We start from the raw sequence: 72,089 nt of genomic DNA, 5'->3' as shown, positions 1-72,089 counted from the left end.
CGAAATTCTTTAAGGGGGGAAGAACTGTAACATCCCTAAAACCCTAACATATACATCTTCCCAAATTCATATATGTTTTCATGATTGAATACATACATTTTAGATTCATCTCATTGGCATTGGAAGTTTCGTATGCATAATGCGATTATCATGCGATTAGTAGATGATTAGTGTGTCGTTAAGATGTAATGATTGGTTAATTGAGTTAGGACTTAAATGAATGAATGAATATGTCCTTAATTGATCAAATTAGACTTGTGGAGGGCTGGAAATGAGCTTTGTGAGCAAGCACCTCACTTAAGCACGAGGTGTCACCCAAGATTGAGACAAAATGCACCTCTTCATTTCAAATGGATGTACACAACTCATTCTTTATGCTTTCCAGCCACAATTTCGACCAAAGCTTCAGCAAACCTTAACTTTTCATACCCTAACATCCTCCAAAGAAAAATCTTCCAATTTCTTCCATTTTCAAGTCAAACAAGTCAAGTTAGGAAGCATACTAGGTGATAGACACAAGTTGAAGGTTAGTATGTTGTTTTAGCTTATTTTCTATAAGTTTGAGATTCTAAAATACCTAGGTATGATCATAGGGTTTGTTGTGGATGAGTTGTGATTGAGTTTGTTGTGTTTTGGCATTATTTGAATTGGTTTTAGGCTGTCCAAATGAAAGATATGTATCAAGTGCCCTAAACAGAAATCTAGGGTACTGCTTTCAGTCATTTTGGAGCATGTTTTCATATTGATATTTTTTGAATTTGAAGATACATAAAGAATAAACTATGTTCCAATATGTGTTATGAAACCCTCTGTAAAATATGGGACTTTAATACCATATATAGAGGAATAAAACCTAGATGGAACATGACTGCCTCGAAATTGAATGTCATGTGAGGCAGCCATGTTGATGTAGCAATTTGAGGACCTTAGAATCATAATTTGGGAACGTTTATTTATACAAAAGTGTTCCTAACTACTTTAAGTATATGCCTGTAAAAGGATTTGGAAATCCATTGTGTTTAGTGTGAGCTAGGTTGAGTGAATTATGGTACATGCAAATCTGGGTAGTCTGTTTCTTGGCTGGAAATAGGACAGAATCATTTTGCATGCTATATATTGTGTAGAAGTGCTATTAATGTGAATTTTAGATATGTTATACCCATATATGTCTAGTTTCAGCAGGTTCAAGAAACAGGGCATTTGGATTCATATAGAGAAAGTTATGGCAGAATGTGTGCAAGTAGGTCACGTGATGATCTAAGACAAAAGGATTAGATTGCATGAACTTTGTGGAGTTAGTGTCTTGTAAATCATATAGCATTCATTAGTTTATATTTTCATTAAGTTTATGTTAAGGCTAATTGTATAAATGTTATGTGACATTATGAGGGAAATGTGCAATTGAACGCACACCCGATCGTGTTGAATAGATCGAACCAAGTGCGACGGTAAGCATATTGCTTATATATGTGTATGAATGTATTGTGCCTTGTGACTTGTTGAGTGTGAGATGTGGTTGAATCTGATGTGAATGATGTGAATAATGTTTGAGTGTTTGTGATACGTTATGATTGATAAGAAAGTGATATGATTGAGTATGTTGCAGTGTTATGAGTAAATACGGCATGTTGAGCCTTGTGCACATACTGGAACTGAATAATGGTTGGATAAGAAATGAATATGAGCTTGCTTAGATGGATATGTGAAATGGTCCAAGTTGAGAGTGCTATCCGAATATTGTGAGCCGGAAGCACATGGTTGAGATATATGAGTACGTGAGTTGAGTTTAACTCCTCCGTAGCGCAGATGATTGTATTCCGAATTTAGTGAGCCGGAATACAGATTGGGCCCAATGAGAATTTTATATATATTGTCTAAGTACAGCAAGACCTTTCTAAAATAAGTATTACTATAGTAAGTGAAACAAGTGAATAAAGTCTAACTTGGTACTGATGATATAATTTCATATGTGTTCTTTACATTACTTTTGTGTATACATATATGCGTACTATGTTTATTGAGTAGGCAGCTCACTCCTTGCCAACAGATTTTATAGGTTAGGTGGAGTTCTTCTTGCTTAAGGTCGCACCGGCAGTGTCAGTCCATTCTCATCTAGGCATTTTGGAGTCTTGTGATGTACTTTTGTTTTGTAAATCCTTTATGTAGGATAATGACTTAAACGTGTATTGTAAATTGTAAATGCTTTCTCTTATGTATAATATGTAAAGTTTATATGAGATTGAAATTTATATGATTGAGAATTGAAAGCATGTCTATAACTGATATTGTGTGAGATATCATGTGATCCAAGTGAGTGGGTTACATCGCATGTAACTTAATTTATTGGAATCTAGTGATTTTGAATATATTTTAAACAGGTTGGGAGACTATCAATATATAGAATTAGAATATTCAGATGGTCAAAATTGGATTTCATATATACCTTCCACGTCTTGATGCTGGAAGATCAATGAAGTGTTTCAATGTGTCTTCCACCCTGTAATCACCCAAACATGAAACAACTTAATTAATAGCTTTTGCAAGAACAAAAACACAGACAACCATGAAATCAAACCGTTTTAATACCTTTTGTTTCCATCAAAGAGGAAAAGCTTCCCAGCAGGAGAAAAAATGATCAGTGCAATTTCAATATCACAGAGAGTTGAAATTTCATAAGCTTTTTTTACAAGACCACTTTTTCTTTTGGAGAAAATGATGTGTCTGTATTTTGTATTGTCAATCCTCTTCAACTCAATCTTTGTTCTTCCCATTTTTTTCAAAATTTAATAACAAGATGATAGATGAAAGGTTGAAGATAAAAGATTGAAGAAGAAAGATGAAAGATTAAAGGTTGAAGATAAAAGATTGAAGAAGAAAGATGAAAGATTAAAGGTTGAAGGTTGAAGATAAAAGATTGAAGAAGAAAGATGAAAGATTAAAGGTTGAAGATTGAAGATAAAAGATTGAAGAAGAAAGGCGAAAGATGAAGGATTGAAGATTGAAGATAAAAGATGAAAGATGAGAGATTGAAGATAGAAGATTGAAGATGAAAGATGAAAGATCGAACAAAAATAATTGGATTCTGATATTACTGTGTGGGGCAAATTTGGAAGATAAATAGGGAGGTAGGGATAGTTGAGATTTAATTACAAGGGAGGGGCTGTTTCTTAACTGCAGTTAAGAAAATGCAACCATTCTGGCGCACTAGGCGCTGGAATGGGAACCACTTTGCAAGTCAAACTTGCACATTGGGTTGCATGATTTAGCACTAACCATTCCGGCGCGTGTGGCACCGGAATGGTAATATTCTACTGCGCAAAGCAGCTGCGCAGTAGCAGCTTTGCGCAGAGTAGCCATTACGGCAGGCTCCACGCCGTAGTGGCTACTTAACACTGCGCAAAGCTGATTTTCAGCTTTGCGCAGTGTTGAAGGAATCTTTGTGTTCACGGGTCATTTGACCCGTGAACACAATTTATTCTTCCTCCTTCTCCTTAGGAGAAGGAGGAAGAAGAAGAAGGCAGATTATATCTGCCTTCACTCAAATAATTTTTTTTCTCTCTTTTTTCTTCTTCAAAATTCCATTTCCAGTCCTTCTACCTTTTGAGTTCTTCATTTTCAGGTATGTATTTTAATTTTGTTAATTATATTTAGTTAAGAAATATTTATAATTATAGTTAGATATCTTAATTTGTGTATTATTATGCTTAGAAATTCTCTTAATATATGTATTCTTATGCTAAGAAATATTAATTTATGCTTAGAAAATTTCTTAATGTATAACTTATACATAGAAATATTATATGCATGTTTAGAAAAATTAATTGATGCTTAGAAAATCTCTAATTTATAACTATGGTTAGAAATATTAATTTATGGTTAAAAAATCTCTTAAATTATAATTTATATTTAGAAAATCTCTTAATTTATGTATTGTTATGCTTAGAAATTCTCTTAATATATGTGTTCTTATGCTAAGAAATATTAATTTATGATTAAAAATCTCTTAATTTATAACTTATATGCATGTTTAGAAAAATTAATTGATGCTTAGAAAATCTCTAATTTATAACTATGGTTAGAAATATTAATTTATGGTTAAAAAATCTCTTAAATTATAATTTATATTTAGAAAATCTCTTAATTTATGTATTGTTATGCTTAGAAATTCTCTTAAGACATGTGTTCTTATGCTAAGAAATATTAATTTATGCTTAGAAAATCTCTTAATTTATAACTTATACATAGAAATATTATATGCTTGTTTAGAAAAATTAATTGATGCTTAGAAAATCTCTAATTTATAACTATGGTTAGAAATATTAATTTATGGTTAAAAATCTCTTAAATTATAAGTACTTTTAGAAATATTAATTTATGATTGGAAAATCTCTTGATTTATAATTATGCTTCGAAAATCTCTTTATCTATAATTATGCTTAGCAAATAAAAAATATGCTCAGAATATCTCAAAATGTATAATGATGGTAATATTTCCGAGTTTATAAAATTATGATTAGAAATATCTCAAAATAAAATTATGCTTAAAATATCTTTTAGTTTATACTTAAGGTTAGAAATTTTAATTTATACTTAAAAAAATCTCTTAGTTTATAACTATACTTAGAAATATTAATTTATGAAGATTTCATTTATGCTTAGAATATCTCTTAGTTTATTAATTATGGTTAGAAATGTAATTTATGCTTAAAAAATATCTTAATTTATAACTATGCTTAGAAATTTTAATTCATGCTTAAAAAATCTCTTAGTTTATAAGTATGCTTAGAAATATTAGTTTTTTTGAAACACTTAGAAATATTAGTTCATGCTTAGAAAATCTCATAAGTTTATAATATTTATAATTACAATTGACTTATTAAGTAATTAACTCTATGTTTTATTAAAAAATATTAATTCTTTAAAATATTAATTTGTAATTAACTCTATGTTTTATTTAAAAATATTAAGTCAAAAGGTATGATGAACTTACATTGTATGATTTATTTGTTTTATAGATGGCTAAACCATATCTGGTTCCACGTGCATGTATATCTCGTTTTGCAAAGGAAAAGACTAGATAAAAAATAAAAAATTTGAAGGAGATGAAAATGCAACATGGTAGAAGTCTAGTGGAATTTATTATGAGTATAAATAATGAAATCAAAGATACTATAAATAACGGTTATCCTGTTGGCCGTGAGAAATGGAAGTTGAAGATTTTGTACGAAGGTTTATCATGGAGACACAAAAAAACATATAATGAAATAATTGAAGCAATAAATGTAAGAAACTATAAAATGGTGGCGTTAAATTTAGTCCATTTGGAATATGTTTGCAAGGATGATAACCCAAGACAAAATTTATTATATAGGGAAAGGATGCGTAGAGTTAGACAATCAATCCCATTATCGCAACGTGATTATTGTAATAGGGAGAACTTTAAGTCTACTTATTAATAGTGTAATGTGATCTTATTATATTATGTTTAATAAATTAGTTTGTACTTTCTCATTAATTTGATTATATTTAGTTCAATAAATGATTTTATACTTTATCATTATTTATCATATAGGCGTATCATATATTAAAATGGCAAATGCAAGGAGAGCAGCACAAATAATACAACCGGGACCAATTTTGGATGATGTTTTAGACATGCAAAGTATTCATAGATCCCAACTTGTATGGCAAAATGAGGTAATGAATGAAATGAAAATTAACCAATAATAAATATTTCAAAAGTAAGTATGATATATTTAACTTAATATGATGCCATGCTCTACTATGCGGTCAGGATGGAGTGAAAGTATTGCGATGTCAAGTTGGAACAAATAGTGAAATGTATACAAATGTAGACCCGAGATTGGATAATTATATACGTCGGGCCGGCTTTGAGGGCATTGTAAAGGTCGTGGTATAATTGTGGATTATAGCTTAATAATTGCCTTGGTTGAAAGGCGGAGACCAGAAACACACACTTTTCATCTAACAGTGGGTGAGGCCACCATTACCTTACAAGATGTTGAGGTACTGACTGGTTTACGTGTAGATGGGAATGCAGTAACTGGTAGTGCAAACCACGACTTTCCACTAACTTGTCAATTGTACTTAGGAGTTGTACCTCCCTCACGTTCTATGAAGGGGAACTCCATAAAATTATCATGGTTAGCTGAACATTTTCATATCTTGCAACCTAATGCTGATGATGAAATAGTTGAATATCATGCAAGAGCATTCTTGTTACGTGTGATCAGTGGTTTAATATTTGGAGGGAAGAATAGTGGGTATGTGCATTTTATGTGGTTGCCATTACTACACGATTTTGATGAGGCAAGTGAATATGCATGGGGTGCAGCTGCTCTAGCTCACTTGTATAGAGAAATATGTAAAGCAACACAACCTGATACTGCACAAATCAGTGGATGCTTACAGTTATTACAAGTGTGGGCATGTGAAAGAATTCCTAGGATTGCACCTCCTGTAGAAAATCAGTTTGTAATGGATAAGCCATACTCTTTTAGGTAAATATTAATTAAAAGTTGTTATATGTGTAGTTGGTTAAATCATTATATGTGTATTTGTTTAAATTGTAGGTGGAAAGGACCAGAGAGGAAATATCCGACGCTGGCCCATGATTTGAAAGCATTTCGAAGGGCCTTAGATGAACAACAACAAGATGAGGTTTGTATTTTGTAAATCAATCTGAATTATATGTATCATATTCATAAATATGTTGACGACAATTTTATTTTATGTTGTAGATGTGCTGGGAGCCATACAAGAATGTGCTCGATCATTTTCCACAATATTGCGTTGCTGGTCAATCAGTGTGGCGTTCAGTTGTACCATTAATATGTTTTAATATTGTCGAATATCATCAACCTGATCGATGTCTTCGACAATTTGGTATGGATCAGTCGATTCTAGGGAAACCGCTATAGGTGCAGTCTCTCCATACTGTTGACTTACGCAATAGTCAAAATGTAGAATGGGAGGTTTGACATCGCGTATTCATTGAGAAATGGAATGATCGGCACAATCTAATAGAAACCACACGGAGATTAAGAGGTCCACTCGGGCCTCAATCTGAATATATGCAATGGTATGTTTTGCGGACTAGAAGATGGATAAGTCCTACTGGAGGAATTATGGGTGCATTGGTACGTATATGTATAAAATATTGAATGATTTAATTTATGTACACATATACATATATATATATGTATAAATTTGTAATGTGTGTTCTTATGTTTCAATTTACAGGGAGATGGTCTTCAGGCAATGTATCATTTACCTGATCAACAAGTAAATAGAGAGGTTATTAGGGGACGAGCAGCTAGTTTGATTGGAGCTCTAAATCAAGAGCATAACTTAGTTGATACACATATTCCTCAACGTGCTCCCCCAACTCTTAATTTTGCAAGCATTCCTGAGCCTACACGTGAAGCTAGATGTAGGCGGTGTACTTTTCGGGATCATGTCGAACCAATTCCTAATCTTCCATTGGCCATCGGTATCCAACAAATTGATCCCCCAATGTTGTATCCTATGTATGGGCAAGTTAGTTCTAAACAAGTATACCAAAGTGCACCAACCCCAACATCACCTATGGCTTATCCAAGTCCACAAAATCAAATGATGACGTACCCAAATCCACAATTTAATCCAATAGAGACATATACAAATCCACAATTTAATCCAATTGATTATTCCCAGCATAATAATGAGGGGTATACCAGCACACCTCATGATCAAATGGTACCCGCATTTAGGACACATGCATCTGGTTTAAGTGCCTTTGCAGCATATGCATCTTGGTCAAATGCATTTGCAGCATATGCAAGTGGTGCATCATCAAGCCAATTTGATTATAACATACATTATCATGGAGGTCCTTCCAACATTGGGTCTAGCGATCAATAATTTTTTGGTGGACCTGGACTGTTTGGATTTGACCAAAGGCAAAGCGAGTTAAATTCATGTAATAAACTTGTGATTTAGTCATATTTGAAATAATTCACGTACAATGATTTATACTAATGCAATTACTTTTTTTATTATGAAATTAATGGGTGGTTAATATAGCAAACGAAGAAGAAGTTGCCCTAGAAGAAATACAAAGGCCAGCAGCTGTACAAAGCCGTAGAGTAAGTAATAGAATTCGGTTTAACACTCATTGTGAAACTGGGGGACATTATTGAGTAGTGTTGAGCGATTTCCGCAAGTGCACGGTATACGCTTGTAGTAATAAAAGATATCGAACCCACAGGGAATGCTTTTTAACGAAAACTTATTTTAAATCGGTTTGATTTACTTTCAAGGTTTATAATATGTAAAATCGTTTAATTGGATTTGGTTTTGAAATTGATAGAATAAGAATTAGATTAGAGTATGAAGAATGTTAGAAATCACTTCTGACTTAAGGATGAATTTACAAGACAGAAACGTTTAGTGCTTTAGAAAAGTGAATAAATGTATTCGTTTGCATTAAGCAAAGAAAACAACTTTAAACTTTGTATAAATTATAAAAAATGTAATAACGTAAATTCCTTCAATTAAAAGGCTTTGAACCGCAAACAATCCTCCTACGGTCGGGTTAGATTGCTACCTTAACCAAATTAATACTTTTATCCAAGAATTAATTTTTCTAAGTGTTCAACAAAGTTTCCTTGTAAAGATTTTGAATTCAACTACGTTTTAATGAAAACACCAGAACTCACTTCGGATCATTTACCATAAGTGCTACATAAAAATCTATCGAATAGAATTGATAACAAGTAGAGAAATTCTGATCAACTTCCGTCCCTGTGGGGGCGTCATTGGGTTCGACGAGGGGAAGCTCCGATGCCAAAGTCAGTAAGATGATTCAAGGAAACAAACTGAATTGACAAAGGTTGTGAGAATGTGTACCTTGATAGCCTAGGGAATCAGGCTATATATAGCTGTGGAGTCGTAACCTTCAGGTAACTAGAAAGTCTCCATTAATGCTCCATTAATGGAGGTTACGAGTTATCTTTAACCTGACAGTTAGCTAATTGATAACTTCATTAATGAGCTTTATGGCCGAATCGGCGACCAGCCGTTATAGTGGCGAATCAGGTGAATGAAGAGATTCGCCTCATAGGTCCACCGGCGGATCTCTCAGAGCAGATCCGTGGAGATCCGCCTGCCAGCACGGCATTCTTGAGGTGAATATCCCTTTTAGTCCTCGGGTTAATATCTCGATGTTATCAGAAGCCCCCCCAAAATGCCCTTAAAGTCCTTTAGGGCTTTTGAGCTTCCGCGCGCCGTCATAAACACCTGCATTTATGAGCACACTGTTCAATGCCAATGGATGAATGACACGTGTAGGGGACGCACTGTCCTAGGAAGGAGAAAACTTTCTTCTTCCTCTTTCGCTATCCCTTTCTTCTTCACTTCTTCGTTTTTTTCTCTATTGCTCGAAGCTTTTTCCGGGAATTTTTCAGAGTTTCGCACCAAGCTTACGATTTCTCATGTAAGTTCATTTTCTTTTGCTTAACTTTTCTCTGGATGTTTAGAAGTTCTTCTTCATCTTCTAGATCAACTTCAGAACTTTTTAATTCAACCCCTTCTCCCGAAATAGAAGTCGATTTTAGTTGGACCACTTCGTCATCGGAGAACTCTTCTTCTTCCGAGGGCACGATTAACTCTAATTTAGCTGGGTTTAGTGACTCGGCGCGTAATCACTATCAAACTCATTCCACTAGGAACCCGATTCTTTTTACTTCTGTCTCCGGCGCCGCTCCGGCCGGTGCCTCTAGGTGGTTTCCGGGGACAATGGCCTCTTCTTCAATTCCTCCTAAGAAAAAGAATCCCCAAGCGGAGTCTACTCCGTTTCGTATGAGCGCCGCGGATCTAGTGGATCTGGCGAATCGCTTTCCCTGGATCAAGAACTATGAGACTCAGCTTGCCGGATCTCATCAACGTCCTTCCTGTCCGCCTAGCGGTTTCCTTACAGTATACTGTAGTCACGTGGAGAGAGGGTTCCGACTTCCTCTTCCGAAGATGATGGCGGACATCCTCTCCTATTTTGACATCACGGTTAGCCAGCTACATCCCAACTGCTGGTTGGATATCGCTTTAGACTGCTACCTCGCCTCAAATTTAGGAGTAGTATATACGGGTCGTATCTTTAGAGCTTTTCACAAACCATCAAAACGGAAGTCCGAATCCTATCTTTCGTTCGCCAAATTCGGAGTGTATTCACCCTTTAGTGACAAAATGTCTAATGTTCATTGCTGGGATGAGAGATTCTTCTACGTGAAGATAAAAGATGGCGAACCACTGGGTTTTCCTTCGTTTTGGAATCCCAGGCCATTACATATGGCGGGCGATATGCGAATCTTAACGGATAGTGATGAGAAGGTGGCGGAGCTCATGAAGCAGATCAAGGCGGATGCATGGACATATGCGGATGCCTTAGCTTTCATGATGAGTGATATTCCATTGATTCGCCGGGAAGGGGATCAATTCATTTACTCAAAGATTACGCAATTTGACCAAGGTACCTTTCATTTCTTCGTGAACTTTGATTACTTTAGTGTTTTCTTTGGCAGGGGTTTATCTAAGGCCAATCACGCTCTTACAGAGAAGCATAGGAAGTTCCTGGAGGCTGAAGCACGCAAGAAAGATCAAGCGGCGAATCCTCAAGCGGATACTGGAAAATGTCCTGCAGAAACAGTGGTTGAGCCGCCACTAAAGAGGAGGAAGACTACCACCACTGGAGGCCTTAAGCTTATGGCGGATGCCATGAGGCCCGCCAGGCCTGCTGGGGAGATTGCACAGGTAGGTTACCGTTTATTTTTATTTGTTCATCAAGTTTTGGGCTTGAGTTCTGACCCTTGAACGTTTATGTAGACGGCGAAGCCCGATATTGGTGGATACTGGTCCGCCAAATTTGGAGCCCAAGGATCTTTCGAGAATGAATCCATCCTAAACGATTTGGATGAGGCCTTGGGTCAGGTGGGCAAAGTGCAGAGGAACCATAACCAGATTCCTGGTTCCATTCATGCGCAAAAGGGGAAAACGGAGCTCCTCATGGTGAGTTCCTTTAGCAAGGATTTCGCTTTGCAGAAAATACTGGTCCTTCATTCCCTTTTGCTTTTTGACTGAATTGTTGAGCTTTTGACAGTTGTATTCTCGCATACGTACCATGGAAACAGAGCTCCTTCAAAATGTGGCGGATAAGGCAACCATCGAGAAGTTAGAGAAAGAGGTAGCGGAAGCCAATGCGAATATCGCTTCTGTTAATGCAAACCTCGCTTCCGCTAATGCAAACCTTGCTTCCGCCACAGCCGCCTTGGTTCTTAGGGACGCAGAAATTGAGAAGTTAAAGGCAAAGATCGTGTCTGATGCCAAAAACCACGAGGACGCCCTTGGAGAAGCGGAATATATGGCGGGTGAGCAAGCCTTTTATTACGGCGAAATGCTCATGGCGTACTTCTCACTGGCGCATCCTGAGACTAATTTCACAGATCCGCAATCCCGAACCAGAGGATGTGGCGAATTTCAACAAAATGTTAGATGCTAAGGAGTACCTCCGTGATTATGTTCGGAGATGGATGAAGGGGCCTACGGAGGATACCAAGCCGTCCACTACTGTCACGTTAGATGAGCTTGAGGAGGTGCCCCCTAAGGCGGATGAAGGTCCGATTCTTGACCAAACTCTTCCCCTTGGTCCCACATCCTCTGTGGATAAGGAGGTATCTCCGGCTGGCGTATCCGTGGATGTGGAGAAGGAAGATCCCCAAGCAAGCGCCGTGAGCAAGGAAAGCGCAAAGGAGGATGCTCCCATTGTTACTTAGTTTGTTTTTATTTGTGACATTGCAAAAACGCCTTTAAGTACAATGTGTTTTAATCCTTCATGGAAGCTATGTTATTTTACCTTTACGTTTGCGTAAGGAAATATATAGGCATCTAGGATTTGTGTTGGAGTAGGTGGCCAACCATACTCCATTGTATGAACCTTTGTGAAGGTTAGAAGCTGTTCTATTCCTTCTAGAGGAAGTAAAGCTGCCCAGGGGATCAATTTACTACCTATCTTTGAGGTGAAGTGATCCGCCCGTAGGACTTGTGAATCCTTCTCTGGGAAGGATAAGAGAGTGTAAAGACCTTGCGTCCAAGGATCGTTTTAACTCTATTGAAGATTGGGATTCGCTTAGAGGCGAAAAGAAAGTAGATATGGGATAGCGATACGTTGTAAATGTGGAGAGCGTTGGATGCCCCCCCTTCTTTTTAAGACAGGAATATTGATATTTCTGCAATAAACTTTTAAAAAGAACATAGATAATAGAACAAATGATGTTTATTAATGGGAGAAATACTTTATTACAGCAAGTAGGTCTTATAGGCGAGCCTCGTTAAAACCTTTAATAAGAAAAACCACATGGGAAAAAGCTTATTAAAGGAAAAAGAGTACTCAAGACCGTGTGTATACTTCATTTTCTGACAAAATATTTGCGGAGATTTTGGAGGTTCCATGTGCGTGGCAGTGTGTTGCCCTCCATGTCTTGGATTTTAATATGGCGAATCCAATCTTGTCCACTATCTGATATGGACCCGTCCAGTTGAGCCCTAACTTGCCCTTGCCTTCTCGAGACTGGACTTTGTCAGCCTTTCGGAGCACAAGATCACCCACATTTAGATCCACAAGCTTGGCATTTTTATCATGGTAAGCTGCGATCCGCTGTTTATATACCGCCATGCGCACATAGGATTGGTCCCTGCGATCTTCTATCTGATCTAGATGCTCCCTTAGCCGTTTACCGTTGTCCTCTTCACAATAAAAGGCCACTCTATCGCTGGGGACCTGTATTTCGACTGGGATCACGGCTTCGACACCATGAGATAGGGCGAATGGTGTTTCCCCTGTGGCCGTCCTTGGGGTGGTGCGATAAGCCCATAGAACGCTTGTCAGCTAGTCCGCCCACTTCTTATCATGCTCTCCAATTTGTAACTTCAGTCATCCCGTTGGACTGGGGATAGTAAACAGAGGCAAATCTGTTCAGGATGCCCAACCCTTCACAGAAAGCTTTGAATTCGCCACAGTTGAACTGTGTTCCATTATCGGTGATGATGGTATGTCGAACACCGTATCTTCCCACGATGTTGTCTTTGACGAATTCCACCATTCGTTCTGCAGTGATGGAGGAAACAGCTTCGGCTTCTACCCACTTGGTGAAATGGTCCACTGCCACTACCACGTAACTCCTCTATCGGCGAGTCGGAGGAAATGGGCCAACAATGTCTATTCCCCAGAGGGCGAATGGCCGTCCTTCTATAATGGGCCTCTGGATATGTTTGGCAGTATGTGATTCATTCGCATGAATCTGGCAACTGTGATAAGATTCTACTAATTTTTGGGCATCCAATTCTGCCGTGGGCCAGTAGAAACCCGCTAACCTGGATTTTTTCAAGATGGCGGCGGATGCTTCATGAGCCCCACATGATCCCTCATGTAGCTCTTTGAGGATTTGTTGTCCCTCTTCCGGCAAAATGCACTTTAACCAGGGATGGCTAAAGGATTTTCTGTAAAGGTCGTCATTGATCATGGAGAAATAAGCTGCTCTCCTAACTATCCGCCTTGCCTCTTCTTTGTCCTCAGGTAAGGTTCCATTTAGCAGATATTGGCGGATGACCGATCTCCAATCATCTTCTACCGTTGTGAGTAGGGATACTTCCTCTGGGGCGAAGGCTGGAGCTATTTTAACTTCGAAGGGACAATCTGGATCTGTCCAGTTCTCCTCATAAGAGGCCATTTTGGCCAAATGATCCGCCTCTGTGTTGGACTCCCTTGGGACGTGAATCAGTTCCCATTTAGTTTCCTTAGTCTCAAGGTGATCCAGCAATTTTTTGACTTCTGCTACGTATTTGGCCAGAACATCGTCTTTCACCTCGTAATTCTTGATTACTTGGTTGACCATTAGCTTAGAATCACTATAGATCATAATCCGCTCAGGAGTGATTTCTTTGAGTAGGCGTAATCCCAATATCAGAGCTTCATATTCAGCAGCATTATTAGTTGCATGGAAATTTAATTTTGCTGCGTACCGTAATTTTATGTATTGGGGACCCTTGATCACAACACCTACACCAGCTCCATCCGTCGAGGAAGCGCCGTCGGTGTACATTGTCCATTCCTCTACTGGAGTCTTAGGATGATCCATCCCTTCATCAGTGAATTCATTCACAAAGTCTGCCAGGACCTGACTCTTTAAAGCTGACCTGCTTTCATATCTTACATCGAATTCGCCCAGGCGAATTGCCCATTCCATCAACCTTCCCGAATTGTCTGGTTTCTGCAACACCTTTCTCATTGGTATATTTGTTCGAACCACTACAGTATGCGCCTGAAAATATGGCCTAAGGCGGATTGCCGTGGTGACAACAGCCAGCGCCATTTTATCAAGTTTAGAATATCTGGTTTCAGCGTCTTTCAGAATCTTGCTCACATAATAAATCGGAAATTGCTGGCCATCCTCCTCTCGTATCATGACCGTGCATACGGCTTTATCCGTAACCGATACATACATGTAGAGGTCCTCTCCCTTCAAAGGTCGACTCATCATGGGTGGCTCCGTGAGGAACCGCTTGATTCCTTCGAAGGCCCTTTCATAATCCTCATTCCACTCGAATGCCTTTTGCTTCTTAATGACCTCGTAAAAGGGCTGACATCTGCGAGCTGAACAAGAGATAAACCTGCCCAAGGCTATGATACACCCATTAAGGCGTTGTACTTCTCTGATATTCTGTGGTGCTTGCATTTCTAGGACAGCCTTAACCTTGTCAGGATTTGGGCTAACTCCTTTTTCGCTGATCATGAACCCTAAGAATTTCCCATACGTCGCACCAAAAGTGCACTTCTCTGGGTTCAGTTTAATGTTGTGGCGTCGGAGTACGTCCAGTACCTCCTTTATATCATCTGCATGCTTTTCTATAGTCGTACTTTTGATGATCATGTCATCTACATAGACAGAATAGTTGTTCCCTTTACTATCTGCGAATATCTTGTTCATCATCCTCTGATAAGTTGCACCTGCGTTCTTAAGCCCAAAGGGCATAACTTTGAAACAATAAGTGGCTTGGTGTGTTACGAACGAGGTCTTGATTCTATCTGAGGGCTCCATGGGGATCTAATGATAACTTGACTTCACATCAGTAAAGGAGTACATGGCGTGACTGGCGGTTCCGTCTACAAGCATGTCAATACATGGCAAAGGATAGTTGTCTTTGGGGCAAGCTTTGTTGAGATCCATAAAGTCAATGCACATGCGGTAAGATCCGCCCGCTTTTTTCACCAAAACGACGTTCGCCAACCACTGTGTGTAAAGCACCTCCTCAATGGCGTTCGCCGTTGGAGCTTGGTGATTTCTTCTTCTATCACCTTCTGCCTTTCCGGACCATAGTTCCTCCGCTTCTAAGCCACGGGAACTGCATCTTTATCAATGTTGAGCTTGTGAGTGATCACGTCTGGACTGATTCCGGGGAGAATTTCATCCTTCCATGCGAAGACATCCTCCGCCTCACAGAGTACCTTGGTGATTGCATTTTTAATTTCGCCTTTGAGCCCTTTAGCCATTCGCACCTGCTTTTCATCCGCCATGAGGTACATTTCGGTCTCGCCCAAGGCCATTGTGACGCGCTCCTCTTCATCTTCCTCCTTAGATTGTGGGCGAATCATTAGTGATGCCGAATATGTCTCCTGGGCCACCTTTTGGCTACCTCTGATCATTACACCTCCCTTGGCCGTGGGAATGTAAAGTGTTAAGTGGCGTATGGAGATAAGGGCTGCAACTTCGGAGATAAAGGGCCGTCCGAGGATGATATTGTAAGCTAACTGACCATCCAAGACAAAAAAAACTCCAGATCACCCTTCTAGACCTGATCATCGTCTGTAAGCTCACAATCCAGAGTGACTTGGCCTTTTGTTTGGATAGTATGTCCCGTCACTCCCAAGATATCGACCACAGTTGGCTCTACTTGAACAGGATCAATCATGAGTTTGGCAAAAGCTCCTCTGGTGATGACATTGCATGAACTCCCAGTATCAATCATTACTCTTTTCATCTCCCAGCCTTCCACCATCATAGTGACGACCAGTGCATCCGCATGGGGAGATATTTAACGACGTCCTGTCAAGGGCGTCAGTCCTTGCCTTTTTTAGCATTGGTTGGTATCCAGGTCCGCCTGCTATGACATTGATGGTACCCTTTCCTTTCTTCTTTGGGTCCTCCTTGGATCTATCACCATCTCCTCTCTTGCCTTCAGTTTGGATGAACCGATCCAATTTGCCTCTCTCTATGAGACGCTCGATTTCTCGAGCTAACTCCCAGCATGCGTCAGTGTCATGGCCATTTTTCCTGTGATATTTACAATAGTTTTTAGGATTTTTACCATTATTGGTGTACTCCCCTCCCTTCGGTTCGGGGTATGAAATGCTCTGTTTGTGTTGACTGTTCTCGATCCACATGAGGACTTCACTTTTAGAAGCATTGAGAGGTGTGAAAGAGGTGACAAACGTTGATTTGTTCTTAGAATCTCTTCGCCTGTTTCTAGAGGAAGAGTCCTGAAGCTTGTCCCTGTCTCTATCTCGGGGATGAGATTCGCCCTTGTCCCTTTTCGGCAATGATGGTGAACCTCGGCGAATGTCATCCACCTCTATAAAATCTTTACAACGCTCCATCAACTCTGCCATGCTGGTGGGTTTCTTTCGAATGAGATCTTCCTGCAAACTCTTACAGGTGGTGTTTCTTACGAAACATTCCACAGCTACGAAGATATCCACATCAACGATTTGTATGCACAACTGGTTGAAATTGTCCACATACTCCCGAAGGGATTCATTCGCCTTCTGTTTTAACTCAAAAAGCTTCCCAGATTTCACCACTGCGGGAATACAGCCGGCGAATTTAGCGCAAAATTCCCTACTCAATTGATCAAAGCTGTTTATCGAACCTGGAGGCAAAGATTGAAACCACAAATAGGCTGGGCCCCCTAGCGTGGTAACAAACATTTTGCAGAGCACGGGCTCGGTGGCACGGTTGAGCCTAAGCAGTATTCGATATTTTCTAACGTGAGCTTCTAGATTATCACTTCCTGTGTATATTACAAGATTGGGAATTTTAAAAGCTCTGTCCGTTTCCTCTGCCTCAATCCAAGCTGCGAAAGGCGAATCCCTATTGGCGAACGGGTTATGCCTAGCATTTTCTTCATTCATACGGAGCACCAGGGCCCTAACTCTATCATTAAAATTTTCCGGATCCGCCCTGGGATGATCTCTTCGTGGCGATCTGCTTGGAGAGGAAGAAGAAGAACTTGAACCAGACGATGGATCTGATGGCGAACGCCCTCCTCTATTACCGCGTCCGCCTCCTCCTCCGTTTCCTCCTCCACTACCACCTCCTCCTCCATTCCCTCCACCTGGGGGAGCCGGCCCGTTACCTCCCCCCTGGCTTCCCAACGGGGTGTGTCCAACAGTTCCTGGAGGTGGTGGCGGTGGTCCACTTGAATGGGGTATCTTTTCTGGCCTTTTACTCCGTCTACGACCGGTAGGCGGGGGCGATCTGCCACGACGGGAGGATCTCGCTCGTCGGGGCGAGGGTGACCTTGACCGCCTATTTTTCTCCCTTCTATGCTTCTTGTGTGTTCGCCCTTTAGATCCGCCAAGGGATGAATTCGTCCGTGGACGCCTTGGTACATTGGACCCACCAAGATTTAACCCCGGACCCTTAGATCCGCCAGGAAGGGTCGAATCGTTTCTTTGACTTCCTTTTGCACCACCAGGGAATAACTCCCGATTAATTGGTCGTTCACCAATTGGTGCCGTGGTGGTTACCATAGAATCCGTGTTGTGAGCTTGGAGGAACGAAGAACTTTGGGCGCCCGATCCGAGGCCGAAGTTTAACAGAGGCCAAGATGAAACGGCCGATGTGGACGCCATGCTCCAATGCGGAGGAAGGGTCATAAATGATCGGAGGCGATTCCCTACCTCTGATCCATACCGCTCTCCAATATCTTGAGCACACATATTGATGAAAGCATCCGGGGGCATGCTACTGTCGACGTGCGTTATAGGAGCAGTTGAATCGGTACGGCCAGCACTAGACGGTGTAACTAAAGGTGTTTCAATCCCCGAGGAGGGATTTTGATCTCCGTTGGTCATAGTTTTTTAGTGTGAACGAAAAACCCTTTGTTTGATTAAGGATTCCACCTTCACCGCACCAATTGATAACAAGTAGAGAAATTCTGATCAACTTCCGTCCCTGTGGGGGCGTCGTTGGGTTCGACGGGGGGAAGCTCCGATGCCAAAGTCAGTAAGATGATTCAAGGAAACAAACTGAATTGACAAAGGTTGTGAGAATGTGTACCTTGATAGCCTAGGGAATCAGGCTATATATAGCTGTGGAGTCGTAACCTTCAGGTAACTAGAAAGTCTCCATTAATGCTCCATTAATGGCGGTTACGAGTTATCTTTAACCTGGCAGTTAGCTAATTGATAACTTCATTAATGAGCTTTATGGCCGAATCGGCGACCAGCCGTTATAGTGGCGAATCAGGTGAATGAAGAGATTCGCCTCATAGGTCCGCCGGCGGATCTCTCAGAGCAGATCCGTGGAGATCCGCCTGCCAGCACGGCGTTCTTGAGATGAATATCCCTTTTAGTCCTCGGGTTAATATCTCGATGTTATCAAGAATAAACTTTATTAGATGAAGTATGAATTTTATACAAGTTTACAGAGAACAAGAAGCATGGAAGCTTTCGACGACTTTCAAGCGAACGGGTTGTCAATCCTTTCCTTGAACCTCGTTTAGAGTTTGTCAGGCTCCTGGGGCGAATCCTCTACTAAATCATCTTGCTGAATCTTCGGAATAGAGATTGGTCTATCTACTACCAAAATGTAAACTAATATGAACAAATCTAAACGCTACTGTGTTTGTAATTATTTGATAAACAATGTGTGTACATCATATTGCTTTTTACAAAATCGAAATCTAATCTCTGAATCGCTTGACTCAGAATTTCTGCATTAATTCTGTACTAATCTTCTCTTCAATATATCTTCAACTCTGAAATCAACTCTTTATTTATAGATGTTGAAGAGTCGGGTTTAATGAACGTGTTTGCTGCGAAGAGGCGTTCTTATCCAATCGAACGGACGCGTTTCTTTGAAAACGAATGTGTACGAATAGCCCTTCTGGAAATTCTGATCTTACCGAGAATAATAAATTCTCGGCCGAGAATGGGGGAGCAGGTTTTGGCCTTTGAAAAGAAGGGAGAAGTTGCTGATCGAAGCGTGTCGCGACCGAGAATGGAGGATTCTCGGTCGCGACACGAAGGTTTTTACTCCGTTTCTGACTTCGTCCTCGTCTTCGTTTCGGTGCGTTTGATTTTCGTCGTCTTTGACTCCTTTTGTAGGGTTTTTCTTCTATTTTTATCCTCTTTTCATTTCTATTTGGATTTTACCAAATATTCAGGTACCTTGCATGAAAGAAACATATTCGGAAGTAAAAGTATGCTAAATAGATATAAACAGCACAAATTCGTAGCAAAACTGATGTAAATATTAATGATATTTTAGGTATATTTTAGGCTTAACAAGTAGCGAGAGTAGTAATTGTACTTCATTCTTATAGCTTAAATGTAACTTATTTCATACAGCTTAACTTAATTTCACATTTATAAAATGTTGTCATAATTGAAATATATTAGTTATAGTACAAATAACTACTCACTCTTCGTCTGATATTTCCGCATCAGATTGGTAGCACCGAATTGATAAAATTCTTCGTTCATGCACAGAAGACAACTCTCTCCCATTAGCTATCACATGTTCTTTGGCCAATTTTAACATATAATATCGTGTCCGCCGTAATAACATTTTATTATTCTCATTCCGAATTCGTTTCACAGCCATTTCATAGTCACAGACATTTCGTCTTGGCATATTTAAAGAGCTACGGTGTACAAGATGAATACCCAAGGAACGTAAGTCATTAGCTAGCATTTCTGATTCTGCAAACCTGTATGGCCATTCACGTCTCAAACCACAATAATACTCGCTTGGATCACTTATACGACAATTTTGGTAGTCATCATTGAATGGCGCCAACAACCAATTAATAGTTCTAGTTGTCATCATCCTCCACCTAAACAGCCTTCAATATTTATATAATGTTAGAATATATGCAAACTAACATAGTCAAACTAAATCATACACATAATTGCATCATAGAATCACACCAAACAAAAGAGTTAATTGATGATAAAAAAAGAGTTAATTAACAAACAAGCTTGTATTTTATCATATTTCCTCATCTGACATTTCTATATCAGATGTATTATTTGGACTTGTGGCATAACTCATGAATATACGTGCTTCATTTATGTCACCATCTTCAGCATACTCGCGTGCAAGTTTTCTCATTTCAAATCGGTTTAGTCTGATCTTAATACGGTTATTTTCTTCCCGTATTCTATGAAGAGCTAAGTGGAGTTCATTACTGGTCGTGCGAGACATGTTAATGGACTTAAAACAAGGTTTGCGAACCCCCCCTAGTTGTTGCATCTCCACGTAAAACATCTGCCTCATTGACTCGGTATTCTCATTCTTCTTGCATTATACGCATGACATTTTCCGCGTTATGTTGTCTCAGATCTAGAGGATACACAAAATCATCATCAAGTGCCCACTTTCGTCCCATCCAACGATATATATCACCAGGAGTATATGTTATCGGCATATTCAACAAACCTACATAAAGAGATTACTTTCTAATTTAAATAAGAACAATTACAATATATTATCGTTCATTATTCATAAAATATAAGTCTTTCAATTATAAGATATCACTGAAGCAAATAAGATATGACATAAACATGTTCAACATATCCTAAAGACGAAATGTGTGGTAACAACAACGAGGCAAACAAGATGGTAAGTAGCCTCGAAAGTCTTCATCGCTGTCAGAAGATAAATCTGATGTTATAATTGACGGTTCAAGATTTGTGACTTCTTCACCATGTAATTTATCTAGGAGAATCTCCATAATATCAATTTCACATTGCAATTGTTCTTTCACAATTTCAATGTCTTGAAGTGTTCGCCTCGGCAATGTTGATGATATGACTTTAGGTCTAGGTAAACTGTGACATATACAATATGCTTCAAGCTCACATCTAACTTCCCATAATCTCATCCACCCAGGTGGTGTATACTCATCAACAATGCAATTTGCAGGAACATCTATACTGTGATATCCTTCAAAAATATGTCCCGCATTGGTGGGCCCCATCCAATATGAACTTCAGACCGTAGAAAATAGTCTTTTTCGATCGTACCATGTTTCACATGAGGGATCAACGTACTTATCGATTATTTCTCCGTTATTGAAATGATTGTATTGCCTATTTGCCATAACCTATTCCATAAAAATATAAAATGATGAATATACCAAAATAACATGCTTAATTAGGAGTTAATACACATACATTAAAAGTGCATCAATACACAAAATATTGTTAGGTGAACATCAAATTATGCAATTACAACTTTGACTATCAATTAGGCAAATTAGAAGTGCTAGCCCTTGCAACACTGATAGGGGCGTTTCGTCCATATCTTTTAGCGTGATTTACGGTTTAATTTTAGAAGAAATAAATAAGTTTAATTGCAAAAATAGAGTGTTTTAATAAAATAAAGAAATAAAAATAAATTTCGTACTTCCGATTAATTTTCCTTATTTTTGACTGATTTAGAAATAAAAACGCCAAGCTAACTCGGCTCTCGAGAATTGTATTTCAGGTACGAGCACGGAGCGAAAATCCACCGACATACGCGGGGCGTATCTCCCTTCACGCGGGGCGTGGAACACTTGGTCAGAAATAATTGTTCAATCCACAGGCACCACGTGGGATCTAGTCACCGATACGCGAGGCGTATCAACCACCACGCGAGCCGTGTGACACATGTCAGAAATGATAAGCCTAATCCTGAAAGTCAGACTGCATGGTCTCCCAGAGTCAACTGCTCCTACGCGGGGCGTACCACCTTACACGCGGGGCGTGTAAGGAAGTTCTTCAGTCCAAAAAGCTCAGAGACTTATTTACGCGAGGCGTGTTTCAGCTACGCGTGACGTAAAAGACCTAATTCAAGCAATAAAATCTCAGAAACTCAACCACGCGAGGCGTGCTTCAACTACGCGTGACGTAAAAGACCTAATTCAAGCAATAAAATCTCAGAAACTCAACCACGTGAGGCGCACCTCAGTCTATGCGAGGCGTGGTTGAGACAACAAGATCTGGATTTGGTCCACATGCAGGAGATTTCTGACGGAATGGGCAAATACACGGGGCGTCCCTCACCATACGCGAGGCGTGTCATGGGAAATTTGCAGAAAATCATGTTCCTCCATACTTGTATCTTATGAAATTACAGTTCTACCCTAGCTTGATGTGTATAAATAGGAGTGACTAGCACTCATTTGGAGACGAAGCTTTTGATATACAATTGTTACTATGGTTTAAGTTCTTGTTATATAGTTTGAGATTTTATTTTATTTAGCAAAAACTCTCCCACCTTGAGAGCTTGTTCGTTGATTCCAGCATTCCATCAAAGTTCCGTTCCATCTCTGTTCACCAAGCTCGAACGCTCCACCTCCAAGTCCTAAGAGATGGCCTTGAGTCCGGTTAGCTAGTTCCGAGGGTGGATTCTTCCCTTTTCACTTGCTAACTAGCTTGTACTCTTCCTATGTACTAGGCTTGGTTGTATTTCATATTTACATTCTCCATATTTATGATTTATGATTCATAATCTCTTTTTCTATATATGTGTTGATGTTTGTTACTTGTTTTGATACTCGTAATTGATTATTGTGTAGGAGAACGCGATTTCTGACGCCATTCGGGCTATCTTTAGGGATTCATATAGGTGTTGCCTCACCGGAAGTGACGTTCCGGAAACCGTAGGGATTGACAAACCACGGAACTTACGGGCCCTAATTTCTGGTCCAAAGCATTAGACACGCCTTGACTAGGAACCACGCAGTCTAAGTACTTCACGGGTCGGTCACACTACACGTAGTCGTCATTGCAAGAGTGAATCATTAACCGTATATATATTGGGAGTCATTGTTTGTCATATTTATAACTTATCGCCATCCGCATCATTTCATAAGAGTTTTTGTTATATAAATTTATCTCAACCATAGTTAGGAGTAGTTTGTAGTTGTTCCCCGAATCAACTCAAAGTATTCACCGCCTAGATAACGTATAAAACCGAGTCGTTTAATACTTGTAGTTATAAATCCCGTGGATTCGATATCCGGTCTTAATCGGATTATTACTTGATACGACGGGGTACACTTGCCCCTAAGTAGTGGCGTCTAGTAGAGATAGAGCATTTAAAGATCACATCCATAGTCATAACACACTTATCATAATATACATTTCGTCGTAGAAGCTCTACCGCACGTACGCCACCATCACGTTTTTGGTGCCGTTGCCAGGGATTTATAATTTCTTGCAATATTAAACAAAAACGTTTTATTGTTAGTCTAAGCATTTGTAGATATTACTTTCTTTTTGTGAATAATTTATTTTGTTTCTCGTTGTTACTAATGATTCTTTTCATGGTATGATGCCTCATATTCGTCATATGTGGGATGACCACATGGAGGACGAATGTTCGCACCAACACCCAACCTCGCAATTCAATACGGTAATCTCTATGTTTAAAGATATTCAAGTGAGATTATCTGACAATGAGGCATATTGCAGGGATTTGGGAAATCAAATCGCTAGATTGACGTCTCGTATCGATTCAACCGCAGACGAATCAATTAGAGACGCCAATCCGGGTGATCAGAATGTAGAGCTCGAGTTAATTGTTTAATAAAATTGTTAAATGTAATGTAGTTATTAATATAAATTTTAAATTGTTTAAGAAAATCTAATAATATTAACCATAATTATACTTATAAACTCTATTAATTTTATGAAAATGTATATAGCTTTGTTAAGAGTTTAGTAATTAATTTATATGATAATGTTAAATGTAGTGTATTTATTAATATAAACCCTAAATTGTTAAAGAAAATCTCTTAATATTTTTAGAATTATGCTTATAAACTCTAATAATATTATAAATGTATATAGCTTTGTTAAGAATTTAGTAGTTAATTTAAACAATATTGTTAAATGCAACGTAATTATTAATATAAACTTAACTTGTTAGAAAATCTCTTATATTTCTTAGAAGTATTGTTATAAACTCTAAAAATGTTATAAAAATGATTTCATAAAAAATAAAAATGTTATAAATTTATATAATATTTAGAATTATTTTTATAAACTGTAAAAATATTTATAAATTGTATGTATTAAAAATGATAATGAGATTTTGATGGTATAATTTATAAAAGTAATGTGGATTGTGATTTATTGTTAATATTATTTTTAAATGTGCCTATGAACTCTAATAATGGCATACAAATGTTAGTTAAACAAAATTATAATAACTAATATCTTAAAATGGTATAATAATGTTAGAAAATGGTAGATGTAAAGTTATTGATATTTTATGCTTTATACATATAATGAGAATTGTTATATTATAATTAATAAAATGATGCGTGTTGTGATTTTGTGCAGTTACTAATATTACATATTATAAATTTTGGCGCCTGTTGAGGTTAGTTAATTCTATGAAGTAGATATTATAATTTTAATATTATTTATTTTATTATTAATGTTATATTTATTGTTAATATTATTGTTAAATTTTGTCTATAAACTCTAATAATGATATGCAAATGTTTGTTAAACAAAAGTATAGTAACTAATATTTAAAATGGTATAAAAACGTTAGAAATGAGTATATGTAAGGTTATTAGATTTATTGTTAATTTGTGAGGTATAATACAAATGTTAGTTAAAAAAATTTATAGTAACTAATATTTTAGAATGGTTTAAAAATGTTTGAAATTAGTATATGTAAATTTAATGATATTTTAAGCCTTATATATATATTTATATATATATATATATCGAAGTTGTATTATTGATATGAAGTGTGATATTTGAACTGTGAAAATGAAATTGATGTAGATATTATAGTTTGAAAGGTTTTCCAATTTATTATTGATATGAAGTTTATATTTGAACTGTGTAATTATATATTATTGATAAATATATATAGGTACAAGATAATGTCTGATTATATCTCCTACATAAGTCATTGGGGTGGAAAGTTGGATCTTTCTACCACGAGTTTGGAATACGATGCTTCATATAGTACGGCAAGGAACAAACGTTTGAAATTTCATAATAGGCCGGCATATGATGCACTAATGTCCAGAATATCAAGAGCAATAAGATTGGACGAAGATGAAAAGTTGACTCGCATTGTATATAAGTCTCCTGGGTGTGGAGGATCATTAATGACCTTTTCATATTTTATCATATGTGTTGACGATGATATTGAAGTAATTTACGATAACTTGAGTTATATTCAAGGTTATCACAATGTCGAGCTGTATGTTGAGTTTGAGCGGTTCGCAGTTAGGAATAATACTGATGAGAATCATCTTCAGATGACTTATAATTGGGATGGTCAGGGTCCATCAAATGTTGGTGGCATATATGATAATCCATATGATATGTCAAATGATTTCCTCCATTATGCAATGAGGAGTCCATTTGAGGTTGGTCCGAGTGTTCCAAGTGGAGTCGGACAAAGTAGGTTAAACAATGTTCAGACATATGTCGTAAGCAGTAGTGGACATCAGACATATGGCACAAGCAGTAGCGAACAAATGGCGATGATTGAAGAAGTCGATTTGGAAGAAGATGTTGATTTGGGTTGTATATCGCCTGACGAAATTGGACCTGAAGATGATGATTTCGATCATGCTGAATACAATGATGATGAGGTCAATGATGAACATGATGGGGATGGTAGAAGCATCCAAATTGAGGTAGTCAATGTGACAATGGGAATGCTTGATTTGAATGTAGGAGTCCCTGAGGTGCCCTATTTTCATGGCGCACCAACAATACCCCCATTATTAGAATTTGTGTTTCCAGCTTCTCATTATATGAATCTTGCAGATTCAGACATTGGGTTGGGAGAACCCAACCAAATTGATGGTATGACTATATGGGATGGAGTATCCGAGCTGAAGGTAGGCATGGTCTTTGTTGGGAAACAAGATGTCCAAGCGGCAGTTAAGAGATATTCCATTAAAAGGAATGTCACTTTTGCTACATTAGAATCAAAACCCCAGAAGTATGCTGTTAAATGTATCGATGGAACTTGTTATTAGAGTATGAGGGCGATTCTAAAAGAAAAACTAGGGTATTGGCGTATCACTAAGTATGGGGATCTGCATACTTGTATCGCATCTCTTCCCACACAGGATCACAATAAGCTCGATTCTAGCATAATAATGAGTTGTATATTGGAGATGCTTCGTGAGTCACCATCATTGCGAGTGAGTGCTATAATTGGGAGTATAAGAACTCAATATCAATACACGATTTCTTATAAGAAAGCTTGGTTTGCCAAGAGCAAGGCATTATTGGCGATTTATGGAAATTGGGAGGAATCATACAATAAATTGCCTCGCTACGTAAACGCATTGAGTCATTACAATCCTGGTAGTGTCAGTGTGTTGATCGTGAATGAAGTGTCGGATTATCGTGTTCGCGTGTTCAAAAGACTTTTTTGGAGTTTCAGACCATGTATTGAGGGGTTTAGGCATTGTCGTCCAGTTATAATGGTTGATGGTACTTTTTTGTACGGCAAGTATCGACACATATTATTGATCGCGACCGCTTTCAATGGGAATCGACATATTCTCCCAATTGCTTTTGCACTAGTTGAGAGTGAGAATCAAGATAGTTGGGGATGGTTCATGCAATGCATACATGAACATATCATACAATGAGAAGATATATGTGTTGTTTCAGATCGACATGCTGGGATTTTGTATGCAATGAATAGGAAAACCATGGTTGGAGAGAACCATTGGCATACTATTGATACTACCTTCGTCACTTCACGAGCAATTACAACTCAAAATTTCACAATGTGGCAATTAAAAATCTGATATGGACCGCTGGTACGTTGTATTTCCATTAATATGTTGATATTTAGAAGCCATTTATTTCACTAGTTAACTTAAGACATTTTTCACATAGGGTCTGAACCACAACCACGGAAATTCAAGAAGATAATGGATCGTATTAAGGTAATGGACAAGGAGTCATATAAGTGGATCGTGGACAAACCGGTTGATCGATGGAGTATAGCATATGATAGCGGTGCAAAATATGGAGAACACACCACCAATATAGCAGAATGTGTTAATGGTGTTTTGAAAGGGGTGCGTCAAATGCCCGTTAAAAGCATCGTGGAGCACACATTTATAAAGATGGTGTATTACTTTGACCTGCGACGCAAAATGTTTCATATGTTACTTGGTCAAGGAGAGCATGTAGGATCTAAGTGCAAGAAGTTCTTGGTTAGCAATATGAAAAAGGCAAGTGGGCATAAAGTGACCAACTATGACAGCCGCACTGGGGTTTGCCATGTCCAAACAGGGTATGATCCATTAACAAAAAAGGGGAACAACACACAAAATGTTAACTTGCACAAGGAGTGTACATGCATGAAATTCCAGATATTCTGGTACCCATGTTCTCATGCCATTGCATGTTGCTTGAATCTCCATATTGATTGGTGGAAGTACGTTGATACATCGTACTTATTAGAGGAGAATTTAAAAGTGTACCAACATTCATTTCAACCTATGGCACACGAAGATTATTGGCCAAAGTTTCCATCTGTAAAGCTTATTGCGAATCCAACTACTAAACGGCAGAAAGGAAGGCCAAAGTCAAGCAGAACAAGAAATGAAATGGATGTGAGGGAGAAAGGAACAACTTCGTATTCATGTAGTATATGTGGAAAAGACGGACACAACAAAAAGACATGTGTTTGATGGAGCGTAACGTGCGGTAGAGCTTCTACGACGAAATGTATATTATGATAAGTGCGTTATGACTATGGATGTGATCTTTAAATGCTCTATCTCTACTAAACGCCACTACTTAGGGGCAAGTGTACACCGTCGTATCAAGTAATAATCCGGTTAAGACCGGGTATCGAATCCACGAGATTTATAACTACAAGTATTAAACGACTCGGTTTTATACGTTATCTAGGCGATGAATACTTTGAGTTGATTCGGGGAACAACTACAAACTACTCCTAACTATGGTTGAGATAAATTTATATAACAAAAACTCTTATGAAATGATGCGGATGACGATAAGTTATAAATATGACAAACAATGCCTCCCAATATATATACGGTTAATGATTCACTCTTGCAATGACGACTACATGTAGTGTGACCGACCCGTGAAGTACTTAGACTACGTGGTTCCTAGTCAAGGCGTGTCTAATGCTTGGGACCAGAAATTAGGGCCCGTAAGTTCCGTGGTTTGTCAATCCCTACGGTTTCCGGAACGTCACTTCCGGTGAGGCAACACCTGTATGAATCCCTAAAGATGAATGGCATCGGAAATCGCGTTCTCCTACACAATAATCAATTACGAGTATCAAAACAAGTAACAAACATCAACACATATATAGAAAAAGAGATTATGAATCATAAATCATAAATATGGAGAATGTAAATATGAAATACAACCAAGCCTAGTACATAGGAAGAGTACAAGCTAGTTAGCAAGTGAAAAGGGAAGAATCCACCCTCGGAACTAGCTAACCGGACTCAAGGCCGTCTCTTAGGACTTGGAGGTGGAGCTTTCGAGCTTGGTGAACGGAGATGGAACGGAACTTTGATGGAATGCCGGAATCAACGAACAAGCTCTCAAGGTGGGAGAGTTTTTGCTAAATAAAATAAAATCTCAAACTATATAACAAGAACTTAAACTATAGTAACAATTGTATATCAAAAGCTTCGTCTCCAAATGAGTGCTAGTCACTCCTATTTATACACATCAAGCTAGGGTAGAACTGTAATTTCATAAGATACAAGCATGGAGGAACATGATTTTCTGCAGATTTCCCATGACACGCCTCGCATATGGTGAGGGACGCCCCGCGTATTTGCCCATTCCGTTAGAAATCTCCTACATGTGGACCAAATCTAGATCTTGTTGTCTCAACCATGCCTCGCGTAGACTGAGGTGCGCCTCGCGTGGTTGAGTTTCTGAGATTTTATTGCTTGAATTAGGTCTTTTACGTCACGTGTAGCTGAAGCACGCCTCGCGTAAATAAGTCTCTGAGCTTTTTGGACTGAAGAACTTCCTTACACGCCCCGCGTGTAAAGTGGTACGCCCCACGTAGGAGCAGTTGACTCTGGGAGACCATGCAGTCTGACTTTCAGGATTAGGCTTATCATTTCTGACATGTGTCACACGCCTCGCGTGGTGGTTGATACGTCCCGCGTATCGGTGACTAGATCCCACGTGGTGCCTGTGGATTGAACAATTATTTCTGACCAAGTGTTCCATGCCCCGCGTGAAGGGAGATACCCCCGTGTATGTCGGTGGATTTTTCGCTCCTTGCTCGTACCTGAAATACAATTCTCGAGAGTCGAGTTAGCTTGACGTTTTTATTTCTAAATCAGTCAAAAATAAGGAAAATTAACCGGAAGTACGGAATTTATTTTTATTTCGTTATTTTATTAAAACACTCTATTTTTGCAATTAAACTTATTTATTTCTTCTAAAATTAAACCGTAAATCACGCTAAAAGATAAGGACGAAATGCCCCTATCAAACCTCCTCGGACTTTAAAGTTTTACTTGTCCTCAAGTAAAAGAAATCGAAAGACAAGGGATTGAGATCATTAAGAAACAAACTGTCGGTTGGTTTTACCAAGTGCGTGATTCCGAAGCTAAAGTTTTATGCAAAGTGTCGCACCCTGGCTTCCGGTTTTTCACGCAGGTCGGGGTGCGTGGCCGGCTCGATCTGCCTTTCTCGCGTTTAAGGTTTCGAGTCGCCACCAATCATCACTTGGAAATATGTGTATGCGGGCGTGATTGGTCGCCCTATCTGTTGGGATTGACTCTGTATGTTTTGGTTTGGATAAAGATGGTCTTCGCAGAGGTTTAAGGTTCGTTTTTCCGGTTACGTGTAGGGAAGAGATGTAATCTCACCCTACCCCGCCCGACGTATCGGTACTATTGTGATATCATGTGTTTGCTATTTGTGTTTGCTATTTGTTTTGTTTTGAATGGTATAAACCGAGCACTCGTGGATTTTGAGGTTATTGGGTTTAGTATTGAATTCTAATGACGTTTTCACATCGATTAGAATTAGTTTGGTTATTAAATTCGAATGACGTTTTCACATCGACCCGAATTAACTTAGTTATGAATTCGGATGACGTTTGCACATTAATCCGAATTGATATGGTTATAAATTCGAACGACGTTTTCACATCAATTCGAGTTAATTTTAATATTCAAATGACGTTTTCACATCAATTTGAATTAATCTAATTTATAAGTTCAAATGACGTTTTCACATCAGTTTGAATTAATTCAGAGATAAATTCGGATGACATTTTCATACCAATCCGAGTCAGTTTGGTTTAATATATTTTTTATTCGGGATAACATCTCGAATTGATTTATTTTCGTTTTAAATTACGCGTGCGGCGCACACGTAATCTCTTTTTATTAAATTAGAGTTCGATATGATTTTACGTATATCACATATACGATAAAATAGAATAGAAGATCTAAAGGGAACAGCTCGAACTCTAGCGACGTTTTCACATCGACTAGAATTAATCTTGGTTGCACATTCGAATAACGTTTTCACATTAGTTCGAATTACTTTAATTATTGATTCAGATGACGTTTCCATATTGATCCGAATTAACCTGATTAACCACGTCGACTCGAGGGGACATCTCGAAATTCGTCGTGCTATTTCTTCGAATACAATATATGATGCACGCATTTACTCGAAAGCCAACACAAAATCTCTAATGAAGAATATCTTCACACGTATCGTTGAATTTATACGATATTACTTTTTCTATTGACTTAAACCGATTTGAAAGGATCGCGCATCGCGTTATTTAGCCTTTTTCGAGTTAACTTTGTTTTTATTATTTTTATCAAGGTCGTGTGTATCACATACACACGAGACCTATTTATTTCGCGAATCGGGAAAATTAAACAAATGAGGATATAATTAATTTGTAATGGAACAAAATGGATAAATAAATGATTTTCACTAGGCTAAATCGTCCCCAAAAATTCGATTACTCATTAACAACAATAAGGACGAACTAAGTATATGCTTAATGAATTAATCTCATCCCGCGTAATCCCGTGTCTTATCCTAGGAGGAGATAATCCTATTTATTATTATTATTATTATTATTATTTAGCTTAATGTATTTACGACGCTTATTGAAAGGATAATATTCGAACCACGTGTTTAGCTATCACGAGTCAACGACACACGAAACCGTGTAACTAAGCTAATGGATATTAACTAAATCATATTGGGCTTGTACTCTCATTGCAATTTTGGCCCGTAAAAGCCCATGCCTTAACCTATTCTAACCCATCCCCATTTCACAAACAAGAATCCCTAACTCTCCTCCTTCCTGTTCTTCACGCCAACATCACCCTCCTCTCACTTCTTCTATGGCGATTGACTCTCTTTCTCCGGCTCCCATGGATTCCGCTCTTCTTTCGCCGATTTCACTCTCATTCACTTTGCTTTACCTGGGTCTATCGTTCTCATTTGATTAAGGGCTTATAGGAAGCTCTGTCGAGCTAATTCCGGCGTCGGCGGCGGTGATCTCCGCCTCCGATGAAGAAGTTTAGTGTCCTGAAAAGGTCCGGTCCGTTCCTAACTCGACATGCAAGGTAAGTTCGTGGTCTATGGTGTTCTCTCTACTCCTTCTCTGTTTTGGCTCTTTCTCTTTTGCCATGAGTTCAGAGAACTCTCACGACCATGTTTGGTACTTTTTTTTTGATTAAATCCTTGCTGGGTTGAGTTTCTAAAGTTCAAATGCTATATGAATGTTTGGCTATTCCTGTTTGTTCTGATTTAGGACGGCTATGGTTTCGTTTGCCGTATTGGCTTGCTGCTTGGTTGTGATTTTAGAATGGCGTGTTGGATGGCTTTGCTGTGTTTTTGGTTCTACTGTTTTCCAATCCGGTTCTAATTTCTGTTTCCTATTGATCTAAACTTGAGTCTTATAGGGGAGATAGCCTTCCGTGCCATTCAAACGGTTCCGAAGACGCAACCAGAGCCGTGGTTGGCCCTGGAGGGTGCTTCGGTTCCGTTTAACGTATTCGGGGGTGAATACGAGTCTCGGTTACTGTCTGGTTAGTTCCTTATTGGCAAAATGAGAAAAGTAAAAGAAAGAATGATAATGATATGGCAATATATATGTATATACGTGTATATCTGTATGTATGAATGAATTTCGCAAATAGATTACCCTTTCTTTGATTGATTATTTGGCTGTTACAATGTTTGAGGAAGAACTTCTTCCTGCTTTCCCTCGAGCTCACACTCTCCTTGTTACAATGATGTCCCTATTACAGTGTTGCTCTGTGTTTTTTTTTTACTAAAAGTTGCTCTTCCTCCTATTACAGTGATGAAGCTCTTTAAAGAAATCCCCCCTTTTACAGTGATAGACTCTCTCTATTTATAGTAAGAAATTTGCCTGTGAATTATTGCTCATCATTTTTCTTTATTTCCTTCTGTACCCTTGAGGGTTGTTTCGTCAACCTGCTTGCCCATTTTCTCTGTATTTTGAAATTTCTGGATGCCTGCTGGATGAGATCATCTCTGTTGAATTATTGATTTTTTTTGGTAAAAATGCCAATTGGTCCTTGTATTTGTGATTTTTGCAGACTGACACCGTTGGAATGAATTCTGGCCTGAATTTGACGCGGACCCGGAATGAATTTGAATTGTTTTTGACCCGAGCGGACTCTGTTGGACTCGTACGGACAAAATTCCGAGCTCTTGAACTGATAGTTATTCGTGCTTCAAGAATATATCGGACTTGAACTGACAATTACCCGTGCTTTGGAATCGGACTTGAATTGAAAATTATCCGTGCTTTGGATTTTGTTGGACTCGTATGAATAGTTCTCCGAACTTCTGATTTGTTGGACTTGTTGTACCACAACGAGATAATTCAGTCATTTGAACGTGATTTGATCATTTTTTAGAATATTCTTGCTTTTTGGGGATAGCGGGAATTTCTGGGTATCTCAGACATTGGCGAGCTGGTCTTTAGATTCGTCAAAATTACTGTAAAAAACAAAAATAATAAGAGAAATATTCATATTAATAATGCAATATTTATTTGTTACTAAAAATTCCATTTTTAAGCGTTCAATTGTCGTTAATTTATTAACTTCTCAATTTCTGAATCCATTTGTCATAATTCGTTATTTAGAAATCAACTATATTCTAAACGTTTAATTATAATATAAATCGTAACCAAAGTCAATGTTAACTTTAACTTTAATATACGATACTACATCATAATCCGCAATTCAGACTATAGACATTTCTAGATATAGTTTACGACAAATAAATAAGCATTGAAATGTTAATTCGATTGATTGACATCTAAACCTTAATAAATTATAACTCGGATTCAAGCAAATTCAATTTTATTCAAAATACAAGGAACATATCTCGAATAAAATTCATAAAAGGTTAAAATTATACTTTAATTCTATTAAGTCGCATTTTGAATATAATTCGATATTTTTATCGATTTATACCGAAATATGACAAATTAGCCTTAATAGCACAACTTTTCCACAATAAATTATTTTCGAGATTATACCATATATTCTGGATAATTCATGAATTGTTCAAATTTTGAGTGAAATTTATTAAAAACTTAAAAATTGGTCCGGACAAAAATGGGTATCTACACAAAGTTTTCGGCAAGTACCTACGCAAACAAATGAGTGACCAAAACTTGTTTGAAACCTCCATGATCAAATTTAATAGGCAATATTAACGGGGGTCGATTATCTTTTGAGAACCCGAAAGTACCTCACCAAAGGATTTCACTCTTACGCTCAAATTTTGGTGGGTCGGTGTTTTTGCACTCTTCTTTGCACTTACTCGAAGTCACTTTGAGTTTGCATTTTCATCCGGGTTTTTCCTCCTATGTTATGGTCTAGACAATATTAAAAATGAACCCGGAGGGGGTTGTAATGTGGGTGGCTTTTTAGTGGTTAATTTTTGGAAACTCGAGTTTAAATACCATTTTGATGATCGCACCGCGTTTTTATTTTGGCCTTAGTAAGTTCGTAAAATATAACTCGAAATTGCTCGGGTGGAGCTTGAGAATGCCTTTTGCTCTTTATCTTTATCTTTTTGTTTTGAGAGCGGCACAAAAACGATTTCGACAGCTTATGGTGCTTACTTATCAAGGCTTTGGCTTATTTTGGGTAGTTCATGTGCGATTTGATTTTGTTGGTATTTAAACAAGAGAAAAAAAGGTTAATTATTAAAAGGGTATTAACAAAAAAGTCGGTTAGTAGGCTCGAGGGAGTTTCCTAGAGGTTGATAAAAACGAGAAAAATTTAAGAAAAGAATTAGCCTAAGTGGGTTCGTGATGTTTTGGGGATTGTGATGTTTTGCGTGGTGTTTTTATGTACAACATGGGAAGTTTTATTTTTTTAGGGTTTTTTTATGTGTTTTTCTTTTTGTTCTGATAGTGATGAGATTGTTTAGATTTTGTTATATTGACACATGTCGTTTCGGTTAGTTAAATCGTGTGGCATTTAGAGGGTAAATTACATAAATGGTGTACAACCTTTATCAATAATCACATTTTGATGTATAACCAAAATTTTATCACACTAAACTGTACAACCTTTTAGTGACCTCCCACTAAAGTGTACATCAGGTAATTTTGAACGGTCAACGTTTGATCAACATGCCACCTCATCACTTTTAACCTCCTAACAAATAAAAGTGGATCCCACCTAATGTTAAATGACTAATTTATCCTTAATTATATTTACTTTTATTTTTTATATTAATTCTTTTCTCTCTCCTCTCTATCTCAATCTTCCGCCTCTTCCACTGGCCGCCTCCTTCTTCTTCTTTTCTACTTTGCTGAATCAAGAATTTACATACTCTTCTGCCTCCACCACTACCGGCCACATTATCTTTATAATTTTTGAAGGCTCTCTCCCATATCTCTGTTCCGCCTCCGCCAGTTCTGCTTCCGCCTCCACCTCCTCTTTCTGCTGAGTTATTGAGCCGTAAATCTAACTGCTATGTTGTTTCTACAGCAACCGTATCAGTGAAGAAGAAGCCGGAGGGAACTTCCCATCCTCCGCCGTACAACCACCGCAGCAGCAGAAGAAAAAGTTAGCACCAAGGTTCGACCTCCGCCGTACAGCCACCGCAACAGCAGAAAAAGAAGTTAGCACCAAGGTTTGCGCTGGAGCTTGATGGACGCAATCATTCATGTTGATTTGGGAAAACATAATTTTATCTGTAAATAAGAGTTGGAGATTTTTTTATTCATCCAATACTGTATATATTTATATTGAGTTACTTTATAATTTGATTTTTCAATTTTTTTTTTTGCTGAAGAAATTTTTTTATTCATCCAATACTGTGTATATATTTATATTGAGTTACCTTATAATTTGATCTTTCAATTTGTTTTGCTGAAGAATTGATCATTCAATTTTTAAAAACTTAGTTTGAAAAAATCTTGATTTTGGAGGATTTAAGAAATCTGGGTTCCGTTTGAAGAGAGAGAAGAATAAGGGTGTAAAAGTAATTATCAATATTTGATGGCTTTTGGATTGAATTTATAAAAAGGTAACTTACTAATTTCACATGTCATAGGTCCATTATGTTAATGAAAATTGATGACATGGCGGTTTGACCAGCGTTGACCGGTCACAATTACCGGCTGTACACTTTAGTGGGAGGTCACTAAAAGGTTGTACAGTTTAGTGTGACAAAATTTTGGTTGTACACCAAAGTGTGATTTTGGGTAAAGGTTGTACACCATGTATGTAATTTACCCGACATTTAGGTGATAGTCACATGTTATTTTGGTTATCGATGAAAATTGACTACTGTTAACGTGGTAGTAATGTCACTTTTTCGGTGTTTTTCTGCTCCTAAAGTCGATGGTCAAATCGCTGACGTGCCATGTTGACCAGTTACAATTACCGGTTGTACACTTTAGAGGAATGTCTCCAAAGGATTGTACACTTTTGTGTGCAAAATTGAAGGTTATACATCAAAGTATGAAATAGGATAAAGATTGTACATCAAAGTGTGAAATATGATAAAAGTTATATATTACGTATGTAATTTACTTTTCCAGTAAGTACACACCGTCCAATGCAATCATTGCAATTATTGGAGCATGAGTTAGATATTGTTTGATAAAGCTGAAATTTTAAGTGTTAAAAAATAAATACTGAATTTTAAGTGTTTAATATTATAAATGTTGAAAATATTAAATGATATAACTGATAGAAAAATATTAGTTGATAATGTTTAATTTAAAATATTAAATTAAATAAATACTGAATTTTAAGTGTTTAATATTATAAATCTGTAGCGTATAAGCTCACGCATTTCTTAATCACAGTTGAGGATACCTGGCGGAGATTTCCATCGGCTCGGGGCATTGATCGGAGGAGATGCCGACTAGTTGGATACGATCCCACTGCCTGTGATCCTGCTTATATGGGCTGGTATATGCGATATTCGCATCCTCATCTCCTTCATGCACCACAGGCTGGACCGGTACAGCATGCTCGCGCCAACAACGAATTTGTAAGTTTATTATTATTTAATATTATTATTTAGTATTAGTTTATATGTGTTTATTTTTTTAATATTTATTTATTTTTTTTTTTGCAGTGGGTTAGCTGGTTGTGGCGTGTCACCCAACTAGCGGCTACCCACCGATCTGACGAGGATGCTCCACACATTAAGAGGGAGATGGATGAGTTTATGGATGCGTGGCGTCGGGCGAACTAGATTATTTTTTGTAGAACTTCATACATTTTAATACTTTTGATATTATATTTATTCTTTTATGTTTATTAATTTTTATGTTTATTAATTTTTATTTTAATGTTTATGTTTTTAAATTTTATTTGTTAAAGGGTAATACGAGTTAAAATGTCGTAATTTTATTTCTAAACGGATAATTCGAGTAACCATAATTATGAACAATTTTTTTTGTGATTTATTCATGCGGGCGTGAGGTAATCACGCCTCACCGTGTGGTGAGGCGTGAGGCTATCACGCCTCACCGTAGGTGCGGACGTGATAGTCCCACGCCTCACCTTGTGGTGAGGCGTGATTACCTCACGCCCGCGTGTCGGGAGAGGTTTTTTTTCCCCCAATTTCCCACCTCAAAGCTTTCATGGGGCTAGAGGTGGAAAATTGGGGCTGGATTTAACACCACCCTTTTTTTATTTACCATTTAATATATATTATCTATTCCATCCATTATTCACAAATCACATCTAATTTTATAAATGAGAAAAATATAATCTTAAAACAAAAAATTATTCCTAATTCCATTCTTCCCCCTTCCCTGGACCAAACAAGCTATTGGAGTTTTGCATTTCAGTATGTTAATGGATGGAAGAAGATTATATAAAACTTAAGTACTATAGTAGTATTTACATAAATTCTAAATGACCAAATGAATTTAACCGGACTTATTATAAGCCTTAAAATATTTTGAATCTCCACTCTAGAATTCATTTAAGACTAAGGCCCTGTTTGACAAATAGGAATTTGGTCTGACTTATTAAATCTAAGCCTTAAAGATACTTTGAATCTCCACCCTAGAATTAATTTAAAACTAAAGCCCTGTTTGGCAAATAGCTTATAACTGTTAGTTAATAGCTGATTACATTAGCGGTTAGCTGATTACATTTTTTGTTAGTTGATAGCTGCTTATATAAAATAACAAATAAGGATATGATAAAACATTTATTTGAAGTTAAAAGGGTAATAATTAGGGATAAAAATGTCCTTTAAAAGAGATGGAGTAAGCTAATTGAAAAAACTCATAAAATAAGGTTTTTGGATCCAATAAACTCTTTCAAACATCTCTTCATCAAACATAACTATTAGAGGTTTGATTAGTCAAAACCTCTAAAATAGTCTCAAAAAGCTATTTACTAACGACTGCTTTCACTAAAATTCATCTGATCATTCAGAGTCAATGTGAATGCTAATACTGTATACAAAAGCAAGTACTGACAATGCTCACATCTTCATTATCAAATCTATATTAGCAATGTTTTCTACACTAATACATGAATCATTCTGAAAAACTTCCACATATTGGTCCTCATCTATGAAAGAAGAAAAAAGAGCTAATACATCACCGTGCTAACATCGTTTTTTCGCCTCATCATCGTGCTAACATCATTTTTCGCCTCACATATCTTTATCGATAATATCTCGCATCATTTGTATTGGAATGAGCCCTTCGGTTCGGATAGCATCCTTGTTTGGATCCGGACTGATGAAATATAGCGTGGGCAAACCTCGGACCTGAGGTACATTTTCATATAGAAAACAGTCTTAACTCCGGAAAACAGAGAATTTTTGTTTGAAGGAAGTAAGGCAATCATATAGGCGAACATTTTGTATTTTCGGAGATCGAGCATATCAGACGTATAGCTGATAAAACTTTGAAGGATTATGTATATATCGATGAGTTTGGACATACCTGCATGTCACGAGCAAATTCATATTCGTCGTCTGTATCGACCTTAATGATCAGTGCATTGCTCTCGTATTCGACAGCAAGCTGCAGGGATTGTGCTCGAGTTATGAACAGTTTATAGAACTAAACACAAGCAGAAGTCGCACCATGAAAGATGACATACAATGTTTTAGTACTATAACATCTTATAACTCCAAGCAAAGAGACGGGCGGTTTAAACTTTAACATGACAAAATGTATGTATAAGACGGACAACTCCTCGAACCTTGACCAATGAGGTTTGAAAAAAGTTTAAAGACAATTTAGCCTCATTAAAATGCAGATACTAAATGTCAAAGTAAATGAAACTTATTTGGCAAGAGGCGTCCATCTATTTCGTTCGTTCTTAAAACTATAATAACATTCAAACAGCATATTTCGAAACTCGTTTTGAATACATTTCTGAATAAGTGAAAATATTTCTTGAATGAAATTTTCTAGCTAGAAAACAAGAACTAGCTTCAAAGTTTTTCTGCAAGCATTTGGTTTTAGTCTCGAACTTTAACTTTCTATAATAAAATGAAATCAGGATTCAATCCATTGAAGGCGAGGCGAGCCATCGTTCAGTTGGGCACATAATGTATAAAAGAAAAAGACATCGCATAGCATGAGACGATCAATGTTACAATATTTCATCCTTTTACAACTGCAACTCAGTTTTTCAAATCTAAACTGAAATCTACTTCTCAGAATTCCTGCCACGAACCAGTTTCGGGTAAAATAAAATAGATTTGACCGCAAGTACTGTTGTAGGCTAAAGCACAATAGTAGATTTTTTGGGGAAAATCAATCAAGAAGTGAGTTTCATGATCATATGATAATGAATAAGCACAACAAAACTAGGCTCGAAAGCTCGCGAGCAGACTCGATTATAGGTTCATGAACACAAGCTCATGAGCAAGCTCGATTATAAATCGTGAGAGCAAGTTTGGTTCGATTATTTTTTTAATAATAATATTTCTATAACGAGGGAAATGTAAAACAACTTAGTTTGGCGTAAACTTTAGTTTTGTAGATTTCAAAACTATGTAGTTTTGTGCTTAAAAAAAATTCAAATTAATATAGTTAATGAACATATTTAATGAGTTGTTTGCGAGCGAAATTCATGAACTAAATTAACGAGCTGCTCACCCAACTTGTGAGCAACTCACGAACAAAATCTTGAGCTCAAACTCATCAATTTTCTAATGAGCCCTGATAATGGAAGCTTTAATCGTGAGATTAATGACCTTGAAGTGATAGATTGACATTCCTCGATCAAAGGACTGTCATGGACTGGTGTTCTTCAATCTTTTTCATGGACTCTGAGAGAAGCACAACATTTATTACACAAATCTAACTTTGTCATCGAAGTGTTTGTGGGAACAACTCGCTTCCCTCACTACAACAGGTACTTGATGAGGAACGTCAATGTTACTTCGAGGTCATTAATCTCACGATTAAGGCTTTCATCATCTCATTAAACTCAATTAGCGATTAATATTCCCCCGAAAATCTACTGTCCTGCTTAGGCTACAAGTACTCCTTTTTTGTTCCTAATTTACCAACAACTACTACTACAACTTTTCCCCCTTTCTTGTTCCGTTTGAGAGACTAAAAGGGGGCGGCCCGGTGCACTACGTGTCCCCGCTTAAGCGAGGGTACAGGGAGGCCCGTGACCTCTCAGTCACACGACAACAACGCTTACCGTTGCGCCAAGGCTCGCTCTCCTTCCGTTTGAGAGACTAATTACAGAAAATTAACTGATAACATGCGCATCACTAAGCAATTCATCATAAAACATCAAAAGAATCTCTGTACTAAGATAATATACATCTAATCAACCTACAATTCAAGATGAATACACATCAAATTGTTTGTTTGAAAGAAGAGCTGAGGCATACCATTTCGAGTTCTTGAGCCATCAAAATACAAGGTCCGCACCATGTCGCATAGAAATCAATGATAATAGGCACATTTCTCTCTCCTCTTATTAGCTCCTCTATCTCCTTTGCTGATTTCTTTTTCTGCACACCCAAAATTTGCAATCACCACAGAAACCAAACAGAACTAGTAGATTAAAAAAAACACACCATTAAATCAGCATTCCATAAATCAACAACATAAAGAAGAAAATTTCATAAGCCTGGATTATCAGAAATTACAAAATTCAAATTCCCAACAAAGTAATAGCAAAATTAACTTTCCATTCTTTTCCTACATTTTCTCAGAAACCAAACAGAACTTCTAGATTTAAAAAACACCATTAAACCAGCATTACATAAATCTGTTAGAAAATGGCTTTGTTGTGTTGAATGAAAATGGCTTTGAAAGTGTGGGGTATATTTGTCTTTAACCACTTTGCTCTCAAGAGCACTTTCCAGCTTTTCTAAATACAGTTCTTCTTTCAATCGTTTTTTCTGGGCAATTAAAATACTCTTTTGCTGTTCTACAATCTTCGACTTTGAGTGCACAGGTTCGAAGGTTTTCTGCCGAAATCGCTTTCAAGGCAGTGGCCTCCGCCACGGCACAGTTCGATTTTCGTTCTTAATTTCAATTCCGTTTTTTTCTGTAACCCTCCTTTGTTTCTTACAAAATCAACAACAGAAAGGCCAAAACTTTATAAGCCAGAACTATCAGAAATTGCAAAATTAAAATCCCCAACAAAATAATAGCTAAATTAAGTTCCCTTTCTATTCCTACATTTTCTCGGAAACCAAACAGAACTTCTAGATTCCAAAAAACACCATTAGACCAGCATTCCATACATCAACAACAGAAATACGAAAACTTTATTAACCAGAACATCAGAAATTACAAAATTCAAATCCCCAAAAAATAATAGCTAAATTAAGTTTCCATTATTTTCCCATATTTTCTAGGAAACCAAACAGAACTTCTAGGTTCAAAAAAGCACCATCAAACCAGCATTCCATAAATCCACAACAGAAATACGAAAACTCTATAAACCAGAACATCAGAAATTGCAAAAATTCAAATTCCCAACATAATAATAGCTAAACTTTCCATTCTTTTCCCAGATTTTCTCGGAAACCAACAGAACATCTAGATGCAAAAAAACACACCAATAAACCAGCATTCCATAAATCAACAACAGAAAGACGAAAATTGCATAAACCAGAACTAATTGCAACCAAATTTCGAAGGACATACCACAAGATAATCTTCTCGAACATACTTTCCCTGAGGCGGTCTGCAAAGAAGTCGTCTTCTTGGCTGAGTAGAGACAGAGAAGGGTCTATTCTGAATAGGGTTGGAGGTAGAGAAAGAGAAGAGAGAATTCTGCTGATGGGTTTCTAATGAAGCGATACGAAGAGGGGAAGAAGAAAGTGAAGGATAAGAAGTTAGAAAAGATGAGAAAGATCTTATATTGTGCGAAGGTATGTGAACTTGGAGCATAGCCATTAGCAGAAAGCTGAGCTCTGCTCTGCTATGGGGTTTTAGGAGAGGTTTTTTTAGCAGATAATGTTTCAATTAGGAATCGGGAGTGTTTGGGTACGTGATGATAGATGTTTTAGTGCCGGAATTGGGATGTTTTTCTAGTGGGTTGGTTGTAGATATATTCATGGGCCTGGGCTTGGCCCGGGATAACTGGATACTCTACCACTTAATTGTCTTGAGAAATTTACAGAAAATGATTAGTTTAAAAATTTATTAACTATAGAATAATAATTTGAATTATATCAAAATAAGTAAATTATTATTTTTAATATATTTTAAGAATAAGAATTTATAAATTAGAAATCTGAAATTATGAATTGAAGTGTAGAATTTATAAATTAGGATATAAACCCAAAGGATAAATAAATACTTTATTTAACTATAAAGGTTGCTCCTTTTCATGCTCTTCTTTTTTTTTACATTTCAAAAAAGAGAGTTTTAAGTGCTTGGTTAGTGAAATTATGTTTGTTTTTACACATGAAAAGTAGCATTTTACAAAAGCATGGAATCCCTACTTTTTGGAAGAGCATCTTTTTTCAACAGCAAACAACAAACTGTAATAGCGAACAACAAACAGTAGGTAAAACAAATAGGCCCTTAATTTTGAATATATCATTATTTTTTATATAGCATACATCATAGTTTAAAAATTGTAAACTCCAATTCGTAAATTCTAAACTCTAGATAATATATACTAGATCCCTAATTTATAAACTCTAATTCTTAAAACATATTAAAAATAACGATTTTATTAGTTTAACATATTTCAAAATTATAACTTAATATAATTGTAGAGAGTTTTTAAAAGTAAATTTGTATGTAAATTTCCCTTAAATGTATCTAAATCTAATCCATAAACAACGAATTGGGTCATCTAATACAAGTCTAATTATTTATAGATCTGTCCAAAAGCTTTGATGTTGACCAGCTTTTGATGGGACGCTTGAATAGATGGAATAACATTAACCTTAGTGTAATGATTTGGTTCAAAAGTGAGTAACGCGTAGATTTGAACAAGGAGCAACCTTAAAGGAATGACGATAGGCGAGGAATGAGATGAAAATGTTTTAAAATTGTAAGATTCAATAGATTGGATTTGATTCAAAGCGAACAATTTATATATGATTTGGACCGGAAAAATTTGTGTTGCCCTGAAACTCCTACCTCCTTCCTTGTCGTTCTCACACAAAATGTATTCTTTTCCTTGTATATCACATCATGACCCACGCCCAATATATTATTTGGGTTAAAGGATCACTTTTTGCGAGATAAACATCAAATGAAATGAGTTGAGATATGAAACAAGAGATTTTCTTTTGGATTGCACCATACCATTACACTAAGTCTAGCCTATTGGTAGCAATTATTATTATTGTTAATTATTGTTATTGTTGTTGTTGTTTAGTAAATTAATCGGATGAAATTATTAGTGTAATTGATTCCACATGTTTGAAAATTATATGTTTCAGATTTGGAAATTGATTATGAATTGAACTAGAATTGATGTTTGATTGATTATATATTGTAAGTTGCCATCAATTTGGAGAATCAAGAATGGAAAAGGAAAAAACCAGGCTATGTACAAGAAAATACAAAATTCAATGAAAATAGTCAACAGCTGTTGTAAGAAAATAATTTCTTAATGTATTTCTTTCTAAATAATAAAATTTAATGAAGAAAAGTCAATAACTTTATTTCAACAAATTAGTCATTTCAAAAAAAAAAAAAAACTTTATTTCAACAAATTAGTCATTTCAAAATAAAAGAAAAAACTTTATTTCAACAAATTAGTCATTAAAACAACAATGGCATGCATAACATATTTCCAATATTTAGAGATTGTTCACACCACAAAAAAAAAGAAGGCTTAATACATCATTTGCCCCTGAACTTGTCTAAAAAGTTTGATTGGCCCCCTGAACTTTCAAAGTGTTCCGATAGCCCCCTGAACTTGCAAAAAATATTTAGTTAGCCCCCTGAACTTGCATAAAACGTAATCAATTGATCACTCGGTCGTAAAAAAGTAAGTTAAATGCGGAAGATGTATTCCACGTATCTTAAAATGTTATTGCATAATTAAAAAATAGATTAAAAAGGAAGTTATTGCTTGCTCAACTATACAACTTGTCTTCTCTAATATTAGAATCGTATATTCCGATTTTGGTCATTTTACTTTTTATAAGACTCGTGGAATACATCTTCCGTATTTAACTTACTTTTTTACGACCGAGTGATCAATTGATTACATTTTACGCAAGTTTAGGGGGCTAACTAAACGTTTTTTGCAAGTTCAAGCAGCTATCGGAACACTTTAAAAGTTCAGGGGGCCAATCAAGCTTTTTGGACAAGTTCAGGGGGCAAATGATGTATTAAGCCAAAAAAGAAATATGTATAGATTTTCAATACATACTAAACATATTTACTACCATATATTAATTAATAAAAGGGCGACCCGGTGCACTACGCATCCCCACTAAGCGAGGGTTCGGGAAGGGGTGCCACCACAAGGGGTGTACTGGGGGAAGCCTTCTTTTGCCAATTTTTTGGTAAGAGACCGCTCCTAAGACTCGAACACGTAGACCTGGCCATGGGCCGGGTCGGGCGGGCTTTTCTATAAAAGTCCTCAGCCCAAGCTCAGCCCAGCCCACTAGTAATTTAGGCGGGTTCGGGCTTAAAAATCAAATCTCAAGCCCAGTCCATATAAACCCATCTAAACATACATACATAATTTTTTAATTATAAAGAATAAATTTTAATACATAAAAATAAATATTTAATATATAAATCTATAAATATATAAAATTTATTACTTAATATTAATAGGCAGGTCGGACTGGGCGGTCCGTGCTATTTTTATTAATCCCAAACCCGCCCAAAAAATAAGCGGGCTTTAACGGGTCTGGACCAATAATTATCATTGTCCAAGTCCGGCCCAAGGGACACGGGCCGAGCGGGCCGGACGCGTGTACCCGGACCCGTGGACAGGTCTACAAACACGTGATCTCTCGATCACACGACAACACCGTTTACCATTGCGCCAAGGCTCGCCCTTTTATATATTAATTAATACTTAAAATAAATTTAGAATTTTAACATTTTATAATACTTATGACATACAACATTTATAATTTAGCTTTAAAATATTTAGCATTTTAATTGTTAATATTACCAAATAATATTATATCAAAATAATTTGTTAATATTTGAGTTTGTAATTATTACATTAGTAGTTACATTATTTTTTTAATCTTTTTATAAAAAAAAAATAGAAAGAAGCAATTGGTAATACATTTCTTAATTTGCTATATATTCAATAGCATACATTAATACAGTAAAACCTCGATAAATGCATATCTTTGGCACCAGAAAAAATATTTATTCAGCGAGATTATTTATTTATCGATAAATGAATAAATTATTCATTTATCGATAAATCAATATTTATTATTTTATAGATAATTTTTCATTGTAAAATGCATATATTGTATGTGGTAAGAAAAATCAAAAGACATCAATTAAAGTATTACTTGAATCTAGAGACGTTTACTTTTTTTGGTGAAACTTAATGCATTTAAAACTAAATTCATGTACATAGCAAATGAAAATGTTTAGTATTTAGCTATAAAAGGTAGAAGATATATTACAACTACACATTCTTTTCTCCTTCAATAGTTTCTCATCATTTGAAATGAGTAAAGAAATCAACTTTAACTGACAAAATGATGAGTGCAATTTGTGAGCATAAGAAGAAGCATCCAATTATTAGCCAATATATAGGCTTAATAGGGACCTAACCCCCTAAACTTGTAACTTTTTTTCACCTGACTTCCTCAACTTAGGGGACAACCTCTCAACCCTCTCAACTCTCCAAAAACATCACATACAACCCCTTACATCCCTATGTTCGGTCAAAATATTGACCAGTGTAGAAAACGCGCTTGACTGTTAACCACACCAATGCCACGTGTCACTTTTTTATTAAATTTTTCCAAGTGATTTCACCTCGACCACTACCGCCAACCTCAGCACCTCGATAAGGCTGCGACGACAAACAGCGACAACACCTCGCATACAATAATCACTTGGGAAAATTTAATAAAAAAATGACACGTGGCATTGATGTGGTCAACATTCAAGCGCGTTTTCTATACGGGTCAATATTTTGACCGAACATAGGGATGTAAGGGGCTGTATATGATGTTTTTGGAAAGTTGAGGGGGTTGAGAGGTTGTCCCCTAAGTTGATGGGGCCAGGTGAAAAAAAAGTTACAAGTTTAGGGGGTTGAGTGTCTATTAAGCCCAATATATATATATATATATATATATATATATATATATATATTTGTATGTAATTCAATAATTATTAATTTATATTTTTATTGGGCCCTTAAAGATTTAAATATTTTTATTACTTAATGCATTTAGCGAGGTTATTACTTTAGTCCATTGGCCTAAGTCGGGACCGAAAGAATTTATTATATAAACGATGTTATTACTTTATCGAACATTCATTTATCGAGGTTTAAGTGTATGTTGTTTCTTTTTTTTAGGGACAAATACTTATCAATTAAATCGGAATAAAGTTATTACAAATGGTAGAAAAGAAAATGTAACACCCGATTCTCAAAAGACATTTATTACTCAACAAAACATATAAATGCGTCAATACTAATCAAAACTCATGACTTAATCATTAAATTCTAAAGTCAAAAATTACAAATAAACTTCGGAATAAATTATCCCAAACTGATTAAGCACATACTATACTCCAAAGCTATAATTTAAATCTAAAAGAAATTCCAAAACTGCTGGTTCACTTATCACGGTCAATAGGAACTGGAAAAAAACTAGAGAGGAAAAGAATCGAACCGCTAAATTTTATTTCCTGAAAAATAGATGGCAAGGGATGAGCTGCCTACTCAATAAGGTGATAGCTAATATATATTTATCACATGCAACATATAAATCACCAAAATATTTTATAGATGAATATAAATACAAAACATTAAATTATCACATAAATAACTCCTCATGGCTCGTACTATAATTTCATACGTATTTTGATATTAATTTATTTGTTAAGGGTCCTGCTTGCCAAGTAAAAGTATACCCAATGGTTCACCGGTCAAATCACTATCAAAATCTCAATCAAAATCTCACCATATTATATATCAACAGCACAGGATACCTCTCCGTCAGGTATCCCCGCACCTTCCCAGTGCGTAGCAAAAATAGCACAGAGTATCTCCTACATCCCGAGATACTCCGACACTAGCCACAAGGACAAGTGCCTAGCAAATCATATCTCAACTGAACCATAAATACCAACAGCACAAAAGTGACCATTGCGCATAAATCCACTATGACAAGCTATTAATTTACCATTATTCTCGATTTGTCATGTTTATCTCATAATACACCCAATATCAGAAAATCAAGTGCAATATCATTACTCGTATCCATAACATCCATAAATTTCAACTCAACCCAATGTCATAAGATCTCAGACAATCAATTTGCATAACGCATCATAATTATCTCAATTTCTCGTCAATTGTATCCATCAATGATAATTGCTTGTTAAAACATAAATAGTCACAACAATCAAACAAATATATATCAACTATCACTTACTTGGAACAGGTAATCCAATGAAACTCTAAATCTCCGTTGTTAACTCTCCTCTTCTTCGATACCGCCTAAATATAAATAACTAATTCACTCATTAACTTGTTGAAGTAGTATATCTATCTTAATTTTCACCTACTAATTATGCAAGTTTCGGATCATTATTAAAATATAATGTTTTTAACAGTACCAACAAACCAAAATTTATAAGGTTATGAAATTAATAGTTGTCTAATGCTTATATCCACTATGTTTGAATAAACAAATATATCTTAATTTCTAATTATCATTATCATTATTATTATTTGTACTAATTCTAATGAAAGAAAAACACAATGAAGGAAAACTATTCCATTAACCCAGATAATTTGATATATATGTATATATAAGATAATGGAAAAAAAATCTCATAGATTTTGCCGCAAATCCAATAAAAAATTTGTTTTATTTTATTAATAATAAAAAGATATTATTTTTATTTGTACAAGAAAGAAAATCCTAGAATCAAAGTTTATAAAATAAAGTAAAACACATCCACTTTATAGAAAGAAAATCATTATACAGATTTGTACCTTGTGAATTGAAAATAGTGCTTGCAAGAGGAATTGATAGGATAAGTAGGTAGTTCTTCAAAGGACTTGAGGTTTCTCTCTTTTCTCTTTTTTTGTTTTGTTTTTGTCGGAAACACAAAAGTTGTAGGGTTTTCCCTATATGTACTATGCTTAGAAAATTACTATTATGCTCATGCTACTTATGTAAATAAAAATCTGATTATTATTACCTTCAATTAACTAATTTTTAAATACATTTATTAACTTTTTGTATTATTTGATTTTTACCTAAAATTTAGATTATTTTTTTAATCTCATCCTATAATTCAATTGTATCACTAATAAATTTTGTAACTCTATTATTATTATCTTTAGGACGTTACAGAAAAATCAGGAATGTAAAAATTTCTAAAAGAATTAGTATTGAAACGTATGTGACGGATTATAGAATGAGCCACACCATTCGCTAATTTAAAAACAAAGACGTGATATTCTATCACTCCATCTAACTCAGAAGATCACCTCGCGGTGGAATTAACCATCTCCACAATCTTCTTTGGATCAGATTCGATTCGAAGGTTACATTTTGGAGATGAACAAATATAATCCACACCATAGCCTCCCAAAAAGCTAAAGCTTCAGCAGAGTAATACATTAATATTAATATGCTATTTTATATTTATTTTTTAAATTTTACTTTTGAGCCTCATCTCTCTTTAAAGATTGTGGATGTGTGATGTGATTATTAAGACTTGTCAGTGTTCTTAATTTCTATAGTATTTTTAGGGAAACCTCCAAAAACATTCATGTGCTTACATTTTTTTTTTTTTATCAAATTCGTTTCTGAATTTTCTTTTCCAAATAGGAATTGAGGCTTTTGTTTTGCTAAAAACGATAATCGTTTAATTTGACACTGTAAAAATGATTGTTAACAACTTCAAAATAGAAAATTTCAAGAATCAAATTTGTTTATTATCATATTTACTACGAAAGCAAATTTTTTTTATTTTCCAAAATCATTATTTCGAAGATGTCTCTTTCTATCTCCTCACCAAACAACATATAAATGACTTTAAAATTAAAAAGTTTAAGAAATAAAATTGTTTAGAATAGTATGAAGTCTTTGAATTTTTCAATTTTGAAATCATCAATACTAATTTTAATTTTGAGATCCTTGTTTAAAAACATTAATTATCTTCTAATCGCAAACCAAAACCTCAATTCCTATTTAAATGGAAAAAACAAAACAGATACCAATTTGATAAAAAAAAATAAAAATGCAGGTAGTTTTTTAAAGTTTATCATTTTTACTTTTTGTAAAAATGTTATTTTTAGACTCCTCCAAGCCTTGAGTGAGAAAAAGGCCTGCCCGATACCTAATATAATTTCTCCGAAGGCTTAATACATTACCAGCTCCCTGAACTTATCCATAATAGTAGATTGACTCCCTCAATTTTACAAATATCTCACTAGCTTCCTAAACTTGCTTATTTCGTATCAACAGCTCTCTAAACTTGTCCATAAAAATTGATTAGCTCCCTAAACTTTGCAAGTGTCTCACTAGCTCCCTAAACTTGCTTATTCTGTAACAACTAAATACAAAAATCATAATACTAACTTGGATTAAGGTGCAAAAATACTCCTAACATTTTGGGTCAAGAGTAATTTTACTCCTAACGTCTAAAATGGTACAATTTTACCCCTAACGTCTAAAATGGTACAATTTTACCCCTAACGTTGGAAGCCAAGAGCAATTTTACCCCTAACATTGATAAATTGGATTAATTTAAGAAATAATTCATCAAACTGTCTTCTCGGCCATGAATCTTGTCATCTACACTTTACGTGTGCATTATTTTATCAGTAACAAATCACAAACATATGTTGGGATGTGAAAAAAATAAAAAAATATACTGACTTTTTGTACGAATTTGACAAAAAAAAAAATCACCAAATATATAATTTTGTTATTGGCTACTAATATTATGGGTGAAATTACACAATTTTAGATGTTAGGCGTAAAAATATTTTGACCTAAAATGTTAGGGGTATTTTTGCACCTTAATCCGAAACGAAGGGTTTAGACACTCTTAATGGCCACACATGGTTCTTTTATTGCAAGGAGACCAAATACTAGGATCATTATCTAAGATATGATATGACTAAACCAAATTAAGAAAGTACTTTGGAAGGAGAGAAGGGTTTAGAAAGACATAGCTTTTATTACACAAAGAGTATTTTAAAATAGGAGCAAATGATGATCTTACAAATGGGTTAAGACTTCCTTATATAAGAAAAACCTTAGGAACAAAACAAAATGAAAATAAAGACAAGAATAACATCTTATCTTGCTTACACACCATACCATTATCTTTTTGAAGTTTAAGAAGCTGATCAGACACTTGCAAAGTTTATGAAACTAATCAATTTTTATGGACAAGTTTAAGGAGCTGGTGATACGAAATAAGCAAGTTTGGGAAGCTGGTGAAACACTTGCAAAGTTTAAGGAGTCAATCTACTATTATGGACAAATGCAGGGAGCGTATTAAGCCTTCTCCGAATTCACACGTTTACCTCAGCATGCTTGTTTTTCCTTGTCAAAATTATTAATCAATGCCATGTTAACATCTTGTAGGAATTTGACAGTCCTATTTGCGTTGAATCTTTAGTTCTTTATATATCATCATTTTAATTTTCTAATTTTGTATATGATTCTAACTTTCTAATAATCAAATTGAAAATCTCCCAAATTTCCACCATCACAAACTACCTTTCACACATAATTTGAAAAGTCACACAAGCTAAGAATAATTAATAAAAAAAACATAAAATTAAATATTCAAATGAAAATTTCACTCTTCACTTATATAATATTGCACTTGACATTATCTCTGCTCTTCAATTTCTCTCTCCAGAATGAGTAATTCCATTCTTCTATTTTGGTCCTTTTTCCTCATTCCTATCTGCTTCAGCTATGGAGACTGCATTAACACTGAAAAAGAAGCTCTTTTACACTTCAAAAATGGCCTCACTGATCCATCAAACCGTCTCCGTGACTGGGTTACCGACGGATCAGACTGTTGCAAATGGACAGGAGTTGTCTGTCACAACATAACTTCTCATGTCCTCGAGCTTCATCTTCGAACTCTTTCTCCACTCGAGTACTTTGGTCCTGATCATTATTCTCCAAGCTATGATCCACAGTTTGAAGAATACGAGGAATATCATTCTAAGTCTAAGTTCCGTGGAAAGGTGAGTTCTTCTTTGCTTCAGTTGAAACATTTAAGTTACTTGGATCTCAGCTTTAATGATTTTGGAAGGATTCCTGTGCCGGAATTCCTTGGTTCGTTGCAGAGTTTAAGATATCTTAACCTCTCCGAAGCTGGATTCCAAGGAATCATTCCTCCTCAGCTTGGAAATCTCTCGAATTTACATTATCTCAATCTTCAATCAAGATATCATCTTTATGTTGAGAATTTAGATTGGGTTTCTCGTCTTTCTTCTCTGGAGTTTCTGAATATGAATGGTGTTGATCTCGGTCAATCCTTTGATTGGTTAAAGGCGATCAATTCACTTCCTTCTTTACTCGAATTGCACTTGTCAGGCTCTAGACTTCCATCTTTTAATCCTACATATCTTCTCGGTCGCAACTTGTCTTCTCTTTTCGTCCTTGATCTCTCGAACAATTATTTCGAAGGTCCAATTCCGACTAGTCTTCAAAACATAACTTCTTCTTTCCTTAGGGAACTCGATTTGTCCGGAAACAGTTTCAATTCCTCCATACCTGTCTATTTATACGGTTTAAACCACCTCCAACTCCTTAGCCTTAGGAGCAATCAACTTCAAGGTAAAATTTCAACTAACATTCGAAACTTGACTTCTCTCGTTACCCTCGATTTGTCATTCAATGATGGCCTCGAATTCGAACAAGGGATTCAAAATCTCTGCAACTTAAGATCACTCCATCTTTCATTCATCAAGTTGAACCAAGAAATAAACAACCTCCTTGAAATCATGTCATCAGGATGTGTTTCAGATTCACTACAATCAATCCATTTGTCATTCGCTTCTAATCTAACCGGTCATTTGACTGATCGAATTGGTCGTTTTACGAACTTAAAACACCTTGATTTATCTGATAATGTGATGATCCGCGGGCCAATTCCGACATCTTTCAAACATCTTTGCAATTTGAAGTCATTATCTTTGTCTGGTGTCAAACTGAACCAAGAGATAAACAATGTTCTTGCAATAATGTCCGAGTGTGTTTCGAATGGTCTAGAATCATTACGGTTAGATGATTGTCAATTGTTTGGTCATTTGACGGATGATATTAGCTACTTCAAAAATCTGACTTTGTTTAAAGTATCGGATAATTCAATCTCGGCTCCAATTCCTTTGTCTATAGGTGAAATGGTTTCTTTGGAATCCATAGACCTTAGCAATAACACATTTAATGGCACTCTACCCGAATCTTTCGGAGATCTTAAGAATCTAGAGATAGTTTACATCTCTAGTAATGAATTACACGGCGAGGTTTCTCATCTCCACTTTTCAAATCTCACAAGGCTGGTTGTTTTTTCTGCATCCGAGATGGGAAAGAACGTTTCTTTACGAGTTAGCTCCGATTGGATTCCTCCTCTTCGACTCCAACGTATACTTTTAGGATCTTGGCATATTGGTTCTCAATTTCCAAAGTGGCTTCGGTTGTTGAATCATTTGGAAGCTTTGGATTTATCTAACTCGGGGATTTCAAGTCAAGTTCCTATTTGGTTTTGGAATTCGATTTCGAAGTATAGTTATTACTATTTGAACTTTTCTCGTAATAAAATGAATGGTGTGATTCCAAATATATCTTTTGTTAACGGAGAGATGCCATTGATTGATTTGAGTTCGAATAATTTCAGTGGAGAAGTACCTTATATTTCTTCAAATGTCAGTGCAGTAGATCTCTCCAATAATTCATTTTCGGGTTCTATATTTAACTTCTTATGCTACAAAATGAATGAAGAAAAGCAAATGGTAGTTCTTAATCTAGAAGGAAACTCTTTATCGGGTGAGATACCGGATTGTTGGAGGAGTTGGAAATATTTGGTAGCTATAAGATTAAGCAACAACAAGTTTAGCGGCAACATTCCCAGATCCTTTGGAACTCTAAGTTTCCTTGAGTCGCTTCACCTTCGTAACAATAATCTCTCCGGTGAAGTACCACTCTCGATTCGAAATTGTAATAGTATGGTTACACTTGATTTAAGCGAAAATAATTTGGTTGGAAGTATTCCGAATTGGATTGGAGAAAATGTTTCTAGCTTGAGAATTCTCAGTTTAAATGCAAATAAGTTTGACGGCTACTTACCTATGGAGTTATGTCGTTTGGTTTCATTGCATATTCTGGATCTTGCTCATAATAGCTTATTTGGTGCAATACCAAGTTGCTTTAATAACTTTACTGGAATGGCTACGAGAAATGATTCTATCGGCTCCATTAATATCGGTGGTAATGGTCGTGGGGTGTTTATTGAGAATGTTATGCTAGTGATGAAAGAGAAAGTGATGGAGTATAACACCATACTTAGATATGTAAGAAGCATAGATCTATCGGATAACAATTTATCAGGAGAAATTCCTAATGAAATGACACGTCTTGAAGAGTTACTGTCGTTGAATTTGTCGCATAATGCTTTGACTGGAAGAATTCCTAATGGCATAGGAAACATGCATGGGTTGGAAGTTATTGACTTTTCTCAAAATCAGCTTTCTGGTGAAATTCCTAATACCATATCTACCTTGACATTTCTCAGTAAATTGAACTTGTCGTACAATGAATTGTCGGGTAGAATTCCCTCAGGGACTCAATTGCATGGGTTTGATTCATCTAGTTTCACGGGTAATCAACTTTGTGGACTTCCTCTCATAAAGAACTGCAGCTCGGATGGTGCTCAGCCTGACATTGAAGAAAAGAATGAGAATGAAGACGAAGACGAAGATAAAGATGAATTAGATGTTTGGTTTTATGTAAGTTTAATGATAGGGTTTGTGGTTGGATTCTGGAGCGCGGTGGGTTCTTTGATTTTTATCAGAAGATGGAGAAACTTCTATTTTCGTTCTCTATACCATTTTAGAGAGAAGATTAGGAGTTATTTTCATAGGTTTTATCTAAAATTAAGGAATATATGTAATAAATAATTTAGATTTAGTTGTAAAATTGTGGTGATGTAATATTGTAATTTTGGTGACTTTAATTTGCTATTGTTATATCTTTTCCTTTGGCATTGCATTGATAATGTATATACTTATGTTTTAAAGAGTGACTAGTCACTTTCTGTCCAATATAGGTTTTATTAATGTGTTACAAAGCCCAGCACTTTCTAATCCAACTTCAAAAGGAAAAGGCTTAATTAATTCTAAAATCCGGCCTTATTTAACTTTTCAGTCGAGTTTGAGCGATTCACATAATTTTGATGTATCATGCCGTTGTTCTTTCATTTTAATACATTAAATATCTTACTTGTTAATTGATTACTGAAATTATCGGGTGTTCAAAACTTTATTTCAAAATGTATAGATATAATTTCAAACACAAATAAAACGAATAAAATCCTTAACTCAATTAACTGTTTCTAACTAATTTAATAAACAATAGTTTAATGTAACAAAAAAAAAAATCGAAAGTTGAATGCACCAAAATCAAAATGATTAGAGGTCCAATGGTGTTTTTTCCCCCAAAAGATAGCACAATTAATGGTAAACCGCACAAAAATAATTATAATACCAAAAAATGAGGTTTACGCTGGTTTGAACCCATGACCTTTTACATCAAAACAAGCCCCTTAACCAACCCAAGAACCTCAACATATTGTTATAAGTTTACAAACAAACATTAATATAATATAATTAGGGGGGACTATCAACTACCGAGCAAATTTTACTCAAGGGTGGAGCCGGCGGCCGGGAGAGCCGGAGCCCTGGGCTGGATCCGCCCCTGCCCGTGATTTAAATAGGACGGGAATGTAATTCATAAAATATACACGTTAAGGCAATGAGATGAATACAAGTAGTGAAAAAATAAACGGATAAGAATTTAGCATTGTTAATGCCCACGATACCCTAACCGTTATCATCCCTAGTTAAAATGATATTGAATTGAATCTAAATTGAAGTTTCAATATTTTTTTTTTTGAAAGAAAAATCCATTAATGCTGAGAGTTATTACAGAAGTTTAAAGCAGAAAGCGGAACAAAGTTCGAAATTTCATCATAAAAAAATGGGCTAGCATGTTGGGCGGCCGCTCTTGCTAGAACATGAGCTAAACCATTTGCAAGCCTTCGAATAAAGCGGACAGAGAAGCCACTATGAATTGAGAGTAACAACCAGATTTGATCAATAAGATCCCCAAATTCAGATATATCAGGAAGGGTTGAGAGAATAGCATTTGTTACTACCTGGGAATCGGTTTCAAAAACTACTGCCATTTTCACCCCTATCGCACGCCCATTTGATCGCTTGGAGGAGGGCCCAAGCTTCACCGTCCCGAGGATCCATCAAGCCGTCTACAGTCCCCGTCCGAGCGGCGACAAAAGATCCATCGGACCGTCTAATCACCGCACCGCTACCAGATTTACCCAAGATCGTGAATGTACTGAAATCAGTACAACAAGAAACCAATTGGGGAGGGGGGCGATGCCACTTCTGCACACACCGGTCCTGATCAACCGCACCAAATGTAGTATTCCATCGCCTTTGAGCGTCTTGCCAGTCCTGAAGGGTGCTCCTGCCTCCCTCAACAACGATATCCGGCGGATAGATGGTATGTTTCCATAGCTTGTTATTTCTTTCACGCCAACAACACCATAGTAGGACCAGAAATACCTGCACAGTCCCTGGAGAATTTGACCTGCAGAAAACAAAGACTAAAGCTGTAAAATTTTCAGCAACAGCTGCAATTTGATCCAATTTTTCAAGAAGTTCCGCCTTTCTCCAAATAGCTTGTGTATATGGACACAACCAAAAGAGGTGCCAAGCATCTTCGAAGTCCCGCCCGCACATCACGCAATCGTCAGGTATGTCGATCCCCCTCCTTCTTAATTTGACTCTTGTTGGAATACAATCTCTGACCAGCCTCCAACAAAAATATCGAACTTTATACGGAACAGTAGCTGACCAAATCAAACGCCAATCCCCTTGAACCTGCAAACTCTGAGCAACCTCATCCTCCCTCATTGCAGTGCGATAGGCACTTTTGACAGTATACAACCCCGAGTTTGAACTATCCCAAATTAGTTTATCCTGTCGACCCTCCACTCTAACTGTAGTTCGACAAATATCCGCAATATCCGATTAAGTAAAAATTTCTTCAAGCATCTCAATATCCCAGTCATAAGAATTTGGGATGAATAAGTCACTAACCCGTAAATCTTCCAGACCCACCACTCTGGGAGAGGTGATCCTCTGGCTCCCATCATTTCTCAACCATTTATCCTTCCACACATTTATCGACTATCCATTTCCAATCTTCCATCTACTTCCTTTATGAAGCAATAATTGAGAGCTCCAGATACTCCGCCAAATGAAGCTATGAGAATTTCCTAATCGAGCTTCAATGAAATCCCCATTTGGGTAATATTTGGCCTTGAAAACTTGACTGGCAAGAGAACTGGGGATGACTGAAGTCGCCACCCTTGTTTTCCCAATAAAGCTAGATTAAAAGCAGTAAAATCTCTGAATCCCAACCCCCACTCTCCTTGGGTGTACACAATTTCTCCCAAACAATCTCTGAAGTTTAAATATTTATTCAGCACTAAAGTTAATACTTTCATTTTAACACATTAAATATCTTACCTTTTGATTGATAACTATGTTCAATTTTTAACATAAAACTCGATTACATTAATCTCTTTATCTGCAATTAAATTTTCTTTTCTAACCGTTGAAAAGCAATTTTATTTATATGTGACGAGAGGGTTATAACCAATTTGTAAAAACTTTACTTTAAATTATATAAATATAATTTCAAATATAAATAAAACCTTTTTAACCCAATTAAAAGTTAATATCTAACTAATTTAATAAACAATAGCTAACAAACTAAAAAATAAAAAATAATGCATCACATTTCAGAAGTCCAGGATGCTTTTTTTTTTCTTTCCAAAAGATAGTATAATTAATGGTAAACCGAACACAAATAATTATATAGCATCATTACAAGTTTGTAACAAAATCATAATGATTTGTCACAATATTCTAAAAGAGTGTGTATGTGATTGAATTTAAGTGAAACGATAGAAAAAAGCTCAAATCTTTCTCTGAAAAATAATATACATAATGAAAATATAATATAAATACATCCATCTCTTTGATGAAAATCAAAGAACTAACAACCGTAATATTTGTATGTATTGGATTCTCATCTTTCTAATAAGCGCAATCATTCTCTTTCCATTTTTACGTGGAATTCAGTTCATTCATATTTCCATAGCTATCCTTTAGATCCGCTCCATGCTCAGGTAGATAGGGGACAAATATTAACAAATAAATATTGAGGGCAAATGTCAACATTTTGAATAGATAAAGTGGCTAATACAGTGAAGTTACTCTTAGCAGCTAATGTTGAATGTATAATGAAACATCATGATAATAACTTACAAAATAGCACCATTTTAGTATAAATGTTTGTGAAATTATACCAATTCCGCCTTCAGTATAAAGGTTAGTGAAATGGTACCAATATAGCCTTAATTAATGGAACTGAAAATGGCTCAACGTTTGTAAAATATACCAATTTAGCTCGAAAATGTATATAATTTTACAAACGTTGAGGTTAAAACAAAGAGAAAGAAAGAAAAAAGGTATAGCTGTTGAATTCCATAACACCCAAGAAATCAATATCAGTGGCGGAACCAGGACCCTGGATGACACGAGACTCAAACATATCAGTAAAAAAAAATTGAAATGTCAAAAAAATAAATCGAAATTAACTGTGCGATTGACGGTAAATTTTCAAAGTCCAGCCTGCTAGGGCAGGGCAAATTTTTTTTAACCTCAAATGAATTAAAACTGTAAAAATATTATTATTTTTTAGAAACTAGCATTGAAATAATAGAAACTTAAACATGTATACTTTTTTTAATGGTAAAGACATAATAAAGTAAATATTAAATATGTCTATTTTTTTTTGTTAATGGTAAAGACATACTAAAAATGAATTTAAAAGTGTTATCAAAATAAAAATAAAGAGTCCATTTAAATTAATGAATAATGGTAACATATTTTTAGAATTATTGAAAAATAAAATAAAAATAAATAAAAACTTTTTAGAAGAAAATGAGGCTGAATGAAGTTGAACATAAAGACCACTCAATTAGAAGTACGCATCCTTAACCATCTCATCTACCTTTAAAAATTGAAATATTACTACAAAGAGTTAATATAATTCTCTCTAAGATATTACCAGACACCATTACTAAAAAAAAATGCTCAATTTTCCGACCCCCTACCGGAGCTCGAACCCCCCTAACCCCCTCTTGGTTCCGCCCCTGTCAAAGTAGAACAAATTCACACAACGAAAGACCAAAGCTCCACAAACAACATGATAACATAAACATCAAATTAGTAACTTGTATTTACTCTTTAGGTCAATGCTTATAATGCTCATATCTGCTGGTATAAAAGTTGATGTAATTTGGTGAGTTTTCTTTAACTTATCACCAGACACTATAAATGTGAACCAATTTGCAATTACAAGGACAATCAATTGGTGTGAAAATGAGTACAAATCCTCTAACAAACAACGACCGAACTTCAAAAGAAATGATAGTAGTCAATAGAGAACAATTTGCAAATGAAATGATTGGAAACATTAATCTAGCTAACCATAAGTGAAAAATTCAGCCAAAATACAAGTAACTCAAGCTACTCTTAATCAAAACACAAATTATACCAAGTCAACCATAATTCATCAAGAACTTATTGCTTATATATATATATATATATCGATAAAAGAATAAATAATTATAAAGTCCTTTACGTAGTATGTAAAGAACTTATTCACGGGATCTTTGATGGAAACTTATTCATTCTATCTAGTTTGAAGCTCTAAGTTGTGAATCTTCTTATCTAGAAAACTCCAAAACTCTAATCCAGACACAATAAACGAGAAACAATCCGTCATTATATTATAATAATGGTAAGATAATAAACGAGAAGATGAAGATAAACAAACTAGATTTCTTGTATTGATTTAGAGAAAATAAGACGATTCACTCTCTCACTAGGAGCGAAAATCGAATAATAAATCTTCTACCATATTATCTATTAATCATAAGTATTTAAATAACGGGTAAGAATCTAAACCGTTGACTACTTTCTAGCTTATATCACCCCCCCTAAATTCTCATTTGTCATTTTCCTTTTAAGGGACGTTTGGTTCAAATTTCGGAATCGGAAGGTTGCGGAATCACAATCGGACGATTATTTAAATGACTGGAATTTAAATTGCAATAAATTAAATGACTGAATATAAAAATAAATTATGAATTCAGTTCATAGGCCAAACTAATAAATTTTGTTATTAAACATTGTTGCTAATGATGTTAACATATGCATCATAAAGATAAAAAAAACTAAGGTGTCATGTATTATTTTGTCATGAATTTTAATCACAAGATATATGTATGTCAAGAAACAAATTGTTGTGATTATTTCATGTCCTTCTTCTTCTTTTTATTCTTTAACATCTTCGCTGGTTGAGAAGAAGATGGGTCACTCTGGTTTCCATTGACAGCTTCTATGACAATTGGCTGCAAATCTATCCTCTATGATTTGTCAACATACGTCCTAACGGATGTGTGAAACCCACCTATCTCCATCAAATATTTGACAAACTGTAGTTTTTTTTATCAACTTTCTTATCAAAACCTCCTGTTGAAAACATCCCAAAAAAGAAAAACCACCATATTTCTTCCTCACGGTCTAGTCGAAGCTTTTCGACCTCTACAATCTTTTTTTCACCATGTCAATCTATTGGGGAAATGTAGGAGTGACGAGAACTACGAAAAATACAAAGAGGCTAAAAGGGAAGTAAAGAAGGTCATACGAGATGCTAGAGCAAAGGTGAATCGGGATCTGTATACAAGATTGGATACGAAAGAAGGGGAAAGAGACATATATAGAATTGCTCGGATGAGAGATAGGAAGACGCGAGATCTCGGAAAAGTTAAATGTGTGAAGGATGTGGACCAGAAAGTCCTAGTTGGAGATAAGGATATCAAGGAACGATGGAGGTCCTATTTTGATGACTTATTTAATGGAGATCGCCAACAAGATGTTGGAGATATAAGTATCCATCACGATATGATAAATCATGAATGCCTGCGGAGAATTCAAAAGGGTGAAGTCAAAATGGCATTAAGTAAGATGAAGTTGAAGAAAGCAGTAGGACCTGATGGCATCCCTATTGAGATTTGGAGATGTTTGGGAGAAAGAGGAATCGAATGGTTGACGACGTTCTTCAACAAAATTTGGAGAAACAATAAGATGTCATCAGAATGGAGGAAAAGTACCTTAATCCCTTTGTATAAGAACAAAGGCGATGTCCAAGATTGTGCCAACTATCGGGGAATCAAATTAATGAGTCACACTATGAAACTTTGGGAGCGAGTGATTGAACAAAGGCTAAGGAGGACGGTGAAGATCTCGGAAAACCAGTTTGGCTTTATGCCGGGAAGATCAACTATGGAAGCCATCCATCTAATGAGACAATTAATGGAGCACTATCGAAATAAGAAGAAAGACTTGCATATGGTTTTCATTGACTTGGAGAAAGCATATGATAAGGTACCAAGGGAAGTACTTTGGTGGGCCTTGATAAGGAAAGGCATTTCGCGGAAATATATTGACATCATAAAGGACATGTATGAGGGAGTATGCACGAGTGTACGTACTAGTGTTGGGAAAACTGAAGAGTTTCCTATTACGATTGGAGTGCATCAAGGTTCCGCACTAAGCCCATTTCTTTTTGCCATCGTTATGGATGAACTAACAAGTTCACTTCAAGATGGTATACCATGGTGCATGCTGTTTGCAGATGATATTGTGTTGGTTGATGAGACGAAAGAAGGAGTGGAGATGAAGTTGGAACTATGGAGGCAAACTCTAGAATCTAGAGGCTTTAAGTTGAGTCGAAGTAAGACAGAATATTTGGAGTGTAAGTTTAGCGGCCGTAGGAGTAGGGAGGCAGGGACAATCACCCTAGATGGGAGAGTTGTTCAGGCCTCGGATTGCTTCCGGTATTTAGGATCTATTATCCAAACGGATGGAGAAGTAGATGGAGATGTTGCCCATAGGATTAAAGCTGGTTGGTCGAAGTGGAAGAGTGCTACGGGTTTCCTTTGTGATCCCGGCATGCCTAATAGATTGAAGGGAAAATTCTACCGGACGGCAATTAGACCAGCATTGTTATATGGTACGGAGTGTTGGGCAGTGAAACACTGCCACATCCATAAGATGTCGGTGGCGGAGATGCGTATGTTGAGATGGATGTGTGGTCACACGAGAAAGGACCGGGTGCGTAATGAAATAATTAGGACAAAAGTAGGGGTTACATCTATTGAGAATAAAATGAGAGAAAACCGACTAAGGTGGTTTGGCCATGTGAGACGTAGAGCGCTTGATGCGCCGGTTAGGAGAACCGAAGAGTGGCAAAGGGATGTAGTGGTGAGGGGTAGGGGAAGACCTAAGCAAACTTGGAGGAGGGGGATCGAGAGTGATATGAGTTTATTGGGAATTGAGGAAAATATGGTAGTGGATAGGACGGAGTGGAGGGAGCGAATCTGTGTCGCTGACACGACTTGATTTTCACGGTTTTATATGATGGTTCATGTTAGCCGACCCCGAATCATTTCGGGACTAAGGCTTTGTTGTTGTTGTTGTTGTTGTTGTCAATCTATTTTTTTATGGCACTAATGTGCTTCATTTTCTCTCTTTTTCCACCACTTCCCGCTCCAAGTCTATCTTTATAGCTTTCATTTTTTCTTTTTGAATATTTAAGTTGTGAATCTTCTTATCTAGTTTTTCTTTAGTCTCCACTCTTGGGAAAATACTACCTAGAAAACTCCAAAACTCTGATCCAGACACAATAAACGAGAAACAATCCGCCATTGACTATAAAAAGAATTTATGAATTTATGAATTTAAGAATTCATGCCCTTCATCTTCTTTTTATTCTTTATCATCTTCGCTAGTTGAGAAGAAAATGTGTCACTCTGATTTCCATTGACAACTCCTATGACAATTGGATGCAAATCTACCCTCTATGATTTGTCAACATACGTCCTAACGGATGTGTCAAACCCACCTATCTCCATCAAATATTTGACATCCTGTAGTTGTTTATCAACTTTCTTACCAAAACCTCATATTGAAAACATCCCAAAAAAGAAAAACCACCATATTGCTTCCTCACGGTCTAGTAGAAGTTTTTCGACCTCTACAATCTTTTTTTCCACCATGTCAATCCATTGGTTGATGGCACTAATGTGCTTCATTTTCTCTCTTTTTTCCACCACTTCCCGCTCCAAGTCTATCTTTATAGCTTTCATTCTTTCTTTTTGAAGATCTAAGCTGTGAATCTTCTTATCTAGTTTTTCTTTAGTCTCCACTCTTGGGAAAATACTACCTAGAAAACTCCAAAACTCTGATCCAGACACAATAAACGAGAAACAATCCGCCATTGACTATAAAAAGAATTTATGAATTTATGAATTTATGAATTTATGAATTTAAGAATTCATGCCCTTCATCTTCTTTTTATTCTTTATCATCTTCGCTAGTTGAGAAGAAGATGTGTCACTCTGATTTCCATTGACAACTCCTATGACAATTGGATGCAAATCTACCCTCTGTGATTTGTCAACGTACGTCCTAACGGATGTGTCAAACCCACCTATCTCCATCAAATATTTGACATCATGTAGTTGTTTATCAACTTTCTTACTAAAACCTCCTGTTGAAAACATCCCAAAAAAGAAAAACCACCATATTGCTTCCTCACGGTCTAGTAGAAGTTTTTCGACCTTTACAATATTTTTTTCCACCATGTTAATCCATTGGTTGATGACACTAATGTGCTTCATTTTCTCTCTTTTTTCCACCACTTCCCGCTCCAAGTCTATCTTTATATCTTTCATTCTTTCTTTTTAAAACTCTAAGTTGTGAATCTTCTTATCTGGTTTTTCTTTAGTCTCCACTCTTGGGAAAATACTACCTAGAAAACTCCAAAACTCTAATCCAGACACAATAAACGAGAAACAATCCGCCATTGTTTCATAATAATGGTAAGATAATAAATGAGAAGATAAAGATGAACAAACTAGAATTCTTGTATTGATTTAGAGAAAATAAGACAATTCCCTGTCTCACTAGGAGCGAAAATCGAATAATAAATCTTCTACCATATTATCTATTAATCATAGATATTTATATAAGAGGTAAGAATCTAAACTAGGAGAGCTAATAAAAACAAATACACATTTATTCTTATTGACTATTAGTCATTGACTAACCTCTAGCTTATGCACCCCCCTAAATTCTCATTTGTCGTTTTCCTTTTAGGGGGCGTTTGGTTCAAATTTTGGAATCGGAAGGTTACGGAATCACAATCGGACGGTTATTTAAATGACTGGAATTTCAATTGCAATAAATTAAATTACCGAATATAAAAAAAATTTATGAATTCAGTTCATAGGCCAAACTAATAAATTTTGTTATTAAACATTTTTGCTAATGATGTTAACATATGCATCATAAAAAAAAAACTAAAGTGGCATGTATTCTTTTGTCATGAATTTTTATCACAAGATATATGTATGTCAAGAAACAAATTGTTGTGATTATTTCCTACCCTTCATCTTCTTTCTTTTCTTTATTCTCATCGCTTGTTGAAAAGAAGATGGGTCAATCTGGTTTCCATTGACAGCTCCTATGACTATTGGCTGCAAATCTACCCTCTATGATTTGTCAACATACGTCCTAACGGATGTGTCAAACCCACCTATCTCCATCAAATATTTGACATCCTGTAGTTGTTTATCAACTTTCTTACAAAAACCTCATATTGAAAACATCCCAAAAAAGAAAAACCACCATATTGCTTCATCACGGTCTAGTAGAAGTTTTTCGACCTCTACAATCTTTTTTTCCACCATGTCAATCCATTGGTTGATGGCACTAATGTGCTTCATTTTCTCTCTTTTTTCCACCACTTCCCGCTCCAAGTCTATCTTTATAGCTTTCATTCTTTCTTTTTGAAGATCTAAGTTGTGAATCTTCTTATCTAGTTTTTCTTTAGTCTCCACTCTTGGGAAAATACTACCTAGAAAACTCCAAAACTCTGATCCAGACACAATAAACGAGAAACAATCCGCCATTGACTATAAAAAGAATTTATGAATTTATGAATTTATGAATTTAAGAATTCATGCCCTTCATCTTCTTTTTATTCTTTATCATCTTCGCTAGTTGAGAAGAAAATGTGTCACTCTGATTTCCATTGACAACTCCTATGACAATTGGATGCAAATCTACCCTCTATGATTTGTCAACATATATGTCCTAACGGATGTGTCAAACCCACCTATCTCCATCAAATATTTGACATCCTGTAGTTGTTTATCAACTTTCTTACCAAAACCTCATATTGAAAACATCCCAAAAAAGAAAAACCACCATATTGCTTACTCACGGTCTAGTAGAAGTTTTTCGACCTCTACAAACTTTTTTTCCACCATGTCAATCCATTGGTTGATGGCACTAATGTGCTTCATTTTCTCTCTTTTTTCCACCACTTCCCGCTCCAAGTCTATCTTTATAGCTTTCATTCTTTCTTTTTGAAGATCTAAGCTGTGAATCTTCTTATCTAGTTTTTCTTTAGTCTCCACTCTTGGGAAAATACTACCTAGAAAACTCCAAAACTCTGATCCAGACATAATAAACGAGAAACAATCCGCCATTGACTATAAAAAGAATTTATGAATTTATGAATTTATGAATTTATGAATTTATGAATTTATGAATTCATGCCCTTCATCTTCTTTTTATTCTTTATCATCTTCGCTAGTTGAGAAGAAGATGTGTCACTCTGATTTCCATTGACAACTCTTATGACAATTGGATGCAAATCTACCCTCTGTGATTTGTCAACATACGTCCTAACGGATGTGTCAAACCCAGCTATCTCCATCAAATATTTGACATCATGTAGTTGTTTATCAACTTTCTTACCAAAACCTCCTGTTGAAAACATCCCAAAAAAGAAAAACCACCATATTGCTTCCTCACGGTCTAGTAGAAGTTTTTCGACCTCTACAATCTTTTTTTCCACCATGTCAATCCATTGGTTGATGACACTAATGTGCTCCATTTTCTCTCTTTTTTACACCACTTCCCGCTGCAAGTCTATCTTTATATCTTTCATTCTTTTTTTTAAAAATTCTAAGTTGTGAATCTTCTTATCTGGTTTTTCTTTAGTCTCCACTCTTGGGAAAATACTACCTAGAAAACTCCAAAACTCTAATCCAGACACAATAAACGAGAAACAATCCACCATTGTTTCATAATAATGGTAAGATAATAAATGAGAAGATAAAGATGAACAAACTAGAATTCTTGTATTGATTTAGAGAAAATAAGACAATTCCCTGTCTCACTAGGAGCGAAAATCGAATAATAAATCTTCTACCATATTATCTATTAATCATAGATATTTATATAAGAGGTAAGAATCTAAACTAGGAGAGCTAATAAAAACAAATACACATTTATTCTTATCGACTATTAGTCGTTGACTAACCTCTAGCTTATGCACCCCCCTAAATTCTCATTTGTCATTTTCCTTTTAGGGGGCGTTTGGTTCAAATTTCGGAATCGGAAGGTTACGGAATCACAATCGGACGGTTATTTAAATGACTGGAATTTAAATTGCAATAAATTAAATGACCGAATATAAAAAAAAAGTTATGAATTCAGTTCATAGGCCAAACTAATAAATTTTGTTATTAAACATTGTTGCTAATGATGTTAACATATGCATCATAAAAAAAAAAAACTAAAGTGGCATGTATTCTTTTGTCATGAATTTTTATCACAAGATATATGTATGTCAAGAAACAAATTGTTGTGATTATTTCCTACCCTTCATCTTCTTTCTTTTCTTTATTATCTTCGCTTGTTGAAAAGAAGATGGGTCACTCTGGTTTCCATTGACAGCTCCTATGACTGTTGGCTACAAATCTACCCTCTATGATTTGTCAACATATGTCTTAACGGATGTGTCAAACCCACCTATCTCCATCAAATATTTGACATCCTGTAGTTGTTTATCAACTTTCTTACCAAAACCTCATATTGAAAACATTCCAAAAAAGAAAAACCACCATATTGCTTCCTCACGGTCTAGTAGAAGTTTTTCGACCTCTACAATCTTTTTTTCCACCATGTCAATCCATTGGTTGATGGCACTAATGTGCTTCATTTTCTCTCTTTTTTCCACCACTTCCCGCTCCAAGTCTATCTTTATAGCTTTCATTTTTTCTTTTTGAAGATCTAAGCTATGAATCTTCTTATCTAGTTTTTCTTTAGTCTCCACTCTTGGGAAAATACTACCTAGAAAACTCCAAAACTCTGATCCATACACAATACACGAGAAACAATCCGCCATTGACTATAAAAAGAATTTATGAATTTATGAATTTATGAATTTAAGAATTCATGCCCTTCATCTTCTTTTTATTCTTTATCATCTTCGCTAGTTGAGAAGAAAATGTGTCACTCTGATTTCCATTGACAACTCCTATGACAATTGGATGCAAATCTACCCTCTGTGATTTGTCAACATACGTCCTAACGGATGTGTCAAACCCACCTATCTCCATCAAATATTTGACATCATGTAGTTGTTTATCAACTTTCTTACCAAAACCTCATGTTGAAAACATCCCAAAAAAGAAAAATCACCATATTTCTTCGTCACGGTCTAGTAGAAGTTTTTCGACCTCTACAATCTTTTTCTCCACCATGTCAATCCATTGGTTGATGGCACTAATGTGCTTCATTTTCTCTCTTTTTTCCACCACTTCCTGCTCCAAGTCTATCTTTATAGCTTTCATTCTTTCTTTTTGAAGCTCTAAGTTGTGAATCTTCTTATCTAGTTTTTCTTTAGTCTCTACTCTTGGGAAAATACTACCTAGAAAACTCCAAAACTCTGATCCAGACACAATAAATGGGAAAGAATCCGCCATTATATTATAATAATGGTAAGATAATAAATGAGAAGATGAAGATGAACAAACTATTAGGGGTTGGCCGAAAATTTCTTCCTCAACTGCGGTGGCCGAAAATTCCAACTCTTGTGGCTATTAGAGGTTGGCCAAAATTCACACTAAAGGGGTATATATAGCCTCTTGTAATTAATATTATCTATAATTATATCTAAATATAAAAGATAATTTTTATATAATTGATAGGATAATAATTAGAAGATATATAATCACATTAAACCTCCTAATTTCTTTATCCTATAATTAATTTAACCTCAACTATAATCTAATTTTAACTGTCTAAATAAATTACTTAATACATGTATAAAATACACATGTAAATTCCGGCCCCTTATAGTTATATTTAAAACATTTTTAATATTCCATTCATTAATTACTATTATGTCCTCTTTTGGTTCTAAGTCTTATGTGTGACCCATTAAGTTCTTATTGTTACTAGCTGTATACAACCATTGAATTAATTTCCTAAAATTACATTCAATCTTTGTATATCGGAATGAGTGCGCGGACTGTGAATAGCAGAACCGTAAACATTCTCCCAGAGCTATAAGAAGATAGCACTACAAGAAAAAACAGCATCACCGACGCATTTGACCGACAAATGATTTTGTGTTGAAAAGACCGACGGACTACCGACAATAAACGTGCGTAGGTAATCGCCTACTCATTTACCTACATATATTTCGATTCCATCAGTGTGCCACGTGTCACCGAGAAAAGTGGTCGTTGATGATATAGGTCGGTGATAGACCAACACATCAATTTTATTCACATATGCAAATTGTGTCGGTGAATAAAATATTATTAAAATTATTTTTAAGTCTTTTTTCTAAATGTAAATTAATTTAAGTTATATTAGGAGAAATATTATTTTTGTGATGAAGCTCTTAGCCTAGTGGTTGAGAGCTTACCTATGCCTTGGGAGGTCATGGGTTCGAATCACATCCGGGTCTGGTGGGGATTTTTCTTTCTTCTTTAATGTAAGCGCATTGCGCAAATTTTAAAAAAAAAATATTAGGAGAAATAAAAGCAGAAGCCTCTCTCTCTATTACATCTGCTAATCTCACTTTGATCAGCATCGAACGACGGCTCAACACCTTACAACAGCCATGGTGGTTTGGTTTCCCCTCATTCTGCTTTGTTTTGTGTTGTATTTGTTCTTTTTTTTTCTTCTATTTCTTCCTTGTAATTTGACTTTAATTGTTGTTTCCATTTCTCAAGGGAGCGATCTGAAAGCAAAAGGTAAGAGCAAGAAGACCAAGCTGATGGAACAAAAGGTTTATATTTATTCTTTGTTTTAATCTATAAAGTGTAAAACCTTCTGGTGACCTCCCACTAAAGTGTATACCTATTAAAAATGACTGGTCAAACCAGTCAACATGCCAAATCATCCATTTTTAACCCATATTTTAATAAAAGTGAGATCCACTCATCTTCTTCAACCTTATATCTTCATATTTATTTTCTCTCCCCTCCATTTTTGTCAAATATCATTTTTCTCTCTAACTCTCATCTCTCTCATTTTCACTTTCTCCCTCTAACTCTCCTCTCTCTCTCTCTCTCATTTGGGTCTTAAAGCGACTTTGTTATTTGTTTGTTTCGTTGCTTAAAACCTAAAGGGGAAAAGGGAATTTTTACGTTGAAAGCTTTAATTTTGCTTTATGGAGATGCTGATTTTTGAGTTTATTTTGGGTTTCCTCAAGAATTTTCTTGAAAACTGGTCTTGTCAATGCAAATTTTCTGCAAAATTTGCTTTTTATGTTGCTGGAAATACTTAAATTGGATACAAATGTGAAAATTTGATATTTTCACCTCTATAGCTGCTTAGGTATGAAGCCATTTATGTTGATTTCATTTCCATAATTCCTTTAATCTTTGTACTAGAACGTGTTTTTCACCTCCAAAATTTATTCTTTGCCATTATTGTCTGTTTATTTTAAATTTCACCTCCCGTCATTTGGGGGCCTTTCCAGCTTGGAAACGTTTTTCTGTTTGCTGTTTACAGACAAAAAAAACTTTCATTAATGGGAAAAATATTAATGGAAGTTTTCTTATGGAATTTTTGTTGAAAAAATTGGCTATAAAGGGAGAATCAGAGAGAAAGGAAGTTAGAGGGAGAAATGATATTTGACAAAAATGGAGGAGAGAGAAAATAAAAATGAAGATATAAGGTTGAAGAAGATGAGATGGTCTCATTTTTATTAAAATATGGGTTAAAAATTGATGATTTGGCATTTTGACTGATTTGACCAGTCATTTTTACCTGGTATACACTTTAGTGGAGGTCACTAGGAGGTTGTACACTTTAGTGTGAAAAATTTTTGGTCGTACACCAAAGTGTGAAAACAGATAAAGGTTGTACACCACGTATGTAATTTACCGATGGCTTAATTTTGTGTAACTTTTTGTTTTTTTTATTCTGATTTGCACGAATCTTAAATTGCATTTGCTTTGGGAACAATCATATAGTATATTTTCTTTTGTAGCTCGACTATAAGGTTTCAATTTTCTTTTATTTTTCGGTTATTTTCTTCTTAAATAGAATAATGTAATTGGATGATTGGGGATTTATGTGTAATTAGGATATGATATATTCATCCTTAGTTTAGCCTGCCATATAGATGCAAATGTAAATATTATGCACCTTTTTTTCTTAGTTTCCTTGTATACGAGTGTTTTCCATAAAAGGTATTTACAGTTGTATTTTTTGCAGAGGTGTTTTTATAGTGAAACCTTGTCTAAAGGAGTTAAATGTGATGTTGAGGTGAGTTTATACTAACATTTTGGTTTATAAGTGCCAAATGACCCATATCCTGCATTCTCAATGACTTTTTCCTCACATTTAAGTCCTTGAACATAGATTATCCATCAAAGGGCAAGCCTAATGATGTATGAGCCTATGGATAAACTAGATCTTCTCTTTTCTAGTTCGATTTCTATTATTCTGCTTGCATGGAACATTTGATTTTTTTTTCTTTTTTATTTCTATTGTACAAGAACCTCATTTGCCCAAAATGGATGAATCTCTCATAGAATTTTATAAAGGGTAATTTTTTTATTACTTATATAATGAGTTATTTTCATATGTGAGTTTTAAAATTATCAAGCATATTACTTTGTATGCATTAAAAACTTGGTTTAGCAACTTAGTGATTGATAAAATTGTTGTTTTGATAACATTTAAGGTCAATATGTTTGCTTAATTAATAGTGGTTCTTCTTTATCAGTTGATAGTCAACCTACTATGACATTAACTTGGAATTCTTTATTCTCTTGACCATGGCAGAAATTTAATTTATGACTCCAGAGAGATGTATAGTCCCCTGGACCTTATTCTATTTACTTTAATTAAGATTAAATAATAATGAAAGGTGGGAGTAGGGCATTTGGAAGTTCTATATTGATTAACATTACCTAAATTATCTACTGTTGTGAAGAACATAAACTAACTTAATTGGGCTATAATAAGGATATAACTCGAATTTGTACATGAACCTGAGATGATTAATGTGCTTCCACTGACACTTCTCTTATTGTGTTTTAGGTGCTGATTGATGAGTCAAGGCAGGCAGTAGAAACTCAGTGTCTTATTCCGTTAATTTTGAGGCTAAACAAGTATTAGAAATCAAATGTGAAACTCGTTAGTTTCGTTGGCATCATTCACTTTCTCCTAACTTAATTGTTCTTAATTAGATTATGTTTTTTGGTGACTGTCAGCTTGGTACAATCCTTATGTGCAAAAAAGCAACATGTGATGGACTAGTTCAATCTTTTCTTGAATGTCTTGCTTTACTTGGTGTGAAGCCAATAAGGTTACTGGTAACATTTTTGTTTCTTGGTTTTTCTCTTTGATGTTGGATTTTATTCATGTGCTTATCTTTTTGTTTTTAGTTTTCCATTCTGAGATGGAATATTCTGGGATGATTTTGATTATGATTTCAAATATATATTAGTACTAGAAGGAAAAATCATTTGAATGTAAGCTTGTTATGTGTCGCTGTTGCATTCGAATGCTGATATATAAATGGTGCATAGATTGATACCGATGGAGGTTGTGTACTTATTTTAAGCAAGCATGGGTACACATGGAAGTAAATGTGAATTTACTTGTAACTACTTATCATTAATGTTTCAAACTTCGAGCAGTTTAACTAAGTTAAAAATCATGCTTAGTCATTCTGACTTAAAAAGATCTACAATTCTTTGCAATTTACTGCAGAAAGCAAATTGTTCTGCTATTTTTTTTACTCTATTTTACTCTGTTCTTTGTCCATTAAGAAATGGAGACTATTTTCCCACCTCAAT

At 35.8% G+C, this 72,089-nt stretch overlaps 2 protein-coding genes across 2 annotated transcripts; one reads left to right on the top strand and one right to left on the bottom strand.

Moving 5' to 3' along the window:
- Nucleotides 1–38,278: 38,278 nt before the first annotated feature.
- LOC136221548 (thioredoxin-like protein CITRX2, chloroplastic) lies at nucleotides 38,279–42,326 on the bottom strand. The gene is made up of 4 exons (XM_066008923.1): nucleotides 41,991–42,326; nucleotides 40,721–40,843; nucleotides 38,802–38,882; nucleotides 38,279–38,623 (listed from the first exon to the last, which is right to left on the bottom strand). The coding sequence occupies exons 1-4, from the start codon at nucleotides 42,240–42,242 to the stop codon at nucleotides 38,507–38,509; spliced, it is 573 nt and encodes a 190-aa protein (XP_065864995.1). The 5' UTR covers nucleotides 42,243–42,326; the 3' UTR covers nucleotides 38,279–38,506.
- A 9,046-nt stretch (nucleotides 42,327–51,372) lies between these two features.
- Nucleotides 51,373–54,682, top strand: LOC136222810 (receptor-like protein EIX2). The gene has a single exon (XM_066010522.1). It carries the CDS (start codon nucleotides 51,373–51,375, stop codon nucleotides 54,640–54,642), a length of 3,270 nt encoding a protein of 1,089 aa, XP_065866594.1. The 3' UTR covers nucleotides 54,643–54,682.
- Nucleotides 54,683–72,089: the final 17,407 nt, after the last annotated feature.

Source organism: Euphorbia lathyris, chromosome 3 (genome assembly GCF_963576675.1).
Source record: "Euphorbia lathyris chromosome 3, ddEupLath1.1, whole genome shotgun sequence".
Taxonomy (NCBI): domain Eukaryota; kingdom Viridiplantae; phylum Streptophyta; class Magnoliopsida; order Malpighiales; family Euphorbiaceae; genus Euphorbia; species Euphorbia lathyris.
This window is presented reverse-complemented; position numbering and strand designations above follow the sequence as displayed.

What these genes read in the sequence shown, in the direction of transcription:
- LOC136221548 (XM_066008923.1), bottom strand. Translation starts at nt 42,242, where the DNA reads ATGGCTATGCTCCAAGTTCACATACCTTCGCACAATATAAGATCTTTC. An exon ending in TTCGAGAAGATTATCTTGTG is followed by an intron (nt 40,844 to 41,990) that starts GTATGTCCTTCG and finishes TTGGGTGTGCAG; the next exon opens with AAAAAGAAATCAGCAAAGGA. An exon ending in TGGCTCAAGAACTCGAAATG is followed by an intron (nt 38,883 to 40,720) that starts GTATGCCTCAGC and finishes CAATCCCTGCAG; the next exon opens with CTTGCTGTCGAATACGAGAG.
- LOC136222810 (XM_066010522.1), top strand. Translation starts at nt 51,373, where the DNA reads ATGAGTAATTCCATTCTTCTATTTTGGTCCTTTTTCCTCATTCCTATC.